Source organism: Rhinatrema bivittatum, chromosome 2 (genome assembly GCF_901001135.1).
Source record: "Rhinatrema bivittatum chromosome 2, aRhiBiv1.1, whole genome shotgun sequence".
Lineage (NCBI taxonomy): Eukaryota > Metazoa > Chordata > Amphibia > Gymnophiona > Rhinatrematidae > Rhinatrema > Rhinatrema bivittatum.
The window spans coordinates 40,656,485-40,717,659 of NC_042616.1; the positions used below are offsets into that span (position 1 = coordinate 40,656,485).

Below are 61,175 nucleotides of genomic sequence, written 5' to 3' on the forward strand. Positions count from 1 at the left end.
ATTGCTTGTATTAGAGATTGGTATAGCGTAGACACTAATATAGGGTGGGTGCAGTTAGAACGGGCAGAGACTGCAGGGTTCAAGCTGCCTTTGCTGCTCACAATGCCGAGTGCATCCGTAGTGGTGCAAAGAATTCTCCATAGTCACCCTATACTTTTGCACATGGTTAAGGTGTGGAGGGACGTGTGTGCAGATATCATGGCGTGCCAATGGAGGCTTTGTCTCCTATTTCACCATTGGCTAAGAATCCTATGATTCTTAGCCAATGGTGAAATTGGCTAAGAATTTAACCAATTTCTTTTCACTTCTTTTCACTCCTATTCTCCTGCATCTCTCCACCCCTCCCCTCGCCCTCCAGGTCCTGACTGAAATCCCCCCTTCTTAACTCCCTCCCCCTAGTATATTATTATTGTACATAAGCTATACTTGCATTTAACTATGTTTTTGCGTTTAACTACTTGTTCAGCATAACCTTGGTTTCCCTTATCCCTCTACCCCCCTTCCCCTCTCCCCCCTCCTAGTTCTTTTTATCAGTTTCTTTGTAAAGCCCCTTCCCTCTACCCCTTCCCCCCCCCCCCCCTAGTTCTTTTATTCAGTTTCAACGTAAAGCCCTGTTGGCCACTTTTTGTTCTATGGAAACCGATGTGATGTTTTCTTTTTTTTTTTTATTTAATCTTTATTATGATTTTCATATAATTAAAGTAAGATAAAACTTACAACAGAAAAGGGATACAGCCAATAATAATTGTATACACATCCAGATTCAATGATCAATATAATTGGCCAAATCCTTACAAAGAAAATTGAGGAGACGAATTTTAGGAGTATTTACTCAGGTACTTCTACGTCATCTTATTATAGGATCGGCTAGCATTAATTAGTGACTGAAATTATCTAGATCCCACTTAGTGCTCGCTAGGAGATATTACAGAAATCACCCTAGCATTTACAAATGACTTGAGTTGCTCTGGATAAAAAAACACAAAACATTCATCCTTTCGTTTTACAATGCACTTGCTAGGATAGCTTAAAACAAAAGAAAAACCCAAACTTTTAACCTGTGCTCTTAACATAAAAAATTCCCTTCTCCTTTGCTGTGTAACACGAGCAAGGTCCGGGAAGATTCTCACCCCAGCTCCATAAAATGGGGTTGAGATGTTTTTAAATACATTTTTCATCACAATTCCCATATCTTGCACAGTGGCAAAGGTAACAAGAAGAGTTGCTCTATCACACAATTCTATTGAGGAATCCTCCAGATACCCAGTCAAATTTTCCATAATCTCAGCCTGATTTTCAACATGAGATTTAAACACCTGTGGAGGCTTTAGAAAAATTTGCTTAATGATGCAAGGTAAACCTTGTTCATTCAGCTTTAAATTTTCAAGGAAATATTTTTTAAGAGTCATATCCATCGTTTGTCCCACAATTCTTGGAAAATTTGTAAATCTAAGGTTGAGATGTTTGGAATAATTTTCAAGATACTCAATTCTACGTGAAGCTGAGGTAACATCTTTAACTAACTTAGATTGAATATTAAAGTTATTTTCCATTACAGCTTCCATCTTATTTATTCTAGATTCACTTTTTTCTAATTTATCTTCTATTTTTTCCATCTTATTGTTCAGAATTCCAACATTTGCATTTGTCTCAATTAGAGCCTTACTCAAACCAGCCACTAAGTCCCATAATGAGTCAAGTGTCACAATTGCTGGCTTTGCTGGTATCTCAAAATGGGTTAACTCGCCCACCTTATCAGCCATGCTTTCCTCCACCATCACCAGCTTTCCCCTTCTTTCTCCCACTCCCTTCTCTGGGGTCGATGTTGATGCAACCGCCTCCAAACCTCCAACTACTCCTACTGCGGTGCCTTCGGGAGATTCTGGTAGGCTGGGAAGCTCTCGCCCGGGTTCCACTCCTGCCGACATAGCCGCAGCCCCTTCGGCTGACTGCTCACCGGCAAACACGGGGGAGCCAGTGGGTGACATCATTATTAGGCGACGAGGATCAGGAGGAGACAGAGTCACTTCCCCAGACGGCAAAGGAGCTCCCACCTCGAACGCCGTAGCGGGGACATTCTCCTCTAAAGCAGTCACTAACGCAGGAGTATATGATGTTATCAAACGCTGACTTGTATTTGGGGGAAGGTCGGAGGGGTAGACCCGAACTCTCCCCTTTCTTTTCAGAGGCATATTTCAAGGTAATTTCATATAAAGTTCAAGCTGCTACTCACTGCGTGTATATGCAGCCTTCTGTCTCCTCGTGATGTTTTCTTAACAAATGTCGGTATACAAAAACTTTAAATAAATAAATGCTATTCTATTGCATCTTTTTTCCGGACATGGGGCACTGGTAGCAGCTGGGGTTGAGGTTTATCTGGCAGATGTGAAGAGGAATAAGGCTAGTATCATTTTCGAAATTGTGTGATAGTTTTCAGGTGGCTAGTAGGTCTCGCTCACTTTTTGTTAAAATTAGGGAAACATTAATTCAACTTCAAGGCACAGGGTGGGGACCTTGGTTCTCAATGGCAGTTGAACGGTTCCTATTTGATAAAGGGGGGGGTGGGGGAAATTATTGTCTTATTTATACAAAGGTCTTACAATTTCAGATGAAGTTACTGAACGGTATCAGTGTCTCATAGACACATGGAATAAGGATCTATATAAGTTTAGATGAGGACGATTGGGAAATAATTTGGCAAGATTCACATTCGGTTTCCATGTGCGCATGAAGGGTAGAGTTGGTGAGGCATCTGCTTCACCGAACACATAGATACCCCCTTTTTTACATGAAGTTTCCAAGACAGCCTCTCCACTTTGCTGGAGGGGCTGTGGCATGGAAACAATTATAAAAAAAAAAAAAAAAAAAGCTTAGGAGCCACAGGAATGGTTTAATGGGAAGTATTCTCTTAAGCTTGTTCCTGGAATCTCAGATCAACTCGAATAGCCAAAGCAATAGGTGCTTCTAGGGACAGAGAAAATCCCAAGATGCCAATTAATCCTTTATTCTTCCAGCTAATCCCTGCCAGAAAATGACAGTTTGGCTGTCTTCACCCCAACCAAGCTGAGGAAACCAAGGTATGAAAGTCCACTGAATATTCACCAACAGTGCAAGAGCCTTGATGAATGCAAAGAAGTATTGTAGCAACAGATGAGACATGCATGGGTTTGTCAGAGATCAGAACTGTTGTATGAAGTTATCCAGATTTCTAAGAAGCAAGTCATCTTGTTCCCAGAAGGGGGAAGCCCAGGCAAGAGCAGGACCAGCCAACAAGGAGAGAATGTATATTATCTTGACATGATCAGAAAAAAAAAAAAGGAGCCCGCTATATCTCAAAATGCATTTTGCAAACATTGAAGAACTCTTTACACCCTTTAGGATCACCACAATACCTTGGAGGAGGCAGAAGCTGTATCATAGATTCCAGAGTCCTAATAGGTCCTGGTGCAGGGTTCACTAGAGTTGGTACTGGAACTGAACCCGGAGGTTGGGCTTGTACTGTATCTAAATGCTGAGACAAGGTCTGAAGTAAACTGGTTACTTCATAAAGTTGCTGCTGAACTTGTTCTGTAAACCTGATCAGAAGCTCATTCAGTTCAACCTTTTGCTCCTGCACCTGGATGGCCAATGCAGCAATGGCCTGTCATGGAGACACGTTCACCGAGCTCTTGACCTCAGCAATCTGTATCGAACGGCAAGAGTGGTAGACCTTTTTGCTATGACACAATCGATGCAACCTCGCAGGCAGGGCCCCCAGGTCTGTGCTGTCGGGTGGCGAATGGGTCTTTGTGCGGGCCATGCTAAGGCAGAGTCCAGGACAGTCCAGGAGTCAGGGCAGGTGGCTGGCAAAGCATGGTCAAGGTCCAAAACTAGGGTCAGATCCAGGCAGCGAGCAATATGTAAGTCAGAGGCCAAAGCTACAATCAAAGTCATAGGGACTAGCCAAAAGAGATGGAACACAGAACAACAGGGAGGACAGAACCAAGAGACAAAGTACAGCAAGACTTCAGGACACAGGTAAGACCGACACAAGAAGACAGACAGAGCCAGACAGACAGTCTGAGGAGCAAGGCTGGGAACAAGGCTTGGACAAGGCTGAAGACAAGGTTGGAGCGCGGGACAAGGCTGAAGACAAGGCTGGAGCACAGGTTTGAACAAGGCAAGGGACCTGTTGCTGAGCTGCACAGCCGGGGTTTAAATATCCGGTCATGTGACGTCATCGGGAGGCACCAGGAACATCGATTCCCACTGCAGGACCTTCACAGTCTGCTGTGTGTGCATGCCTAGGAGCAGTGCAGGAGTGGTATTGGCAGCGTTTCCTTGCCACATAGAGTGGCAGTGTTCGGCTGGCAGTACTGGGTGAGTGAGCCAGTGAAACGTAATAGGAGCTGACTGAAGCTCATAGAAATTCTACTCAGTTTCTTGTTTCTTTTAATGCCAACAAACTGAATAATGCTTCCCGGGTACCTTGGACTTCCGATCCTTCCTGTTTGCTCTGGTCCCGGTCTAAGCCTATTTCAACCACTGGACTTTCAGTCTCTGTTCCAAGTCCCGAGGTCCCAGTGCCCTACGGGCACTATCTCGCCAGCAGTATCCAACTGCAACAGTTTGCAAGGCCATGGACTCGGCGGAGGTCCCAAGCCTGCACAGTTTTCCTCAGACGCAGTTAAAGTGGCATATATATTCTCGCTACTGGATGGTAAGGCCCTTGACTGGGCTTCACCCTTGTGGGAGCGTCAGGACCCCTTGCTACAGAATCTGCAGGAATTTGTCCTCAACTTTCGCTTCGCTCTTGATGATCCTGCACGCCAGACCACCGCGGCCTCGGAGCTCTTGCACCTCAGGCAAGGGACACGCTCGGTGGCCGATTACACCATTGACTTTCGCACACAGGCCATGGAAGTTGGCTGGCGAGATGATTACCTTAGGGGAATCTTCCTGGAGGGGCTTGCTAGTCGCATCAAGGATGAGTTAGCAGGCCGGGACCTCCCGGAGGACTTAAATGACTTAATTGACATTGCTGGCAGGGTGGATCGTCGCCTGCAGCAGCGGGACAAGGAGACCCACTCCTACCGTAAGGCATCACCACAGTCGTCCACTGCCTCCAGAATCCCGGCTCCTAAGGTCCTCCCGGCCTCTGTCAGCAGTGGAGAACCCATGCAATTGGGTAGATCTCTGTTGACTCCCGAAGAAAGGAAGAGGCGCCGCTTGCCTCTACTGCGGAGGCAAGGGGCACTTCCTCGCCAATTGCCCGGAACGTCCGGGAAACGACCGTGCCTAGGTTATACCGAGGAGCTACACCTAGACTCTACAGGATCAGCTCCTCTATGTACCTTGCCAGTGAATCTGAAATACCCTGGTGGGGAGCTCCAGATCCGCGCCTTCATCGACTCTGGTGCTGAGGGGAATTTTATTGTGGCCGACCTGGTGAATCAGCTGTCTCTCCCCACGCTACAGAAAGTTCCTCCACTGCGGATTTCCTCTATCCGGGGCACCCTGCTCCCTGGTGACATCACCTGCTCCACAGCCCCTTTGACTCTCCAGACAGGCTTGTTCCATTCGGAGGAGATCTCCTTGCTAGTCTTGGAGCGAGCTGTGCACCCCCTGGTTCTTGGACTACCCTGGTTGCGACAGCATTCGCCCTGCTTCAGCCTCCGGTTTGCTACAGACTCCGCTGCCGCCCGCTGCCCTGCCTTCAGCCGGCCCTCGGCCCTGTACAGCCGGTCCCCTGCTTCCCGGGTACCTTGGACTTCCGATCCTTCCTGTTTGCTCTGGTCCCGGTCTAAGCCTATTTCAACCACTGGACTTTCAGTCTCTGTTCCAAGTCCCGAGGTCCCAGTGCCCTACCGGCTCCTCCCGGGGGGTTCCTGGTTCCCGGGTGAACACCTCCTGCCTGTAGCTCCGCCACCTGGCCTTCCCTGTCACCCTAGGTAGGCCAGCCCAAGGGTCTACTATCTCGCCAGCAGTATCCAACTGCAACAGTTTGCAAGGCCATGGACTCGGCGGAGGTCCCAAGCCTGCACAGTTTTCCTCAGACGCAGTTAAAGTGGCATATATATTCTCACTACTGGATGGTAAGGCCCTTGACTGGGCTTCACCCTTGTGGGAGCGTCAGGACCCCTTGCTACAGAATCTGCAGGAATTTGTCCTCAACTTTCGCTTCGCTTTTGATGATCCTGCACGCCAGACCACCGCGGCCTCGGAGCTCTTGCACCTCAGGCAAGGGACACGCTCGGTGGCCGATTACACCATTGACTTTCGCACACTGGCCATGGAAGTTGGCTGGCGAGATGATTACCTTAGGGGAATCTTCCTGGAGGGGCTTGCTAGTCGCATCAAGGATGAGTTAGCAGGCCGGGACCTCCCGGAGGACTTAAATGACTTAATTGACATTGCTGGCAGGGTGGATCATCGCCTGCAGCAGCGGGACAAGGAGACCCACTCCTACCGTAAGGCATCACCACAGTCGTCCACTGCCTCCAGAACCCCGGCTCCTAAGGTCCTCCCGGCCTCTGTCAGCAGTGGAGAACCCATGCAATTGGGTAGATCTCTGTTGACTCCCGAAGAAGGGAAGAGGCGCCGCTTGCCTCTACTGCGGAGGCAAGGGGCACTTCCTCGCCAATTGCCCAGACGTCCGGGAAACGACCGTGCCTAGGTTATACCGAGGAGCTACACCTAGGCTCTACAGGATCAGCTCCTCTATGTACCTTGCCAGTGACTCTGAAATACCCTGGTGGGGAGCTCCAGATCCGCGCCTTCATCGACTCTGGTGCTGAGGGGAATTTTATTGTGGCCGACCTGGTGAATCAGCTGTCTCTCCCCACGCTACAGAAAGTTCCTCCACTGCAGATTTCCTCTATCCGGGGCACCCTGCTCCCTGGTGTCATCACCTGCTCCACAGCCCCCTTGACTCTCCAGACAGGCTTGTTCCATTCGGAGGAGATCTCCTTGCTAGTCTTGGAGCGAGCTGTGCACCCCCTGGTTCTTGGACTACCCTGGTTGCGACAGCATTCGCCCGTTATTCAGTGGGATAACTTTCAGCTAACCCGATGGAGTCCCTTTTGTTTTGAGCATTTTCTACGTCTCCCACGTCCACTGAAAACCTTGCACCTCTGCTCCTTGCTTCTGCTGCCCAAGCCATATCGAGACTTCGCTGACGTCTTCTCCAAAGAAATGGCAGAAATACTTCCCCAACACCGGCCTTTTGATTGCCCAATTGACTTGTTGCCGGGCACCACGCCTCCCCGTGGCCGGGTGTACCCTTTGTCTTTGCCTGAGACTACTGCTATGTCTCAGTATGTGACTGAGAACCTTGCCAAGGGCTTCATTCGTCCTTCTCGCTCGCCCGCCGGAGCCGGCTTCTTCTTCGTGGCCAAAAAGGATGGCTCTCTCCGTCCATGTATAGACTATCGTGGCTTGAATGCCATCACTAAGCGAGACCGGTATCCGCTTCCTTTGATCCCTGAGCTTTTGGACCGCCTTCAGGGAGCACGCATCTTCACCAAGCTAGACCTCCGAGGGGCCTATAACCTTGTTCGCATTCGCCCCGGGGATGAGTGGAAGACGGCCTTTAATACCAGGGATGGGCATTACGAGTACTTGTTAATGCCCTTTGGACTCTGCAACGCCCCAGCCTTCTTCCAGAACCTCATGAACGAGGTCCTACGCGACATGCTCCACTCCCATGTCATTGTCTATCTCGATGACGTGCTCATCTTCTCCAAGGATCTGAAGACTCACTGTCGCCACGTCACACAAGTCCTACAGGCTCTCCGAGACAATCACCTGTACACCAAGCTTGAAAAATGCGTTTTCGAAGCCGAGGCCTTGCCCTTCCTCGGGTATATCATCTCCTCCACAGGATTCCGTATGGACCCCGAAAAAGTAGCTGCCATAACTAGGTGGCCTCAACCCAAGGGTCTCAAGGCCCTCCAGAGATTCTTGGGCTTCGCTAACTTTTATAGACATTTTTTCCACAGTACTCGCATCGGGTCGCTCCCCTTACTGCCCTGACCCGCAAGGGAGCCGACGACAAGAACTGGCCTGACGCTGCGGTAGCAGCTTTCACTGACTTGAAAGAGGCGTTCCTCACGGACACCTGTCTCAGTCATCCCGATCCCGCCAGACATTTCATTGTCGAGGTCGACGCCTCCAGCATTGCCGTCGGAGCGGTCCTCAGTCAACACTCCGATTTCGGACAGCTCCTGCCATGCTCTTACTTCTCCAGGAATTTCTCCCCCGCCGAGATTAATTACTCCATCGGCGACAAGGAGCTGTTGGCGATCAAACTCGCCTTTGAAGAATGGAGACAATGGCTCGAGGGGGCTCGACACACGACCACCGTATATACAGATCACAAAAACTTAGAGTTTTTGTCCCAGGCTCGACGACTAAACCCTCGCCAAGCCCACTGGGCCTTGTTCTTCAGCCGCTTTGATTTCGTTTTACAATACCGGCCGGCGGCCAAGAATCTCCAAGCTGATGCTCTCTCTCGGACCTCCTTTTCCGAAGAACACCAAAACCCTCCACAGTATATCCTCGACCCTAGTAAGGTTCGCCTGTCCGCCCTAACGGTCCTCTCCCAAGACAGGACCGTGGTACCCCGACGAGACCGTTTAAAGACGCTACGCTGGGCTCATGACTCCCTCACTGGAGAGCACGCAGGACGCGAAAGAACCCTGGAATTCCTTAACCGCTTCTATTGGTGGCCCAACATCCGACAAGATGTACGCACTTACGTTGGTTCCTGTCCCACCTGGGCCCGTCAAAAGCCCAGTCCTGGACCCCTGTGCGGTCTCCTACAGCCTCTGCCTATCCCCACAGAGCCCTGGACCCATTTAGCTACAGACTTCATGGTGGACTTGCCCCCGTCTCGCGGTCAAACGGTTATCTGGGTTACCGTCGACCGCTTCTCTAAGATGGTGCACCTTGTTCCATTGACCAAGTTACCCTCTGCACCCGAACTAGCTCTCCTCTTTGCCCAGCATATCTTCAGGCTACACGGCCTCCCGCAGGACATCGTTTCCGACCGGGGACCCCAGTTTGTTGCACGCTACTGGAGGGCTCTCTGCAAGTGCTTCAAGGTAAAGCTCAGCTTCTCTACAGCTTTCCACCCGCAGAGTAACGGACAGTCCGAAAGGATGAATCGGTCTCTGAAAACCTACCTTCGAGCCTTTGCCAATGAAAAACAAGACAACTGGTCCGAACTACTGCCCTGGGCCGAGTTTGCCTATAACAATCAAGCTAATGCAGCCACTGGGCTCTCACCATTCCAGCTAGTCTACGGGAAACAGCTGAGACCTCCACTTCTTCTCGCTATTCCCAGCGCCTCTCCAGCCACCCAGCTGACGGCGCGCCAGCTACAGACCTTGTGGCAGAAGACCCAGAACAAACTGCTCCACTCAGCCTCTTCCGCCAAACAGGCGGCTGACCGCCACTGACGACCGGCTCCTACCTATCAGCCAGGAGACCGGGTCTGGCTTAGCACCAAGAACATCCGCCTCCGTCTCCCCTCACGAAGGTTTGCGCCCAGATTCTGTGGACCATTCCAGGTTGCCGAAAGAGTGGGGTCAGTTTCGTATCAGCTGAGGTTGCTGTCCTCTCTTCGAGTCCACAATGTTTTCCACGTGTCCTTGCTTAAGCCCGTAGTCCTCTCTCGCTATCACCGCAAACCTCCGGATCCTTCTTCCACTACCATCGACGATGATCCCACTTACCAAGTACGCGAGGTCCTGGACGTGCGCTTCTACAACCGCAGGTGGGAATATCTACTCGCATGGGAAGGTTGCGGCGATGAGGACAAAACCTGGGAACCCAGCCGCAACATCCTGGACAAGTCCTTGTTGCAGCAGTTCCATCGTGACCACCCGGAGAAACCCGGTCCTCTAAAGAGGTGCCTTAAAAGGGGGGGGGGGGGGTACTGTTGAGGTCTCTACTGCTTCCCTCCGCTTAGGGCTCAAACCCGCCTACCTCCGTTTCAAGAATCACCGCATTCCGCCCGCTCTGGACCCCAGGGGCTGCTCTCACTCCACGTGGCGGCCGCCATTACGTGCCTGCTTCTCGTCAGTCTCGCGCGCGTGCGAGGACGCCCGTCTTGAGCGCTCAACTCCCGGAAGCCTGGCCCCGCCCGTGCTGCTGACGTCACATCTGAGCCCCGATATAACCGGCGTCCAAACTCTCTCTCATCGCCTTGCAACGAGGTTCACAACTCCATAATTGTTCTTAGTTGCGTTCCTGGTGATCTCCACGTTTCCTGCTTCTGACTCCGGTTTGCCTCTGACTCCGCTTCTGCCTGCTGCCTGCCTCTGACTCCGGTTTGCCTCTGACTCCGCTTCTGCCTGCTGCCTGCCTCTGACTCCGGTTTGCCTCTGACTCCGCTTCAGCCCGCAGCCAGCCTCCGACCCCGGGCTGCTCCTGCTTCAGCCTACAGCCTGCTTCAGCTTCCGGTTGCCACCGACTCTGCTTCAGCCTACAGCCTGCTTCAGCCTCTGGTTACCACCGACTCTGCTTCAGCCTACAGCCTGCTTCAGCTTCTGGTTCGCTACCGACTCCGCTTCAGCCTACAGCCTGCTTCAGCCTCTGGTTTGCTACAGACTCCGCTGCCACCCGCTGCCCTGCCTTCAGCCGGCCCTCGGCCCTGTACAGCCGGTCCCCTGCTTCCCGGGTACCTTGGACTTCCGATCCTTCCTGTTTGCTCTGGTCCCGGTCTAAGCCTATTTCAACCACTGGACTTTCAGTCTCTGTTCCAAGTCCCGAGGTCCCAGTGCCCTACGGGCTTTTCCCGGGGGGTTCCTGGTTCCCGGGTGAACACCTCCTGCCTGTAGCTCCGCCTCCTGGCCTACCCTGTCACCCTAGGTAGGCCAGCCCAAGGGTCCACTATCTCGCCAGCAGTATCCAACTGCAACACGGTGAACAAAAAAACCAAACAATTTGTGCACATAAAATCACAATGTAAGCATACAGAACACCAGCATTCCTTTTTTGTCTGCAAAAGTTAAGATTTTAAGTTCCCAGTGCAGATGCAGAAAACGTATGCACATATCACTGCGGCAGTGTGTGCACTTTTTTCCACCACAGTAATCTCCATGGCATTAGTTGCAGCATCGGGCTTTTTTTTTTTTTTAACCATGTGTATGAATTTCATCAGGCATTTAGATGGATTTATGAATTATTATGCTGAAAAAGAAAGAGGTTGCACCCTAAAGAAGCCTGATGCTAAGAGTCATCTCCCGACTCTCTGCAAATCAGTCTGGGGCATTATTAACCCGGCAGCTGCAAGTTCACTTCTAGCTCTATTTATCTCCTGCAATAAAGCAGTTTTTTATTTATTCCCTGCAGTGCAGTGCGGCTCCTCTAGTATTTCCTCAGGCTGCTGCTTTCATAGATAACAAAAACAAGAACGTCACCAATCTGTATCCTCCCATATGTGATGTCATCACTTTGTGCCCAGCAGAAAAAGGAATTCCCATGTGTTGGAAATAGACAGAGAGAGATACAAAGAGTTTTTGCTTTTATCTTTTAAATTGCAGATTAACAGCTGAACCCATAAACCTGCAGCAACAAATTTCAACTTCTACCTTTCTCTCGCTCCTGAGCTGCACTGCACGAAACAAACACTTGGTTCTTTCTCAGCCCGAGAAAGAATTCCCAATTCATTTCTAATCTTGAAAGCAGCAAAAGCAGAGAGGAAAATGCCTGCAGGCGCTTCTGCTCAGGTAGGAGATTGCCCCCAGCTTCCTGCCCTCTCTATACAGACCCTGCTGCAGCTTTCTAACCTGGGGCACTGGGATGCAAAAAGGTGCGCTCGATACAGTGCACAATTTAACCTTCAGCTGTGCAATTTTTATGCACAAACTCGACTGACAATGCAGCAAAGAGCTTTGTGCACAAAAAATGTGTACACATTGTGTGTTTGTTAGCACCCTCGCATGGAAATCCCGAGGTAATGGTGGCATTAGGTATTACCTCCCAATGAAGGGAGGTGTGCTGGATTACCTCAGGTTTTCTTAGCACTGGAAGCTTAACTCCTAGACCGAGGTGGAGAAAAATTTCCAGGACTGATGGTAATCTGTGGCAGAAGCTGGAGTTCCTGTAATGGGACCTCTAGTTGGTATTTTATGCATAAAAAACATGCCTTGGGCACAAAACGCATGTTTTCCACAAATAAGATATGATTGATGTGCACAAAAAATGCTTTCTGCACTGAAAACAAAGTTTATGTGCACAAATAGTTCACGTATAAAATAGGATTTATGCACAGAGGGGTAGATTTTAAAAAGCATTTACTCGAGCAAAACTGGTTTTTGCTCGAGTAAATACACTTTACTCAAGTAAGTGGGCTTTTCAAAATTGCTACAATATATGCCATTGAATTGTCCATAGGATTTATTTATTTATTTATTTTTAATTTTTATATACCGATGTTCCTGTAAAGAATACATATCGCACCGGTTTACAAGGAACTGAACAGTCGCCTCCAGGGCGGAAATACATTAAATACTTACTCAAGTAAGTGCACTTTACTCGAGTAAATAGCTTTTGAAAATTGCTACGATAGTATGTCACATTTACATGCGTAACTCCTTTGAAAATGACCCCCTGAAAGCATAAATCCTATTTTATGCTTCGAAAACGTGATTTGCGCACACACCCCCATGTTTTCTGAGCATAAACTTGATTTTCTGCACGTACGTTTTTTAGTTTGTGTGATTTATTTTTTTTCTTAACTCCCTATGCATTTGCATACTCAAACTCAAACATTTGCATACTCATACCCACTCAAACAGGTCATTAAGAAACTCTTTAAAATCCAGGAATACAGTGGGATCTGGTAGAATTAGACCTGTGATGAGGAGACACACCATGTACCAAATGCAAAAAGAAAAAGCCTTCTCTATATTAAAAACTGAAGAAGTTCATGAGAAAAACATTGAAGTGTTACCAGAAAAGAGGGAAAAAACACAATGCATGCAGTATTTCAGGATCCATACTCAAAAGAAAAATCTAATTGAGAGGAATAACTCTGTCAACAGTGGCACAACTACAAAAAGAAAGAGTGAAGTGAATAACAAATCTCAACTAATATCTTATAAGGAGTCCAGGAAATGCAATAACCTTAAAGAGAGTACCTGGAAGGTAATGACCACAAATGCTCATAGTTTGGGAAATAAAATCCCAGATCTGCAGGCCCTAATGGCTGAGGCAGAATTAGACATTGTTGCTATAACAGAAACATGGTTCACAGAATCTCATGAATGGGATGCAACAATACCAGGCTACAACTTGTTAAGGAAGGACAGAAAGGATAGAAAAGGGGGAGGTGTGGCTCTTTATGTCAGACAAAACATCCAAGCAACTGAGCTACAAGGAATTTGGGGTAAGGAAGAAGCTCTATGGCTCGACCTAAAAAAAGATGACGGAGCATCCATTTATATTGGAGTGGTTTACAGGCCTCCAAACCAAAAGGAAGAGCTGGACAGAGAGCTGGTTGAAGACATCCATAAGATAGGTAAGAAGGGAGAAGTGGTGATCGTGGGTGACTTTAATATGCCAGATGTAGACTGGAAAATCCCATCTGCAGAAACTAAAAATAGTAGAGCGATAGTGGATGCCATGCAAGTATCTTTGTTCAAACAAATGGTGTTGGAACCCACGAGAGAAGGAGCTATACTCGACTTAGTGCTCACTAATGCAGATAATGTCTCAGATGTCCAGGTGGGAGCCCACCTCAGCAGCAGTGACCATCAAACGGTATGGTTTAATATCAATAAAAGAATAGGGAAAAGAACCACAAAGACCCGAGTTTTACAGTTCAAAAACACAGACTTTGAGGAAATGGGTAAGTACCTGGAGGAAGAACTAAAAGGATGGGAGAACGAGAGAGATGTGGATCAGCAGTGGACCAATCTAAAAGGAGCAATCACCAAGGCAACTGCTCTATATGTTAGAATTGTAAAGAAAAGCAAAAGGAAACTGAAACCTATCTGGTTCTCAAAGGAGGTGGCTGACAAAATTAAAGCTAAAAGAACAGCATTCAAGATATATAAAAGATCCCAAAGGGAAGAGCACAAAGAAGCATATTTGAATCAACTGAGGGAGACAAAGAAATTAATCAAGTTGGCAAAAAGTCAAGCGGAAGAGAGGATTGCCAAGGAGATAAAAAATGGTGACAAAACATTTTTCAGATACATCAGCGAAAAGAGAAAGGTCCAAAGTGGTATAGCAAAATTGAAAGGTGGTAATGATCAATGTGTGGAGAGTGACGAAGAAATGGCAGAAATATTAAACGAATACTTCAGCTCTGTGTTCACTAAAGAAGACCCTGGAGAAGGACCATCTCTACACAACAAGAAACTGGAGGGAAGTGGAATAGATGAAAATCCTTTCACAGTAGAAAAAGTGTGGGAAGAGCTAAAGAACCTGAAAGTGGACAAAGCCATGGGGCCTGATGGTATTCATCCAAGGATATTGAGGGAGCTCAGAGATGTTCTGGCGGCTCCACTGTGTGACCTGTTCAATAGATCCCTAGAAACGGGAGTGGTGCCGAGTGATTGGAGAAGAGCGGTGGTGGTCCCGCTTCACAAGAGTGGCAACAGGGAGGAGGCTGGAAACTACAGACCAGTTAGCCTCACTTCGGTGGTGGGAAAAGTAATGGAGTCACTGCTGAAAGAGAGAATAGTGAACAATCTACAGTCCGGAGAATCGAAGGACCAGAGGCAACATGGATTCACCAGGGGAAGATCCTGTCAGACAAATCTGATTGACTTTTTTGACTGGGTAACCAAGGAATTGGATCAAGGAAGAGCACTCGATATCATATACTTGGATTTCAGCAAAGCTTTTGATACGGTTCCGCACAGGAGACTGGTGAATAAAACAAGAAGCTTGGGAGTGAGTGCCGATGTGGTGACCTGGATTGCAAATTGGTTGACGGACAGAAGACAATGTGTGATGGTAAATGGAACCTTCTCTGAGGAGAGAGCGGTTATAAGTGGTGTACCGCAAGGATCGGTGTTGGGACCGGTCCTGTTCAATATCTTTGTGAGCGACATTGCGGACGGGATTGAAGGTAAGGTTTGTCTTTTTGCGGATGACACTAAGATCTGCAACAGAGTGGACACGCCGGAAGGAGTGGAGAGAATGAGACGGGATCTAAGGAAACTGGAAGAGTGGTCGAAGACATGGCAGCTGAGATTCAATGCAAAGAAATGCAAAGTCATGCATATGGGGAGTGGAAATCCGAATGAAATGTATTCGATGGGGGGGGGAAGGCTGATGTGCACGGAGCAGGAGAGGGACCTTGGGGTGATAGTATCTAATGATATGAAGTCTGCGAAACAATGCGACAAGGCGATAGCAAAAGCCAGAAGAATGCTGGGCTGCATAGAGAGAGGAATATCGAGTAAGAAAAGGGAAGTGATTATTCCCCTGTACAGGTCCTTGGTGAGGCCTCACCTGGAATACTGTGTTCAGTTCTGGAGACCGTATCTTCAAAAAGACAAAGACAAGATGGAAGCGGTACAGAGAAGGGCGACCAGGAAGGTGGAGGATCTTCATCGGATGACTTACGAGGAGAGATTGAAGAATCTAAATTAGACCTGTGATGAGGAGACACACCATGTACCAAATGCAAAAAGAACAAGCCTTCTCCCCTGGAGGAGAGGAGGAGCAGAGGTGATATGATACAGACTTTCAGATACTTGAAAGGTTTTAATGATCCAAAGACAATGACAAACCTTTTCCGTAGGAAGAAAATCAGCAGAACCAGGGGTCACGATTTGAAGCTCCAGGGAGGAAGATTCAGAACCAATGTCAGGAAGTATTTCTTCACGGAGAGGGTGGTGGATGCCTGGAATGCCCTTCCGGAGGAAGTGGTGAAGACCAGAACTGTGAGGGACTTCAAAGGGGCGTGGGATAAACACTGTGGATCCATAAAGTCAAGAGACCGCCAATGTAGAGTGGGTGGCTCACCAGAACGATGGCTACTGCCCGGAGACAATACCCTTATTAAATAAACATACAGATGCTTACTGTGACTCCAACATCGCTCTAAGCTTCAACGGCAAGAGGAAATGTGGAAAAAAGGATTTGATATCACAAAGAGGGGAGTAGCTGGCTTGTTACGGCGGTTACTACCCCAAACCAAATAAGCCTAATACTTCACTTTCCAAGCATATACAGCATAGTTCTCTGCTTCAACGGCAGGGGAGAAGAAAAGAGGGTTCGCACTCACAAAGCGGGGAGTAGCTGGCTTATTACGGCGGTTACTACCCCAAACCAAATGTGCCTGATACTTCGCTTTCGATGCATATCCAGCATGGCTCTCTGCTTCATGGCATGGGAGAGGCTGATACATCAAGCATTTCCAGCATAGCTCTCTGCTTCAACAGCAGGGGAATAAGAAAAGCTGAGGCTTCACGGCAGCCTTCGATACGGTCAATCATGCCACCCTCCTCAACCGCCTTTCAGACATTGGAATTACAGGCTCTGCTTACACTTGGTTCAAGTCTTTCCTCTGTAACAGAGGCTACAAAGTTAAAATCAATAATAAAGAATCTCCCCGCTACAATTCCTCACAAGGAGTTCCTCAAGGCTCCTCACTATCCCCAACCCTTTTCAACATATACCTTCTTCCTCTATGCCAACTGTTAACCAACCTACAACTAAAACATTTCTTATACGCCGACGACGTACAAATCTTGATACCCATCAAAGAAACCATCTCTAAAACCCTCAAATACTGGGAAAACTGCCTACAAGAGATCAACCAACTCCTCGCTAACCTAAACCTGATTCTAAACTCGGCCAAAACAGAACTCCTCCTCATCTCCCCTGAAAATAGCAACTCCCCACACTCTGCAACAGTTAACACCATTGCTACACATGCAAGAGACCTAGGGGTAGTAATAGACAAACACCTGAACCTAAAAGCATTTATAAACAATACAACCAGGAACTGCTTCTACAAGCTGCAGGTAATCAAGAGAATGAAACCACTACTACACTTTCATGACTTCAGAACAGTCTTGCAATCAGTAATTTTCTCCAAGATGGACTACTGCAATTCAATATTGCTAGGTCTCCCAGCCTCATACATAAAACCACTTCAGATGCTACAGAACGCGGCAGCCAGAATTCTGACAAATTCCAGAAGAAGAGACCACATCTCGCCAATTCTATCTAATCTTCACTGGCTGCCAATACACTACAGAATCCTACACAAGTCCATCACCATCATCCACAAATCCATCCACTCACAGGCCCCTCTCAACCTCCAAATCCCCCTCAGAATGCACTCATCATCCAGACCTATCAGAGACGCCTACAAAGGCTCCCTGACCGTTCCTCCAACTAAATCTACACTCCATAAGGCACTCAGAGACCGGGCCTTTTCTACAGCGGGCCCCTCTCTTTGGAATACCTTACCACCGGACCTTAGACTTGAACCCTGCTTACCAACATTCAAAAAAAAACTTAAGACTTGGCTATTCAGGCAAGCCTTTCCGGAGTCAAATATCCATTGAGAGACCTCACTGCACAATGTTAATATCCATAAAGAGACATCACTGCACAATGTAAATAAGTTACCTCTGTAAATTTTTACGCTACTATCCTTATTTCCTTCCTCTCCCAGTTCTACAACCTTGTTTTATTGTAACTTTTGCTTCCGTTGCACTTGTTAAAAGAACAGTTTTTGCACCCCCTGTTATATGTAAACCGGCATGATATGATCTTATCATGAATGCCGGTATAGAAAAACCTTAAATAAATAAATAAATAAATATCCAGAATAGCTTCAACTGCAGGGGAGAAGAAAAAAAAAAAAGGATTCGCACTCACAGAGCAGGGAGTAGCTGGCTTGTTACGGCAGTTACTACCCTAAACCAAAAGGGCCTGATACTTCACTTTCAATGCATAACCAGCATGGCTCTCTGCTTCAACGGCAGGAGAGAAGAAAAACAACCAATAGGGGCTGTATGACATAGTCTGGGTAAAGGGAATAAACATGGGTGTAGCTTGCTTATTGCAGCAGTTACTACCCCTACTACCCCTAACTAATCAAGCTAGGTATTTCACTTGGATGCAGCTCCATCACTGCTCTCTACATCAATGGTGGGGGTGGAAGGGAAATAGAACCAAGAGTTAAGAGAAAATGATAAGTATGAGAGAAAAAAATGTGTGAAGCTTGCTGGGCAGACTAGATGGGCCATTTGGTCTTCTTCTGCCATCATTTCTATGTTTCTATGTTTCTATGTTTCATACAATTAACTTACTTTGTTGGAAGTTTTAAAAAAATAGTTTGTGCATTAGAAAACAGTTTTAACATTCAGCTTTTTGCATCAGCTCCTTTATTAGGACCATGAACAGACCTGGGCTACTGAAAAGGCACTTTGGGACCCTCCTGAGTGTGAGAAGAGAGACTGGAAGTCTCACAAAGTGAGATTTTGTGTCCCAGGTTTTGTGTGTAACTGGTTTCCAGTTGCTATAATCCTGCTCTGGTTTGTGAGTTGTGTGACTGTGAATTATAATATTTACACCCAGAAACCTCTCCCCCTGCCCTGCTGAGCCCCAGCACTGGGAGGTCTCCTGACAGAGGAGATGCAGAATGAGCTGAGTGAGTTTCTGGTTTGTGTTTCAGGTCCCAGTAACCTTTGAGGACATCGCTGTCTATTTCTCCCAAGAGGAGTGGGAGGGTTTAGAAGAACGGCAGAAGGAGCTTTACAAGGATGTGATGAAGGAGAATTATCAGATGCTGAGTTCTCTGGGTAAGGGATACATTTCCATTTTAATTAACAGTCCTAGGATATAATTTTAATGAGAATTCTGTGTGTAAGGGTTTCCTTTGGTAAAAAAAAACCTAGAAGTTAGAGGGCTGCACAGATCCTGTTGCATCCTAGTGTGTGTGTGTGTGTGTGTGTGGAGCCAATCTGCAGAGGGGAGGGAATCAGCACTAGGGGATGGGACACTGAGGGAATAAGAGATGAGTGAATGGTTTGAGTGAGTGATTAACACTGGGTGTGGATGTGTGTGGGGGGCAACTTCTGCAGCTTGAGATGGGAAATGAGAGACAAGATCCCCCTCTCTAAGTCCCTGGTCCTGGAACATTCTTCCATTCCCCCCTTCTCACACCACTGCTTATGTATTCTCTCTCTCCTCCCATCAAGTCCTGAATACACAGTCCTAGTCTCAGAACCTCCTCTTCTCCTTCCATTTCCTATCCACTTCTTCTCCCCTTCCCTCTCTTTTCCACTTTATTTATTTACATAATTTTCACAGATGTTGTCAAGAAAGACATCCCTGGGATTAGAATCTTTGATAAACATTTCTTATTAAACAATCTAAGCAAAAACACTAAGATTAAGCCTCCAGAATTTAGGGGATAATTTTATAGTGCCCCAAACAGGGGTAAAATCTGCGGGTGCATTGTGCTTGCTGATTTTTAAAGAAGCTATTATAGCCAAAAGATCTCCCTTCAAAAATAAAGAACATAAGGTTTGCTATACTGAGTCAGACCAGGGATCCATCAAGCCCAGAATCCTATTTCCAACAATGGCCAATCCAGGTCACAAGAACCTGGCAGGATCCCAAGGGGTAGACAGATTCCAAGCTGCTTATCCCAGGGATAAGCAATGGATTTCTGCAACTCCACCTTAATAATGGTTTATGGACTTTTCCTCTAGAACTTGTTCAAACCTGCTACATTAATAGCTTTCACCACATCCTCTGGCAATGAATTCCAGAGCTTAATTATGCGTTCCGTAAAAAAATATTTTCTCTTATTAGTTTTAAATGTACTACCCAGTAACTTCATTGTGTGTTCCCTGGTCTTTGTGCTTTTTGAAAAAGTAAACAACTGATTAATGTTTACTTGTTCCATTCCACTCATTATTTTATAGATCTCTTATCATATCCCCCCTCAGCGATCTCTTCTCCAAGCTGAAGAGTCCTAACCTCTTTAGCCTTTCTTCATAAGAAAATTGTTCCATCCCCTTTATCATCTTGGTCGCCCTTCTCTGTACCTTTTCTAATTCTGCTACATCTTTTTTGAGATGTGGGGACCAGAACTGCACACAATACTCAAGATGAGGTTGCACCATAGAGCGATACAGAGACATTATGATATTCTCTGTTTTATTCTCCATTCCTTTCCTAGTAATCCCTAGTATTCGTTTTGCTTTCTTGACTGCTGCTGCACACTGAGCAGAAGATTTCAATGTATTTTAAATGATGACACCTAGATCCTTTTCCTGAGTGGTGACTCCTAACGTGGAACCTTGCATTTTGTAGCTATGATTTGGGTTTCTCTTCCCTAAGTGCATCACTTTACACTTATCTATTTATTTATTTATTTATTTATTTATTTATTTAGGGTTTTTATATACCGACTTTCTCGATATGCAAATCAAATCAAGACGGTTTCCAAAGAACAAAACTTTCGCCGTAAGGCGTTACATTAAACAATAGAGTATTGAACAGGTAACGTTCGGGTTTACATTAAACAATCCACAAATTGAACAAAAAGAACTAAAATCAATAAATGATAAAATTAGATGTGATAGATAAAACACATATATACAATATACGACAATAGTAGTTGTCAACTAACAAGAATAAACGATAGGTAAAAGGTCTGTGTTGGGCCTTGTAGTGAGCTATTTTGCTCATTGATCGGAGTCAAAGTGTTCCTTCGATTCCGGATAGGCTTGCCGGAAGAGCCACGTTTTTAGGTTTTTCTTGAATGTTAGATGGCAGGTTTCAAGTCACAGATCAGGCGGTAATGAATTCCAAAGGGTGGGTCCGGCTGTGGAGAGTGCCCTTTTAGCTAGCGAAGTTTTGATCGGGGGAGCAAATAAAGAACCTTTATAATTAAATCTGATAGGTCTTTTTGATGTGTGAAGGCGTAGTTGCGAGGTAAGATTTAAGTGGGCACTGCCCATAATATCCTTATGGATCATTGATAAAGTCTTGAATGTGATTCTTGCTTTTATGGGAAGCCAGTGGAGGTAGAGCAGAATTGGAGTGATGTGGGCTCTTTTGTTGGTATTGGTGAGTAACCTCGCCGCGGCGTTTTGTACCATCTGTAAGGGTTTTATGGCTGATAACGGAAGACCTAGCAGAAGAGAATTGCAGTAGTCTAACTTGGATAGAATTATAGACTGAACTACTAAACGGAAGTCACTGAAGTGGAGGAGTGGTTTCAGATTTTTTAGCACTTGAAGTTTGAAATAACATTCTTTAGTTGTGTTGTGGATGAAGGATTTAAGGTTGAATTGATTGTCGATGCGCACCCCTAAGTCTCTGACTGACGGTGAGTGGTTGATGGGTGGTATTGTGGATTGTGTTAAGTTTTGGATGTTGAAGGTAGTGTGTTTTTCGTCAGGTGAGATGATGAGGATTTCTGTTTTGTTTGTGTTTAGTATAAGTTTGAGGCTGGACAAAAGGGAATTGATGGATAGTAAACAGTTGTTCCAATGAGTCCAGGTTTTTTGCAGTGATTCTGTAATGGGGAGAAGTATCTGAATGTCATCCGCGAAAATATAGTGCTTTAGCTTGAGGCTGGAGAGTAGGTGACAGAGCGGAAGCAGGTAAATGTTAAAAAGGGTGGGGGAGAGTGAAGAACCTTGAGGTACTCCTCTGCAAGATTTGATAGGAGGTGATTCTGCGTTGTTTATCTTGACTTTATAGGATCTATTTTCTAGGAATGAGTGAAACCAACTGAGAGCTTCTCCTTGGATTCCTATATCCAATAGCTGTTCGAGGAGGATGTCATGATTTACCGTGTCGAATGTGGCGGATAAATCAAGAAGAATAAGGAGGTATGATTGTTTTCTTTCAAGGTTGAGGAGAATGGTGTCGGATAGTGAAGTTAGTAGAGCTTCTGTGTTTTGCGATTTTCTGAATCCAAACTAAAAGGGGGAGAGTATATTGTTCTCCTCCAGGTAATCGGACAGTTGTTTATTGACGAATCTCTCCATTACTCTTGAGATTATAGAAACATAGAAACATAGAAATGACGGCAGAAGAAGACCAAATGGCCCATCCAGTCTGCCCAGCAAGCTTCCCTCATTTCTTCTCTCATACTTATCTGTTTCTCTTAGCTCTTGGTTCTAATTCCCTTCCACCCCCGCCATTAATGTAGAGAGCGGTGATGGAGCTGCATCCAAGTGAAATATCTATCTTGATTAGTTAGAGGTAGTAGGGGAAGTAACTGCCGCAATAAGCAAGCTACACCCATGCTTATTTGTTTTTACCCAGATTATGTTATACAGCCCTTATTGGTTGTTTATCTTCTCCCCTGCCGTTGAAGCAGGGAGCTATGCTGGATATGCGTGAGGTATCAGTTTTTTTCTTCTCCCCTGCCGTTGAAGCAGAGAGCTATGCTGGATATGCATCGAAAGTGAAGTATCAGGCACATTTGGTTTGGGGTAGTAACCGCCGTAACAAGCCAGCTACTCCCCGCTTTGTGAGTGTGAATCCTTTTTTCTTCTCCCCTGCCGTTGAAGTTATGCTGGATATGCGTGAAGTATCAGTTTTTCTTTTCCCCTGCCGTTGAAGCAGAGAGCTATGCTGGAAATTCGTGATGTATCAGTCTTTCTCCCATGCCGTTGAAGCAAAGAGCCATGCTGGATATGCGTCGAGAGTGAAGTATCAGGTACATTTGGTTTGGGGTAGTAACCGCCGTAACAAGCCAGCTACTCCCCGCTTTGTGAGTGCGAACCCTTTTTTCTTCTCCCCTGCCGTTTAAGCAGAGAGCTCTGCTGGATGTGTGAAGTAACAGTTTTTCTTTTCCCCTGCTGTTGAAGCAGAGAACTATGCTGGATATGCATTGAAAGTGAAGTATAAGAATGGAGTGATCAAGCTAGTTGAAAGGCATCAGGAATAGAGGAAGGTGGAGGTGGTAATTTGGATATTTGGTTTGGGGTAGTAACCGCCGTAACAAGCGAGCTACTCCCGTCTTTGTGAGTGCAAATCCTTTTTTCCACATTTCCTCTTGCTGTTGAAGCTTAGAGTGATGTTGGAGTCACAGTAACCATGTGTATGTTTATTGAATAAGGGTATTGTCTCCAGGCAGTAGCCATCATTCTGGCGAGTCACCCACTCTTCATTGGCGGCCTCTTGACTTTATGGATCCACAGTGTTTATCCCACGCCCCTTTGAAGTCCTTCACAGTTCTGGTCTTCACCACTTCCTCCGGAAGGGCATTCCAGGCATCCACCACCCTCTCCGTGAAGAAATACTTCCTGACATTGGTTCTGAATCTTCCTCCCTGGAGCTTCAAATCGTGACCCCTGGTTCTGCTGATTTTTTTCTTATGGTAAAGGTTTGTTGTTGCCTTTGGATCATTAAAACCTTTCAAGTATCTGAAAGTCTGTATCATATCACCTCTGCTCCTCCTTTCCTCCAGGGTGTACATATTTAGATTCTTCAATCTCTCCTCGTACGTCATGTGATGAAGATCCTCCACCTTCCTGGTCGCCCTTCTCTGTACCGCTTCCATCTTGTCTTTGTCTTTTTGTAGATACGGTCTCCAGAACTGAACACAGTACTCCAGGTGAGGCCTCACCAAGGACCTGTACAAGGGAATAATCACTTCCCTTTTCTTACTCGATATTCCTCTCTCAATGCAGCCCAGCATTCTTCTGGCTTTTGCTATCGCCTTGTCGCATTGTTTCGCAGACTTCATATCATTAGACACCATCACCCCAAGGTCCCTCTCCTGCTCCGTGCACGTCAGCCTTTCCCCCCCCATCGAATACAGTTCATTCGGATTTCCGCTCCCCATATGCATGACTTTGCACTTCTTGGCATTGAATCTCAGCTGCCATATCTTCGACCACTCTTCCAGTTTCCTTAGATCCCGTCTCATTCTCTCCACTCCTTCCGGCGTGTCCACTCTGTTGCAGATCTTAGTGTCATCCGCAAAAAGACAAACCTTACCTTCTATCCCGTCCGCAATGTCGCTCACAAAGATATTGAACAGGACCGGTCCCAACACCGATCCTTGTGGTACACCACTTAAAACCGCTCTCTCTTCAGAGAAGGTTCCGTTTACCATCACACATTAGATTAGAGGTAGATTGGCTATCGGGCGGAAATTGGCAGGGTCTGTTGTTGGCAAATTGGGTTTTTTAAGTAGTGGTTTCAGGATGGCTATTTTCAGTTGTTCTGGGACCTTTCCTTGAGTTAAGGAGCAGCTTATGATGTTAGCTAATGCTTTGGAGATGGTGCTGGGAGTAGATAGTAAAAGATTGGAGGGAATGGTGTCCAGTGGGTGAGAGGATGGTTTAAGTTTATTGAGGATGATTTCGATTTCTAGGGAAGATGGGGTCTCGAATGATGATAGACTGCATTTTTTGATGAGTATCGGAGTGCTATGGGGTGTTTCTGTCCGAAGTTGAGTGGAGATTGAGATGGAGATGCTATGGGGTGTTGATGCTGTCAGCTGTTGGGTGGAGATTGGTTTGAGAAGGTTGGTGATCTTGTTATCGAAGTAAATTGCTAGTTCCAATGCTTTGTCGGCTGCTTGTTCGTCTGGGATGATGGGTGGAGCGGGTTTTGTAAGGGATGATACAAATGAGAATAGAGCTTTGGAGTCGAATACGAAGTTATGGATTTTTTTTGCAAAAAAGTCTTTTTTTGCCTTGAGGATAGCTATTCTGTATGTATTGAGGTGGGATTTGTAGTTTAGAATTGTGGTGGTGGATGGAGATTTGCGCCAGATGTTTTCCTTTTTCCTAAGTTCTTGTTTTAGAGTTTTTAGTGTCAGAGTGTACCACGGGTGTCTATTTGCTTGAGGTGGTTTAAGAGATTTGGTGATGGATGGGCATGATAGATCTGCGACCTTGTTTGTTATCTCAAGCCAAGAGTTGATAGCTGATGAGGCGTCTGTGAGGTCCAGTCGGTCGAGTTCTTTGGTGAGCACTTTATTAAGACTGGCTATGGAGCAAGGTTTCCTGTAGAGAAAACTTCATTTGCCATTTGCATGTCCAGTCTCCCAGGTTTTCAATGTCCTCTTGCAATTTCTCACAATCCTCTTGTGATTTGACAACTTTGAATAATTTTGTGTCATTGGCAAATTTGATCACCTCACTTGTTCCCATTTCCAATTCATTTGTAAATATATTAAAAAGTAGTGGCCTCAGAACAGATCCCTGGGGCACTCCACCATTTACCTTTTTTTCTTTCTGTTTTCTATCTTTTAACCAGTTCACAATCCACAATAGGACACTGCCCACTATCCCATGACTTTCTCAGTTCCTAAGAAGTCTCTCATGAAGGACTTTGTCAAATGCTTTCTAGAAATCCAGATACACTATATCAACTGGCTCACCTTTATCCACATGTTTATTTATGCCCTCAACAAAAATGTAGCAAATTTCTGAGGCAAAACTTCCCTTGGCTAATGCCATATTGGCTTTGTCCCATTAAACTATGCTTATCTATATCAGCAATTTTGATCTTTATGATAATTTCTACCATTTTGCCTGGCACAGATCTATAATTTCCTGGGTCACCTCTTGATCACTCCTTGATTGGAAGAAGGCTCCATCTGAAGAAAATAGGAAAAAACATTAGCATTGGCAAGTTAAATGTAAAACATTAATAAGACAGGCTTAAAAAAAAAGAATTTGAAAAAAAGTTGGCCGTAGAGACAAAAACGCATAATAAAATAATTTTTAAAATATATTTGAAGCAGGAAGCCTGCCAAGGAGTTGGTGGGATCGTTAGATGATTGAGGGGTTAAAGGGGCAGTTAGGGAAGATAAGGCCATTGTGAAGAGACCTGATTGAAAAACTGAAGATTAGCAAATCACCTGGACCAGATGGTATACATGCCAGAGTTCTGAAACAACTAAAAAAATGAAATTTCAGACCTGTTACAAGTAATTTGTAACCTATCATTAAAATCATCCGTTATATCTGAAGACTGGAAGGTGGCCAATGTAGCCCCGATTATATAAAAAGAACTCCAGAGGTAATCTGGGATACTATAGACCCTGGAAGCATGGTGCCACCTCTTGGAGGAGGGGCCAAGCATCAGATCATGATCTATACTGACCATAATCACCTGGAGTATCTTCAGCAAGCTTAACAACTCAACCCTAGCCAGGCTCGCTGTCACTCTTTTTCCACTGTTTTGACTTTGAGCTTCGCTGCTGACCTGCAACCAAGAACGTAAGAGTGGATGCCCTTTCCTGATCCTTTCAAATTAGGATCTTAAGGAAAGTCCTCATCACATCATTAATCCGGCAAGAATTATTCTCAGATCTGCTGTACCAGTTCCCCCCCAGGAAGATGGTAGTACCCAAAAGACTGTGGGAGTGTTATGACTATGGCTGCTGTGCAGCCTCCTCACCACCAGAGGCCCCTCATGAGCAAGCTCCCCTGGCTGGCACAGTCTGTCCTACCTATCTGCTCCATGCCCTGAACTCCCTACTTAACCCCGCCTAGCCCATGCCTTGGTGCTTCGGCATCGAGTTCCCTTGGGCTCCCTGCTTTAGCTTCCTGTTACTTCCTGTGTGCCTCCGGGCTTCTTGCTACCTGTCTTGCTCCATGGCCTTGTGCCTCTGCTCTTCTGGTCCTGTAGCCTTCCGCCTTGCCTGCTTCATTGTTCCCCTCTGTCCCTGATTCCTTCCCTGTTGCTGTCCTACTTCCCCTGCTTCCTTGCCTCGCTGCCTTCAGGCCTTTGTGGTTCCTGTTCAGTGTAGTCTTTTCTTGGTTTGTCTAGTCCAGTCAATATCTGTCCTGGTTCTCTCATCCAGCTCACACTTACCTACATTCAGGCTCACGTTTACCTTCACGCTATCCTGATTCCACCCATAACCACACTCGGTTCCTGTGTACAGACCACGCTTACCTGCACTCACATCCACGTGTACCCCCATGCTGTTCCAGTGTTTCCCAAAGTTCACCCTTACCCCCACGCACCTTGCTCCAGAAACTCTTCTCACCTAGCACCAGAGACTCTTCTCAGCCAGCACCCAGCACCAGAGACTCTTTCCAGCCAGCACCCAACACCAGAGACCCTTCTCAGCCAGCACCTTCAGTACCAGAGACCCTTCTCAGCCAGCACCCAGCACCAGAGACCCTTCTCAGCCAGCACCCACAGTACCAGAGACCCTTCTCAGCCAGCACCAGAGACCCTTCTCAGCCAGCACCCACAGTACCAGAGACTCTTCTCAGCCAGCACCCAGCACCAGAGACTCTTCTCAGCCAGCACCAGAGACTCCTCCCAGCCAGCACCAAGCACCAGAGACTCCCATCATCTTGCACCCGGATCCAGAGACTCTAGCCTTACCAGAGATTCTGCTGTGGCTCCTACTCGCCTGTCCTGAGTCACCCCCTGCAGGTGGTGTTCACCACACCTGGCTATCGCCCAACCGTAACAGGGAGAAAGTGTTAAAAATGGGCTTACAACTCTGGCAGGGCATCCCAGGGTAATCCGTACAACTCAACTTCTTTCAATGCCATTATTAGTAGCCACAAGTGAAAAAGACATGAAAAATTAAATGGATTCCTGTCCCGTCTGTGCGCAGCATAAGTGCCTGACCTTGTGGGCTGTTATAGCCGTTGCCAGCCCCACAGAACCATGAACCCACCTGTCCACAGACTTCATTGTGGATCTCCCTCTCTCCCATGGCTCCACCTCGATATGGATCATAATGGACAGGTGCTGTAAAATGGCACATTTCATACCCCTTCCCGACCTGCCTTGAGCTCCTGAATTAGCTTGCCTTTTCGTCCATCTTGTCTTCAGGCTTACACGGACTAACTTCCCATATCCTATCAGACAAGGGCGTCCAATTCACGGCCCATTACTGGAGGGGCTCTGCCAAAAGTTCAACATTACACTAAATTTTACCACTGCTTACCACCTGCCAAACAAAGGGCAAATGGAGAGGATTAATCAGCTTCTTAAAACCTTTCTATGCCTATACATCAATAAAATATGCATGGAACAAAAACTGCTGCTTGTTTAAATCAAAAAATGATTTCAAAAAGAGTAGTGGTAGTTTCATATATACACTGTCTTTAATGTTTCTTGGTACCATCTACTTATAATCATTAACAAACCACCATCCTCCATAAACTTTTTAAATAGCAGTGCCACCCACAAAAAAGTGTAAAAAAAATTTTATCCCAGGACAAGCAGAATGCTAGTCCTCACATATGGGTGACGTCACCGACGGAGCCCAGCGCGGGAAATCTTTCTGTCAGAGTTTCTAGAAACTTTTGACTGGCCCTGTGAGGCCACTGAGCATGCCCAGCATGCCATGATATTCTCTGCCACAGGTGTCTCTCTTCAGTCTTCGCTTTTCCGCGCTGCTTCAGGCATCGCGGGACAGGAGCCATTGCGTTTCTGCACAAAGTCAGTGGAAGGGAGTGGACAGTGGAGTGCCTCAGGGATCTGTATTGGGACCCTTACTGTTCAATATATTTATAAATGATCTGGAAAGAAATACGACGAGTGAGATAATCAAATTTGCAGATGACACAAAATTGTTCAGAGTAGTTAAATCACAAGCAGATTGTGATAAATTGCAGGAAGACCTTGTGAGACTGGAAAATTGGGCATCCAAATGGCAGATGAAATTTAATGTGGATAAGTGCAAGGTGATGCATATAGGGAAAAATAACCCATGCTATAATTACACGATGTTGGGTTCCATATTAGGTGCTACAACCCAAGAAAGAGATCTAGGTGTCATAGTGGATAACACATTGAAATCATCGGTTCAGTGTGCTGCGGCAGTCAAAAAAGCAAACAGAATGTTGGGAATTATTAGAAAAGGAATGGCGAATAAAACGGAAAATGTCAGAATGCCTCTGTATCGCTCCATGGTGAGACCGCACCTTGAATACTGTGTACAATTCTGGTCGCCGCATCTCAAAAAAGATATAATTGCGATGGAGAAGGTACAGAGAAGGGCTACCAAAATGATAAGGGGAATGGAACAACTCCCCTATGAGGAAAGACTAAAGAGGTTAGGACTTTTCAGCTTGGAGAAGAGACGACTGAGGGGGGATATGATAGAGGTGTTTAAAATCATGAGAGGTCTAGAACGGGTAGATGTGAATCGGTTATTTACTCTTTCGGATAGTAGAAAGACTAGGGGACACTCCATGAAGTTAGCATGGGGCACATTTAAAACTAATCGGAGAAAGTTCTTTTTTACTCAACGCACAATTAAACTCTGGAATTTGTTGCCAGAGAATGTGGTTCGTGCAGTTAGTATAGCTGTGTTTAAAAAAGGATTGGATAAGTTCTTGGAGGAGAAGTCCATTACCTGCTATTAAGTTCACTTAGAGAATAGCCACTGCCATTAGCAATGGTTACATGGAATAGACTTAGTTTTTTTGGGTACTTGCCAGGTTCTTATGGCCTGGATTGGCCACTGTTGGAAACAGGATGCTGGGCTTGATGGACCCTTGGTCTGACCCAGTATGGCTTTTTCTTATGTTCTTATGTTCTTAAGTCTTTTCTGACTGAAAAGTCATATTTTTCGGATATTCTCTCTCATGGACGTCTCTCGGGGTTCCTTTTCACCGGCTGGTGAGTACCTCGGTCTTGATTTCTCATTTTTGGAAAATTCTCTTCTCACGAATTCACATTCTTCGACGGCCGTCGATAACAAAATGGCTACGGGCTTCAAAAAATGCCCTATTTGCAATAGAACCATGTCGATCACCGACCCACATTTAGAATGTGTCCTCTGCCTTGGTGAAAAACATGATGTAAGTACGTGTCCCAAATGCGCTGAGATGACAGCAAAAGGGCGAAAGGCTAGGCAGGAAAAAATGGAACATTTGTTCCAGCTCCAACTAATTCCTTCCCCTTCCAAATCGTCGAAGTCGTCTCCGGCTGGAGCGACTAAAAGAGCCTTGCTTAAAAAACCGTGCCCGGACGGATCCGGTGATCGTCCATCTTCACCATCGACCATAGTATCGACAAAGTCGGCAGACCATCTAAAGTCAAAACATCGGCATCGACATCGTCGACCGTCATCATCAGCATCGATGTCCCAAGAGGAATCAATGGCAAAGCGGCCACGGGACCAGGAAATGCCGGACCCTTTGACGCCTGGGCCTTTACCTCCATCGATTCCAGATACTCCTCAGACCTCCGCACAGGATCCTTCGTCGCAGCCTCCACCACCGCTTACAACTGCTCTATTTTCACCAGTTGTACAGCCGGAATTGTCTGATCTCATCAGACAAGCGGTCATCCAGGCTCTCAAAGAACAAACACTTCCAGCGATCCCGCCGATGCCTCCAGCATCGATGCCGGTAGCAGTACCGATGCCAGTGGGCCCGCCGGTGCCCTTGTTGGCACCGAGGACACCGATGGATTCGATCACTACGACACCGAGACTCATTACATCATCGACATCCATCTTCGCCCAGATTCCATCGGGCTCTTCGATGCTGTTCTCGATTCCATCGACGTCGAAGTCTTCCACAACACTTCCGCCAACGACTACATCGATGACAACTACAGTACCATCAAGGCAACCATCATCCGAGCCTCCTGAAGTACAAGATCTTGCATTTTATCGACGACTTTTGCAAAGATATCAAAATGTCATCGATAACCTACCATCAACAAAGCCTCAGGACACCTCACCATTGTTTTCCACCGATGATCCACAGCCAGGCCCTTCAGGCCTTCACTTCCCTCCCAGGTCATCGCCAAAATCTCCTTACAGAGACGACTCGGATGATTCTTGGGATGACCAGCAGTCTGTAACATCTTCTGAGGGATTCATGTCTGAACTTTCTCCTCCAGATCAGAGAAAAAAATCACCTCCAGAGGATTTATCATTCTCAACATTCGTTCAGGACATGGCTGACTCCATTCCCTTCAAACTCCCAGCAGAAGAAGATACCAGACAACAAACTCTTGAAGTTCTACAGTTTGTAGACCCACCTAAACAAGTGCTGGCTGTGCCAATCCATGAAGTTCTCTTGGATCTCCAACGCCGCATCTGGGAGCATCCATCTTCTGTTCCTGCAGTGAACAAGCATGTGGACACAACTTATATAGTGCAGACAGCTCCAGGCTATCAAAAACAACAGTTACCACACCAGTCTGTTGTAGTGGAGTCTGCACAGAAAAAGTCCAGACGTGTGCGCCCACACTCATCAACTCCACCTGCTAAAGACCATAGGTTCCTTGACTCATTAGGCAGAAAAGTGTATCAGAGTGCCATCTTAAACACAAACATTTCTGCTTACCAATTATATATCATACAATATCAGAGGAACCTATGGAAGCAAATGGAGGAATTTGTTACCTCTTTACCTACACAATTCCAGGAACCAGCACAGGCCGTAGTCAACAAAGGCCTAGAAGCCTCACATGAGGTGAGGGCAGTATACGACAACTTTGAGATGGCTTCCAGAGCAGCAGCAGCTGGAATCACCGCCCATAGATGGGCATGGCTCAAGGCCTCAGACCTCAGACCTGAGGTTCAAGAAAAACTTGTGGATCTACCATGTATCGGTGACAATTTATTTGGAGAAAAGGTCCAGGAAGCAGTACAACAGCTTAAGGACCATACAGAGACTCTACGTCAACTGTCTCAAACCCCACAAGAGCCCTCTACACAATCCTCTCGTCGCCCTTCCCGAAGAGAACCCAGACGCTCTTACTATAGGCCACGAAGATACTACCCCCAAATTTCTAGGGGTAGGTCAACCAGACCACAACAACGGTCCCAGGCCAGACAGCCTAGGCCTACCCATCCGCAACCTCCTGCACAGACAGGCCCAGCGGCGGGCTTTTGAAATACAAGCCAGAGAACAAACCCAACCTCTAAATCCCCGACCAGACCTGCCAGTGGGCGGGAGAGTATCCTATTTTCACACACACTGGCAAAACATAACATCAGACCAATCGGTACTCTCCATAGTGTCTCGAGGCTACAAACTAAATTTCCTCTCAATTCCTCTAAATCTCCACCAAGTTTCTTCCCACAACAAAATTCTCAACTAATTCAATTAAAAATAGAATTATCCATCCTTCTGAGAGCCAGGGCCATACAGCCAGTGCCCCGGAAACAGCAGGGCAGAGGATTCTACTCCCGATATTTCCTCATTTCAAAGAAAACCGGAGGCCTACGTCCCATCCTAGACCTCAGAAATCTCAACAAATTTCTGAAAAAGGAAAAATTCAGGATGGTTTCTCTAGGCACCATGCTTCCAATTCTTCAAACAGGAGATTGGCTTTGTTCTCTGGATCTTCAAGACTCTTACGCTCACATTCCCATATTCCCTCCTCATCGCAAATACCTACGCTTCATGGTAGGTCACCAACATTTCCAATACAGAGTTCTACCATTTGTACTGGCATCTGCTCCCAGAGTCTTCACCAAATGTCTGGCAGTAATAGCAGGACACTTACACAAGGAAGGTGTCCATGTTTTCCCATATCTAGACGACTGGCTCATAAGGAGTCAATCTCAACAAGGAGCTCTCACCTCTCTCACTCGAACGATTGCTCTACTTCACTCCATGGGATTTCTCATCAATTATCAAAAATCCCGTCTTACTCCAACTCACCTACTTCAATTCATAGGAGCAGAATTGAACACCAATCTAGCAAAGGCCATTCTACCTGTAGATCGAGCAGACACACTCACTCTACTAGCAAAATCCATTTCCTTACAGAAACAAGCGACAGCTCATCAGTTTTTAACTTTATATGGCCTCCACAGTTCATGTTACTCCTATGGCACGGCTCACCATGAGAGTTACCCAATGGACTTTAAGATCACAATGGATCCAAGCCATTCAACCACTACATTATCCAAGTCAAGTGACCCACCAACTAAGATCATCTCTACTTTGGTGGACAAACAGGGACAACTTGCGCAAAAGCCTACCTTTTCAGCAACCAGTCCCACAGATAACTTTAACTACAGATGCAGCCACCTTGGGTTGGGGAGCTCACACAGACAGTCTCCAAACACAAGGGACTTGGACAAGCCTCGAAGCAACATTTCAAATCAATTTCCAGGAGCTTCGAGCTATACGTTATGCACTGCATGCGTTCAAGGACTGCCTTTCACACAAGACTGTTCTGATCCAAATGGACAACACAGTAGCCATGTGGTACATCAACAAACAGGGAGGTACGGGCTCGTATCTCGTTTGTCAAGAAGCTGCACAGATTTGGGACTGGGCCCTATCATACTCAATGTTCCTCTGGGCCACTTATCTCGCAGGCATTCACAATGTAGTGGCAGATCGACTCAGTCGGCAGTTCCAACCACACGAATGGTCCCTGGATCCCGCAGTAACGACCAGGAGTTTTCAGCGTTGAGGGCAACCAACAATGGATCTCTTTGCGTCACATCTGAATCACAAAGTGGACAAATTCTGTTCTCTACACAAACAAAACAACCAGCCAGCCAAGGACGCCTTTGCTCGCCCTTGGAACTCAGGCCTACTATACGCGTATCCTCCGATACCACTTATAACCAAAACTCTAGTGAAGCTTCAACAAGACAAGGGGTCCATGATACTCACAGCCCCATATTGGCCTCGACAAGTATGGTTTCCCACACTTCTAGACCTCTCAGTCAAGGATCCAATTCGCCTGGGAGTAGCTCCCACTCTCATAACTCAGGATCAGGGTTGGTTATGCCATCCCAACCTTCAATCCCTATCCCTGACAGCATGGATGTTGAAAGCTTGATCTTGCAACCCCTCAATCTTTCAACCAGTATATCTCAAATACTCATAGCTTCACGTAAACCTTCCACACGAAAGAACTATTCTTCGAAATGGAAAAGATTTACTTTTGTGGTGCAGGCAAAAAGATATCGATCCTTTCACTTGCCCCACTACTTCTCTACTAGACTACTTGTATCACCTTTCAGAATCTGGTCTCCAGACTTCTTCTGTAAGGGTACATTTAAGTGCAATCTCAGCTTACCATAACAAGATGAGAGATGCACCTATTTCCACACAACCTCTCGTAAGCAGATTTATGAGAGGTTTAACACATCTTAAACCACCAATTCGACCACCAGTCACAGAATGGGATCTGAATTTGCTATTAACAAGGCTCATGCGTTCTCCTTTCAAACCCATAGATTCCTGTGACCTTAAATATCTCACATGGAAGACTATCTTCCTCATAGCCATTACATCAGCTAGAAGGGTTAGTGAGTTACAAGTACTTGTCATGTACGCACCCTGTACAATGTTCCTACATGACAGAGTGGTTCTCTGTACGCATCCAAAATTCCTCCCCAAGGTAGTTACGGAATTTCACTTGAACAAATCCATAGTTTTACCCACATTCTTTCCAAGGCCCCATTCTCATCCAGGAGAAACAGCCTTACACACCTTGGACTGTAAACGTGCACTAGTTGGCAGAGGGGGGTGATGTAAATGTTGAAGAGAGTGGAGGAGAGAGATGAGCCTTGGGGGACTCCCTGCTGGAGGGGGTGTGGGGTGGATGTGGAGTTCTCGATTTTAACGGAGAACTTTCTGTTTGAGAGGAAGGATTTAAACCAGGCGAGAGCCAGGTCTGAGATGCCAATGTGCTCCAGGCGTGTTAGTAGATGATGGTGGCTAATAGTGTCGAAGGCTGATGAAATGTCGAGGAGGGCAAGGAGGTAGCTGTGGCCTTGACCCATGCCCCGGAGGAGATGGTCTGAAAGGGAGAGCAGTAGGGATTCAGTGTTGAAGTGTTTCTGGAAACCAAATTGTGATGGGTGGAGGATCAGATGGTCTTCCAGATAGTCCATGAGTTGGGAGTTGACAACTCTTTCCAATAGCTCGGCAATGAAGGGGAAGTTGGAGATTGGGCGGAAATTAGCGGGATCTTTAGGGTCAAGTGAGGGTTTCTTGAGGAGGGGTCTGACTACTGTGTGCTTGAGTGCATCTGGGACAGATCCGTGCGCAATCGAGCAGTTGATGATATCTGCTATGGCTTTGACTATTGCGTTAGGTATAGCTAGTAGTGCTTTGGAAAGTATAAGGTCTTCAGGATGGGAAGAGGGTTTGAGCTTTTTGAATATGGTTTGGATTTCTATGGTGGAGGTAAAGTCAAGAGCGGGCATTGAGGGTTGGGTGGGGGAGGAAGGAACAGGCAGGGTGGGTGAGAGACTGTTCGATGAGGGGGGGAATCTCTTTAGGAGAGTTGCAATTTTGTTGACGAAGAAGTTGGCTAGTTCCTCGCATTTGGTGGAGGCATCGTAGTCGGGTGTAGTAGGAGGGATAGGAGTGGTAAGACCTGAGACGTAGGAAAAGAGTATTTTGGGGTTGAATCTGTAGTCATGGATTTTTTTAGCGTAATAATCTCGTTTATGTTTTTGGGTGGAGAGTCTGTAGCTGTGCAGAGCTGATTTGTAAATGGCGGAGTTCTGAGGGGTCAACATCAGTAGCACACTATCGTTCAGTGCCAGTTCTTGACATATGTAAAGCAGCAACATGGAATTCTCTTCACACCTTTGCAGCTCATTACTGTTTGGACAAACAAGGACGACAGGATTCAGCCTATGGACAATCTGTCTTAAAGAACTTGTTTCCAGCATAATCCCAACTCCTCCTACATCCAACCTACTGTGATATTCGGCTGACTCATTTCAACATCCATACTTTACTGTTGCCTCAACAGAAAATGACTCAGCCTCTAGCTTGCTATTCACCCATATGTGAGGACTAGCATCCTGCTTGTCCTGGGATAAAGCAAAATTGCTTACCTTGTAATAGATGTTATCCCAGGACAGCAGGATGTAGTCCTCACACAACCCACCCGCCACCCCGCGGAGTTGGGTCTCATTCCTCTATTATTTTATTTTTTGCTAAAGCTTATTGCTACATACGAGACTGAAGAGAGACACCTGTGGCAGAGAATATCATGGCATGCTGGGCATGCTCAGGGCCTCACAGGGCCAGTCAAAAGTTTCTAGAAACTTTGACAGAAAGATTTCCCGCGCTGGGCTCCATCGGTGACGTCACCCATATGTGAGGACTACATCCTGCTGCCCTGGGATAACAGGACAGCAGGATGTAGTCCTGTTATCCCAGGATAACAGATAAGCAATTTTGCTTTGCCTTCAAATTCTTATCTGAAATTGCCATTCCATGCCACTAAATGAATCACTTCAACTTTTACTTAATGCTTCATTACTTGGCTTAATTAAATGTTTGCTTATTATAATCCCGTCTTGGCCAGGTTTTAGAAAGACTCCTTTGTCAGGGGAACAAGTTTATATGTTTCCTTCTCATCAGTATATCGACTGTATTGTCCCAGTATTATGGTTGAGTGGTGTTTGGGTGGATTCTTGGGTACTGTGGCAGATGGCCATGCCCACGGGGAGGAGCCCCGTGAGGAGCCTCAGTACAGGGCTAAACGCAGGATGCACGAACACAGAGTTAGTTCTTTATTTATACAGCTTGAAGAGTACCACCAGAGGTGGCAGTAGTGAGGTAGTCTGGATGTAGCAGTCTCAGGACCCTCGGCAGAGGGGACCCTTCTCACGCCGTTGGTATAGGGGAATCCCAGTGTAGGTTTCCCAGCAAGTCAGTACTGTGGATGAGGTAGATTGAGAGTTAGATTACTCACTAGATGGTAACTGTAGTTTGATGATTCCACCAGGTTGAAGAAGATGGTACAGGCACCGAGGCAGGGAAAGCAGGCCCTCGAAGAGCGAGTGCCTGATCCCTGTAAGGCACCTGAAATAAAGCAGAGGGCTCCCCGAAGGGCAGAGTGAAAGCTTCCAGCAGCAGCATGAAAGCGGCAGAGTAGCTTAGACCAGCCGAGACCAATCCTTTGCTAACTCAATGAGCTAGCAACAAAGTACAGGCTATATACCCGGATGGCGTGATGTCAGTAGAGGGGAACACCCCCCGAGGTTCGCGCCAATGCTGGAATAAAGACGTGGGTGGCACGCGCGCACCCTAGTAGGCCCTTGGGAGGAGCATGGCGGGAGGCAGCATCATAGCCATTCCGGGGATGCCGCAGAGGTCGGCTTGCAGACGCGGCGGCAGTCATTTTCCCAAGGGAAGCGGGAGGAGCCTTGAACAAAGTGAGGCAAACGGGGCGAAGCTGTCTAACGTCGACGGACACAACAGTAACCCCCTTCAAAAGGCGTCCTCAGGACTTTCTACCTAGTCTTGGTTTCTGAGGATGCATCTTGTGGAATTCTTGAAGCATCTCTTTATGCAGTATATTAGCCAAAGGTGTCCAAGAGTTATCTTCAGGTCCATAACCTTCCCATGACAGGAGGTATTCCCATACTCTGCCTCTTTTTCTTACATCAAGGACAGCATCTATTTTGCACTCGATGGTTTCTTCTGCATCTATTGGTGTAGGTTCAGGTGACTTGTTAGAGAACTCACTAAGGATTAATGGCTTCAATAGTGAGACGAGGAATGCATTATATATCTTCAATGTAGGTGGTAGCTTCAGACTATAGGTGAACATAAGAACATAAGAAAATGCCATACTGGGTCAGACCAAGGGTCCATCAAGCCCAGCATCCTGCTTCCAACAGTGGCCAATCCAGGCCACAAGAACCTGGCAAGTACCCAAAAACTAAGTCTATTCCGTGTTACCATTGCTAATGGCAGTGGCTATTCTCTAGGTGAACTTAATAGCAGGTAATGGACTTCTCCTCCAAGAACTTATCCAATCCTTTTTTAAACACAGCTATACTAACTGCACTAACCACATCCTCTGGCAGCAAATTCCAGAGTTTAATTGTGCGTTGAGTAAAAAAGAACTTTCTCCGATTAGTTTTAAATGTGCCCCATGCTACCTTCATGGAGTGCCCCCTAGTCTTTCTACTATCCGAAAGAGTAAATAACTGATTCACATCTACCCGTTCTAGATCTCTCATGATTTTAAACACCTCTATCATATCCCCCCTCAGTCGTCTCTTCTCCAAGCTGAAAAGTCCTAACCTCTTTAGTCTTTCCTCATAGGTGAGATTTCCTAATCGTTGGAGAATAGGAAAAGGTCCAACGAAGCGTGGAACGAAGCGAGCTGAAGGTATTTTAAGTCTTAAGTGCTTAGTGGATAGCCAGACTTTGTCACCAGGCTGGAAATCTGGAGCCTTGCAGTGGTGAGCATTGTATCCTTTCTTAGCTCGAAATCCTGCTTTGAGAAGCATCTCTTTGGTCTGAGTCCAGAGTTGTTGAATATCTTTGGCAGTAGATTGAGCTGCCGGGGATGACACGGACAGTGTAAGTGGTAGTGGTAGCAATGGCAGTCGTCCATAAACCACTTCGAATGGTGTTGATCCAGTGGATGTTGCTGGATGAGAGTTGATGGCGAATTCAGCCCAGGTCAACAGTTCTGCCCAATCATTCTGGCGAGTGTTCATGTAGGCACGAATGAACTGTTTGAGTGTCCTGTTCATCCTCTCTGTTTGTCCGTTAGATTGAGGATGGTATGCTGAGGTGAAGTCGAGAGAAACATCAAACTTCTTGCACAATGCCTTCCAGAATTTAGCTGTGAATTGAACTCCGCAATCGGAGACTATGTGCTTGAGCATGCCGTGTAGGCGGAAGATGTGCATGTTGAAGAGCTTGGCAAGCTCCATAGCTGTGGGTGAGCCATCTTTGAGAGCCGATCTACAGTTACTCAAATCGTGTTGTTTCCTCCTGAGAGTGATAAGTCCACCACAAAGTCTGTAGCGATGTGTGTCCATGGCTCGTCTGGTACTGGTAAGGGTTGGAGTAGACCCCCAAGGACGACCGGGTGGTGTCTTCTGTCTGGCACAATTTGCGCAGGAAGCCAATAGGAGAATGTGCATTCCTTCATGGTGGGTCACCAGTAAAACATTTGCAGTTTAGACAGAGTTCTGCGTTGACAAGGGTGTCCAGCCAGTTTGGAGTCGTGAGCCCATGCTAACAGCTTTTTTCTGAGGTTCTTGGCTACGATGGTTTTACCTGCAGGTACTGAGTGAGTAGCTGCCAAAATAACTCTCTTCGGGTCAGTGATGTGTTGCGGTTCCTCTGGGATATCCTCAGAGAGGAGATAAGGCATCTGCTCTGATGGTTTTATCTCCAGGGCGGTATTTCAGCACAAAGTCGAATCTGTTGAAAAACAGAGACCATCTCGCTTGCCTATGGTTAGGCGCTGTGTGTGGCGGAGGTACTCCAAATTCTTATGGTCTGTAAAGACTGTGACTTGTTGTTGCGCTCCTTCGAGCTAAGGGCGCCACTCCTCGAATGCCATCTTTATTGCCAGGAGCTCTTTATCTCCTATTCCGTAATTTTTCTGTGCTGGAGAGAAGCGACGAGAGAAGAATGAGCATGGGTGTAAGGCCTTGGAATCACCGGCCTGGCTTAGCACGGCCCCTACGCCAACGTCTGAGGCATTATCCTCAACAATGAAAGGCTTGGGGGGATCCGGGTGTCGAGACACGGCTTGCTCAAGAATGCATCTTTTAGTTTCTGGAATGCAGATATTGCCTCCGTAGACCAATTAGCAACATTGGCACCTTTCTTCGTCATCGCTGTAAGCGGAACAGTGAGTGAGGAGTAGTTCTTGATAAAAGTCCTGTAATAGTTGGTGAAACCCAAGAAACTCTGAGAGCCTTCAGACCAGTGGGTTGAGCACAATACTTTATGCTCTCCAGCTTCTGTGGATCCATTTGGAAACCTTGGTTGGAAACAATGTAGCCCAAGAAAGGCACTGATTCCTTGTGTGTTATTGTTTGTAAGGATTTTGGGTGGACCCCTGGACTCTGTGGCAGATGACCATGCCCACGGGGGAAGGTCCCATGAGGGGCAACAGGTCAGGCTCAGCTTAGGTCACCCACACTGTTTAGATCTTTTATTAGACAGTGGTGGTGAGCCACCAGAAGTGGCGGTAGTGAGCTAGAATATAGCCCTGCTGGGCTTGTAGTCCCTCAGGCTCTGGAACAGCGATCCCGCTGGAGTGTAGAGAAACTGATATCGTGAGTAGCAGCAATGAATGCAGAGTTCAGGATTAGGACCTCGTTGGTAATGTACTCACGCAACGGTCTCTCAGTATGGAGCACAGGAGCTGAAGTAAAGGCAGGCCCTCGAGGAGTGAGTACCTGGTTCCAGGGAACAGCTCTGAGAGAGATAGATGGTAACTCACAGATGGTATAGGCAGCGGTGTCTTCCAGGCAGAAGTGAAGTCCAGGTAGCAAGTCCAGGAACATGGGCCCTCGAAAAGTGAGTACCGGTTCCAGACAGCGACCTGAAAGAGAGAGAGGCCCCCGAGGATGTGGAGGGTACCTTTAGTGGTTGCTCTGGTAGGGCGGTTGGAGGGTATGAAGTGGAGAGGCTCGTCAAGCCAGTTGGAGTTGTGTTTGTAGATGGATTTGTGAATAATGGTAAGGGTTTTGTATAGGATGCATGAGGGGATCGGGAGCCAATGGAGGTCTTTAAGGAGGGGGTAATGTGGTCAGATTTGCGGGCATTTGTGATGGTTCTAGCAACAGATTTCTGCAGCATTTGTAGCGGTTTTATGGTAGCGTAGGGGAGGCCTAGAAATAGGGAGTTGCAGTAGTCCAGTTTGGATGAGAGGGTTGCCTGAATGACGGTGCGGAGATCATGGGTGTGGAGTAATGGTTTGAGTTTTTTCAGTACATTGAGCTTATAGAAGCCTTCCTTAAGGATAGTGTTGATATGTTTTTTTAAGTTTAATTGCTGGTCAATCAGGACACCAAGGTCTCGTACGAAGGGCTGTGAAGAAATGGAACTGTATGCTGGGTCGCATGAAAGGGCAGGTTTGGGAATTTGTTGGTTGGAAATGAAGAGCAGTTCTGTTTTAGTTGTATTAAGTGCAAGGTGGAGATTTGTGAGTAGGGTGTTTATGGAAGTGAGACATTTTTCCCAGAATTTTAGAGATTCGGAGATAGATTCTTGTATTGGAATGATGATATGAACATCATCAGCTTTTATGTAGAATGTACCTAGACATCATCAAACAGTTACTAAACCAAATGGAGCTAGTAATTAATATTGAAAAAACAGAATTCCTACATCTAGAACAGAAAAATATGACTGTGATTCAAACTTCAATACAACTTAAAAATAAACAGAAAACAGAACTAGCTGAAAAAGTTCGGAACCTCGGTATGATAATTGACACAGAACTCAGCCTCAAACAACACGTATCACTAAAAGTCAAAGAAGGATACGCTAAACTCATAGCTCTCAAGAAAATAAACCTTTACTAACACCTACAAACTTTCGAACTATCCTGCAAGCACTAATATTTGCGAGCACCGACTACTGTAACGCCCTTCTCTTAGGATTACCATACGCCACATTAAGACCACTCCAAATACTGCAAAACTCTGCCGCAAGAATACATACTGGTAAAAGAAAAAGGGATCACATCACTGAAACTCTAACTGAATTACACTGGCTGCCCATTGAACACAGACTACAATACAAAACACTATGCACTATATATAAATTAATTCACGATGAAAAAGCAGAATGGCTGAACACAGCACTACGTGTACATGTCCCACATAGAAACCTAAGATCCGCTAACAAAGCCCTCCTAACCATCCCTTCAGTAAAATCAGCAAGACTGACCCAGGTCAGAGAGCGGGCGCTATCCTTGGCCGGACCCATATTATGGAACACCATGCCTCTGGAAATTAGCTACAGAGAGATTTTAAACTTTTTAAAAAGAAGTTTAGGAGAGTAATGAATTCAGGCAGCAGAACACCAGCACACAGCACTTAACTCAATATGTGGTCTTTGTTATTTTATTGCACTTTTAACATAAGTAAAAATATACAGTTCAATAGAAATATGCATAGACAAGAAAAAGGACAATATTTATAACTTTCATCAACTAGTCTTTATTATGAAACTATGTTACCGAACTTTAATGGCACTTTTATAGATAGTATTAATATACACAACCTCCATAATTTTATATGTGCCTTTCTGTAAACCATTGTGATGGTATATAACTTAATGACGGTATAGAAAAGATTTTAAATAAATACATTTAAATGAATGTGATCGAGCAGTACATTCATATCTCACTTCTAATATCAAGGCCAATAGGCATTCATTATAAATGTCAACAATGCAGTGTATGTGATAACACGATTGAAGGAGAAGTTTGGATTGATCCTATAACAGGTTATCATGTTAGAAGAAAATCTATCACTAACTGTGAATCAAAAAATGTCATCTATGTGCTATTATGTCCTTGCCCTAAAGTCTATGTGGGATGCACCAGTCGAGCCATTAGATTACGAATGACTGAACATCGGTCACGTTTAAAGACAGCGACTGTTACGGCTCCTGAGGAAACCTGGTCAAGTCTGGATTATAACAAGTGAATATTTAATTAAGCTAAGTAATGAAGCATGATTATGGGAAACCTAATATAGTGTTCTTACCCCAGGAACAGGCTCTCTGGCTGTCACCCCTGATATTATCTCCCGCATTGAACGAGGGGAAGAGCCGTACATCAGGGACGAGCCGGGATCAGAGGAAAGAGAAACTGGGAGAAGCAGCTGCTCAGGTGAGTGCAGGAATAAGAGGGACCGGGATAAAACTGCTGAGATGAAGAGCACTTCCTGCCCCCTCTGTCTCCTTCTCCTCTGAAGTTGAATGCGCAGGACTGCAACAGAGGAGGAGGAAGATGCTGCATGAAACGCTCTCCTCCTATGGGTCAAGAGGGAGGGGTACATAAAAAAGAATCATTTAAGGGGGGTGGCGGGAATAAGAGAATTATCCCTTTTAACAATGCCATTGCTCCAATCAACACCAAATAAATTAGACCATTTGCCGCTGTAATTATTGTTTCAGTCTTTGTGGTGCTGTCCTTTGCCTCCACTCGTTAGCTTAATATTCTCTCCCGTGCTGGGTGATCTCTTGTTGTCCGCTGCTTCTTCGGCCAATGTGTCTTTCTTGCTGCTCACCAAGGGGCAACTGTTAAAGCATCACAAAGTCTGCAGTTGATTTCTACCCGTGAAATTTTCTCTAATATTAAAAGTAAAATTAAGTGCATTCTAATGGAAGCTAATATGAAAAATGTGAAAATGCAATCCATACATATTCTTCTCTTCCCTGACCTGAATGTGCCCCTGGGAAAGCCTCTTAATGCAATGCTTTCAGCCTCTTTGAGGGAGGTCAATTCTCAGACAATTCATGTGCCTAAAGTGCTCGTTACCTGCAGAAATGGCCTTGAAAATGATGACAGGATGCTTTGCACTGTTATTTCCTCAGGTTAATGTCAGAAACACAAGAAGATAAAATTGTTATTGTTTTACTGACTCATTATACTGTCCTTCTCCTTGAATAATGTCCAATATTTACTTTTATTTATCTAGAAAATGATGATCCCAGAAAGAGTAATACTGGAACCCATCACTGGGAGCTCAGTGAGAATCCAGAGGGGAGCAAGAGGTTATCAGAAAGAGGCGACGCTGTTACTGTTTCCTTTTCTGGCTTGGGAAAATATTGGAGGAATCGATGCAGTTCAGAAAGGAAAAAAAGAAATTCAACAGGAGACTCGGTTCTGTGTGAGAAAAGTGCCAGAAGTATCTCATACACAGAGGAAGAGCAGAGAAACCTGATGACAGAAGAAAGATGTGCATGTGATGTGTGTGGAATATTTGTCAGGGATCCTGTGACTCTGAGATCAGAGCAGAGATCTCTCAATGAAGATAGACCGTCTACAAGTACAGAGTGTGAAAAAACCTTCAGTAGGAAGAGAGAAAAGAAACAGAAAACAAACATAGGAGAGACACCTATTACGTGTTCTGTGATTGGGAAAGGCTTGAGAAGGCAGAGAAAACTAAGGCAAACCCAGAAATTCAACAAGGATATGAGAGAGAGCATAAGATCAGAATATGGGAATCAATATCTTAATGAAGCAAAACTCACAAAATCCCAAAAAAGCCACATTGAGAGACCACTTTCACATACTTATTCTGACAAAATCTTCAGTCAGAAAGGAAAGCTAACAAAACACCTAAAATGTCACCCAAATGAGAGACCAATTTCAAATAGTGAGAATAATAAAAGTATCTGCCACACAAAAACCTTCACAGGATACCAAAAAATCCAAATCGGTGAGAGACCATCTTTCTCTTGTACTAAATCTGAAATGCATTTCAATAAGAAGGCAGAGCTCTCACAACACCAGAAAATTCAGAAAGGAAAGAGGCAGTTTACATATAGTGAATGTGGAAAAGACTCCTGTCAGGAATCAAACATCAGAAAACAACAGAAAATCCACCCAGTACAGAACAAATGTTCATTTAATGAATTTGGTAAAGGCTTCAGCCAAAATGCAAAACTCACAAGACATCAGAGAATCCACACAGAAGCAAAAACATTTACATGTACTGAGTGTGGTAAAGGCTTCAATCATAAGAGCTGCCTTATAACTCATCAGAGAATACACACAGGAGTGAAACCATTTGTATGCACCGAATGTGGAAAACATTTCAAACAGAAGTCACAACTAAGAACACATCAGATAATCCACACAGGAGTGAAACCATTTGTATGCACTGAGTGTGGAAAATGTTTCAGTCAGAAATCTCACCTCACAAGACATCAGAGAATTCACACAGGAGTTAAACCATTTACATGTACTGAATGTGGTAAAAACTTCTGTCTGAATAGCCAACTTAGTAGGCACCAACGAATCCATACAGGAGTGAAGCCATTTCTATGTACTAAATGTGGTATGGGTTTCACTTACAAAGAACAACTGTTAAATCATCAGACAGTCCACACAGGAGTGAAACCATATATATGTAATGAGTGTGGGAAAGGCTTCAGTTGGAAGACTAGTCTAATAAGTCACCAGAGAATTCATGCAGGAGTGAAACCATTTATATGTTCTGAGTGTGGTAAAGCTTTCAGAGAAAAAAAAGACCTCACGATTCACCAGAGAATTCACACGGGTGTGAAACCATATACATGTACTGAATGTGGTAATGATTTCTATCGGAAAAGTAGACTTAAAAGCCACCAACAAATACACACAGGAGTGAAACCATTTATATGTACTGAGTGTGGGAAAGGCTTCAGTCGGAAGACTCACCTGATAAGTCACCAGGGAATCCACACAGGAGTGAAACCATTTACATGTACTGAGTGCAGTAAGGGTTTTGGAGACAAGAAACAACTCAAAATGCACCAGACAATCCACACAGGAGTGAAACCATATACATGTAATGAGTGTTACAAAGCCTTCAGAACAAAGGCCCACCTCCAATCTCACCAGAAAGTTCACTCAGGTGAGAAATCATTTTCATGTACTGAGTGTGGTATGGGTTTCACTTACAAAGAACAACTCTTAAGGCACCAGACAATCCACACAGGAGTGAAATCATTTCCATGCACTGAGTGTGATATAGGTTTCACTTACAAAGAACAACTCTTAAAGCACCAGACAATCCATACAGGAGTGAAATAATTTACTTGTATTGAGTATGAGAAAGGCTTCAGTCGAAAAACTCACCTGATATGTCATCAGAGAATCCACACTGGAGTGAAACCATTTACATGTTCTGAGTGCAGTAAGGGTTTGGAGACAAGAAAGAATTCAAAATGCACCAGACAACCCACACAGGAGTGAAACAATATACATGTAATGAGTGTGGCAAAGCCTTCAGAACACACTTCCAGTTATGGCTGCCTGCTAATCGGATGCACAGGGAGACAGCTCATAGCTGATTCCTCACAGATGTGATCAGTTAGCTGGCTAAAAAGTATTGAACATGATACAGGTCATAAAGGTTATTCTTAATCTCCACATCAAGTACAGTGTGCTGTGCAGAAAATTTGGAACCGAGGTATGAGCTGCAAATCATAACAAACCATAAAAGAAAACGCGCAGGCTGGAGAGCCAACTTAAGCTGTGGGAGCTAGTGGCAATAAAATTGTAGCGATTATGACTGATTAAATGCTCCAACATATAACTAAAGCAGTTTCAGCAGCATTTTACGAATGTCTCATGAAGTTGCAAGCGGTGATGGATGAGATAAAGGGGAGCATTGAAACGCAAGCTCAGCAAATGGAGTCTGCAGAACAAAGAATTTTGGGCCAGGAAGACCACATGGCACCGGCTGAGCAACAAATCGCTGCACTGAAGGCACTAAACCGGCATTTGGCAGATTAAATTGACAATTAAGAAAAGCGGGACTGTGGGAATAACTTACTCGTAATTGGGCTACTGGAGGAGGCAGAACTGATTGCAGTTTGGTTGCCACATGAATTAAGCCTCGCCGACCATTATGTTCAAATCATATGCGAGCGTGCACATCAGATCGGCCCATGTGGGATCAACAAACTAGACCTTGGCTGGTTATCGGAAGCATTCTTAACTGGGCTCACAGGTTTAGCTTCTCCAAGCTTACCGAAAGAAAAGTTCACCGGAATATAATGGTCACAAGCTGCTATTGTTCAGTGAATTTTCCCCATGTAGTGGCATTGCGCAAAGAAATGGTGCCAGTCAGCTCAGCGCTTCCCCGGAAAGGCATTCATTTTTGCTTTGCTCTTCACAATGAACTTGAGTGCATTATGAAGGAGTCACAAAGCTGCTTGGCGATAAGTCTGCGGCAGAGGCTTTAGTTGAATTTCGCCGGATAACTCAGGCTCTGGGCTGTTTTGATATGATTTGGTGATACTGCAGAGGAACAGTGTAGGAAACAGCCTTGCTGCAGAAGTTGACTTTTGAGATTACTTCAGTGGTTTTGATGCTTTATCTTGTTTCTTTTCTGTGCTTTTCTAATGTTTTTTTCACTGTGGGCATTATGGGATGTGGTCATGAGATTTGGTGACATACAGCAATGTTTTTGCTGCAGAACAGAGTGGAATTGATTTCAAAATAGCTGGCATAAGGTCTGACTAAAGTATCTTATGATACTGACTATATGGGTTCTGTTACTACATTATAAAAGCTTCTGCTTGTCACGTCTGTGGGGAATCAGCATGGATACGTCCTAGGGTGCTTAAAAATAGCATTTGGGGGTGTGGTCCCTTGGAGTGGGGGGGGGGAGAAATTCTGAATCAAAGGATGAACAAGGGAAAGGGGAAGAAGGTGGGTATGTGTGGATGTATGAATGGGCATGTTTCATGTATATTGATGGTGTAGGGTTCTAGTGGAATGATGAAACAACATGGGGTTCCTCACAAGTTCAGGGATTCTGGAAGGAAAGGAAGGGGGCCAAAATAATATAGCTCCTGAGAACTGAAGCTGGGCAGTTCTTGAGAACATACCTCAATATGCAGTTGGAACCGCAATAGCAGGACATGTTTTATTTTCAAGTCAAATAAATGAGTATGGCTATTGTGAATATTGCATTCATTCCCCAATTAAGCTAAAAAAAACAACATAAGAACATAAGAAATTGCCATGCTGGGTCAGACCAAGGGTCCATCAAGCCCAGCATCCTGTTTCCAACAGAGGCCAAAACCAGCCCACAAGAACCTGGCAATTACCCAAACACTAAGAAGATCCCATGTTACTGATGCAATTAATAGCAGTGGCTATTCCCTAAGTAAAATTGATTAATAGCCATTAATGGACTTCTCCTCCAAGAACTTATCCAAACCTTTTTTGAACCCAGCTACACTAACTGCACTAACCATATCCTCTGGCAACAAATTCCAGAGCTTTATTGTGCGTTGAGTGAAAAAGAATTTTCTCCGATTAGTCTTAAATGTGCTACTTGCTAACTTCATGGACTGCCCCCTAGTCCTTCTATTATTCGAAAGTGATGCTTCAAGAAACACACTTGTCCAAGGAGGGACATGTCAAACTAAAAAGAGATTGGGTGGGACAGTGTTACTTCTCATCATATACACGCAGAGTGGCAATTCTTGTTAATAGCCAGACACCCTTTCAAATGGAACATCAGATCACAGTTAAGGAAGGCAGATAACAGTATGATATTCGGAACAATGATGGAAGTAAAATTGGGTTTTTGTAACTTGTATGCCCCTAACAACTATTCACAGGTATCCTTTAATGAGTTGGTCTCTGTATTGCTCCAGTTCTCAGTGTACAAATTGGTCATAGGAGGAGACTTCAGAATTGTTGCAGACTGTAAGATAGTTTGTAAACCTCATAAAGCATACAAACTGACTCATGAAAAAATATGAACAATGAGCTGGAATTATTGGATATTTGGCGCACATTACATCAATGTGATCATGATTTAATGTTTTTCTCCAACCTGCTTGAAAGTTTCTCGAGATTAGATTTTTGATATTGGAGGAACCTTTTCTCCTGTTGGTAGAGACTAAAATAGGGTCTATTGCTATATCAGATCATGCGCTAGTAATGGTCAATTTGATTCTTGGTGATAGAGGGCAAAGGGCAATGAATTGGAGGATGAGTCCCAGTCTATACAAGGATCAAACCTTTCAGGAAAATCTTTGTGCCAAATGGACAGAGTATGTGGAATGTAATAAGAACATAAGAAATTGCCATACTGGGTCAGACCAAGGGTCCATCAAGCCCAGCATCCTGTTTCCAACAGAGGCCAAACCAGGCCATAGAACCTGGCAAGTACCCAAAAACTAAGTCTATTCCATGTTACCATTGCTAATGGCAGTGGCTATTCTCTAAGTGAACTTAATAGCAGGTAATGGACTTCTCCTCCAAGAACTTATCCAATCCTTTTTTAAACACAGCTATACTAACTGCACTAACCACATCCTCTGGCAACAAATTCCAGAGTTTAATTGTGCGTTGAGTAAAAAAGAACTTTCTCCGATTAGTTTTAAATGTGCCCCATGCTAACTTCATGGAGTGCCCCCTAGTCTTTCTACTATCCGAAAGAGTAAATAACCAATTCACATCTACCCGTTCTAGACCTCTCATAATTTTAAACATCTCTATCATATCCCCCCTCAGCCGTCTCTTCGTCAAGCTGAAAAGTCCTAAACTCGTTAGTCTTTCCTCATAGGGGAGCTGTTCCATTCCCCTTATCATTTTGGTAGCCCTTCTCTGTATCTTCTCCATCGCAATTATATCTTTTTTGAGATGCGGCGACCAGAATTGTACACAGTATTCAAGATGCGGTCTCACCATGGAGCAATACAGAGGCATTATGACATTTTCCGTTTTATTCACCATTCCCTTTCTAATAATTCCCAACATTCTGTTTGCTTTTTTGACTGCCGCAGCACACCGTACCGACGATTTCAATGTGTTATCCACTATGACACCTAGATCTCTTTCTTGGGTTGTAGCACCTAATATGGAACCCAACATTGTGTAATTATAGCATGGGTTATTTTTCCCTATATGCATCACCTTGCACTTATCCACATTAAATTTCATCTGCCATTTGGATGCCCAATTTTCCAGTCTCACAAGGTCTTCCTGCAATTTATCACAATCTGCTTGTGATTTAACTACTCTGAACAATTTTGTGTCATCTGCAAATTTGATTATCTCACTCGTCGTATTTCTTTCCAGATCATTTATAAATATATTGAAAAGTAAGGGTCCCAATACACATCCCTGAGGCACTCCACTGTCCACTCCCTTCCACTGAGAAAATTGCCCATTTAATCCTACTCTCTGTTTCCTGTCTTTTAGCCAGTTTGCAATCCACGAAAGGACATCGCCACCTATACCATGACTTTTTACTTTTCCTAGAAGCCTTTCATGAGGAACTTTGTCAAACGCCTTCTGAAAATCCAAGTATACTATATCTACCGGTTCACCTTTATCCACATGTTTATTAACTCCTTCAAAAAAGTGAAGCAGATTTGTGAGGCAAGACTTGCCCTGGGTAAAGCCATGCTGACTTTGTTCCATTAAACCATGTCTTTCTATATGTTCTGTGATTTTGATGTTTAGAACACTTTCCACTATTTTTCCTGGCACTGAAGTCAGGCTAACCAGTCTGTAGTTTCCCAGATCGCCCCTGGAGCCCTTTTTAAATATTGGGGTTACATTTGCTATCCTCCAGTCTTCAGGTACAATGGATGATTTTAATGATAAGTTACAAATTTTTACTAATAGGTCTGAAATTTCATTTTTTAGTTCCTTCAGAACTCTGGGGTGTATACCATCCGGTCCAGGTGATTTACTACTCTTCAGTTTGTCAATCAGGCCTACCACATCTTCTAGGTTCACCGTGATTTGATTCAGTCCATCTGAATCATTACCCATGAAAACCTTTTCCATTATGGGTACCTCCCCAACATCCTCTTCAGTAAACACCGAAGCAAAGAAATCATTTAATCTTTCCGCGATGGCCTTATCTTCTCTAAGTGCCCCTTTAACCCCTCGATCATCTAACGGTCCAACTGACTCCCTCACAGGCTTTCTGCTTTGGATATATTTAAAAAAGTTTTTACTGTGAGTTTTTGCCTCTACAGCCAACTTCTTTTCAAATTCTCTCATAGCCTGTCTTATCAATGTCTTACATTTAACTTGCCAATGTTTATGCTTTATCCTATTTTCTTCGGTTGGAGCCTTCTTCCAATTTTTGAATGAAGATCTTTTGGCTAAAATAGCTTCTTTCACCTCCCCTTTTAATCATGCCGGTAATCATTTTGCCTTCTTTCCACCTTTCTTAATGTGTGGAATACATCTGGACTGTGCTTCTAGAATGGTATTTTTTTTAACAATGACCACGCCTCTTGGACATTTTTTACTTTTGTAGTTGCTCCTTTCAGATAATGATCATACTAATTTGGATGTATTATAGGAGGCGAGCAAATCATGAGAGGTCACATCATTGCATACATCTCTAAACAAAATAAGGAATGCAGAAATCCTGAGATTATCAAGTCTTATTAAACAGAAACAATCTAATTATGTATCTATCTTATATGAGGATGACAAAAGAGAGTGGGAGCAAGCTCATGCTGCTCTAAATAGGTTGTTATTTCAGAGAGCTCAGAAATCCCTTAACTTTTTTAAGCATAAGCTCTACAAATATGGCAATACAGTAAAGACTTCTTACAATGCGTATCTCTGTGTTTACAGATAAACAGTTGGTACTCAGATTAGAAGCATTTATTGGTATGCAAAGTAAAGACAGAGTATCAGGAAGGAGGGACAAATGACTGACCTGAAAGTCACTGTAGGAACTCCTTCAGTTTTCTGCCTGCACGTTAGCTACTTATATAGAGAATTTCTTTCTTTCTTTACCAGTTTCCTCTTATCTCAGCATGTCATTACAGCTAGATCTGTTTCTTTTCATCTTAGCCCACTATTGTCCCAACATTAGTATCTTTCCTGTTCCCATAGGTTCTCTCTCTTCTATCAGAGTTTCAGCCCCATCACGGCACCTGTGGTTTCGGCATCATCAGCCTCTTTTTGTTTGGTTGTCGGATCTCCCCGCTGGCAATGTTTCTTTTTCTGATATGAATCATGAGCACCACAGCTGCAATTCTGTGCGTACACTTTTATGTCTTTTAGAACTGTCTCTTGCTCTGCAGATATAAATAAGCTTCTAGCTAACCTAGCAAAAGTAAAAGGTCCAAGAACAGTAATTACAAGTATGAAAGATGATAAAGGGCAAATGGGCTGTGCTTCAAAAGAGACAGAAAATAGTTTTCTGTCCTTTTATCAGGCATTTTACAAAGGGTAGATACAAAAGCCTGCAAGACTTTTTTTTTTTTCAGGTTTTAAGTTATCCTCATTATCCCAAACTCAAATAGATGCCCTAAACAAGTCTATTACTGAGCTAGAAGTGAATGTGATCATTCAGAGTTTGAAACTAGGAAAGGCAGTTGGCCTGGATAGACTAGGCTCCGAATATTATAAAATTTTGCAGTGTGGAATTTTATATGTCGAGGTGCTATCATTAATAATAGTCCTGACTAAGAAAGGCAAAGATCCCTCAGATGTGAAGTTCTATAGACTAATATTGTTAATGTTGATTTGAAGGTGCTAGTGTCTGTATTGGCCTCATGCACTAGTACAGCACTTACCTTCGTGGCTGATGATCAAATAGGCTTTGTGCGGGGAAGACTTGGGGTGAAAAATGTTAATAGCAGTTATATCTCAAGAACAAAATAAAAAAGCCATTGTGTTAAGTTTAGATGCCAAAAACCCCTTTGATTCACTGATATGGTAGTATGTGATCTGGACATTGAATAATTTTGCATTTCAAGGGCCAATTGAAAAGTAGCTGCACACCCTATAAAGTAACACTTCTGCAAGGATACTGATTAATGGTTCTGTTTCAAGTAGCTTCCAGCTTGGAAGAAGAGTGCAAAAAGGCTGCCCCCTATCCTGTACATAATACTCTATGCTTAGGGCCAGGGACACAAGAACACTTAGACTCAGTAAAAGGTATAAAGTATTTTTATTAGGCATTATAAGTGTTCTTGGGAGATGCTGGATACTGGGTGCCCTTATTCTTACAAACTGAACAGCATCTCCTTGGATACAGGAAGTGACCCTTCTTTTATAGTTAAACATACAGTATTGTCGAAGCTTCTAGACTTACGTGACTGCCCAAAGATTCATTTACAGAGTCACATCATGCTGTTGACATGACAACCTATCCTCTGAACTGCCCTGACCATTCTTCCCAGATGTAGCCCATTTGCCCTCACTCTCCAGATAATCCTTTTGTTCTGTTAATTATCTTGTCCAGTGAGATAGTGCCTGAAGCTCCCGCGTTGGTTTCTTCCTTGTGACCCAATGAATAGGCTCACCTTTTTTGGTGCCAGCTTGTCTACCTGCTCAGAGACATTCTGCAAGTCATGCTCAGAAAGTCACTCAGAGTTCATTCAGCCCAGGCAGGCCAAAGGAATAGCAGAGGCGTCTGGGTATTTTCCTTCCCTATGTTGGTTTCCTGTTTAGGCATACTTCTCAATCCCCATGTCTCTTTGTGTTAGCAATAGAGCGCACAGCTGTGAGACAGTAGGAGGTGACATCATAAGAACATAAGAAATTGCCATGCTGGGCAGACCAAGGGTCCATCAAGCCCAGCATCCTGTTTCCAACAGAGGCCAAACCAGGCCACAAGAAGCTGGCAATCATCCAAACACCAAGAAGATCCCATGCTACTGATGCAATTAATAGCAGTGGCTATTTCCTAAGTAAACTTGATTAATAGCAGTTAATGGACTTCTCCTCCAAGAATTTATCCAAACCTTTTTTGAACCCAGCTACACTAACTGTACTAACCATAACCTCTGGCAATTTTATCCCTCTGTTTGAGGGATAAAATTTGAGAGAAATTATAGTGGGTAGATCGAATAATGGTTATTGTATCATAGAACACACAACACACTTATTTAAAAGTATAGAAGTTTTACTATAAGTTTGAGAATAAGCAATGAAAGCATACAAGATTAGATTTTACATTAAAATATATATAAAGATACTTCCCTTCACGGTTTCCAGTATGAGTTATATCTTGGAAAACCAGAAATACAGCCATCAGCCATCAGTCACTTCATTAACCATTTTAATGTTCAACAAGCTTTTCCTCTGATGTAGTCTTTCTCTGATCTAATTAGTCTGTCTTGACTTAGGTCAAGAAACTTAGCATAAAAGACCAATGTCCCAATTTCTTCTCTGGGCTACTCCCATATGTTCTCGTCATCTGCTGAGGCCTCAACTTTATGTGTAATATCAGTTGCTACTGTCCTGTTTTCCCTGACATCTGCACCATTAGCTTCATGAGTAACTGCTTGTTAATATATCTGATCTCATTACTTATGTCTTTTTACAAGCAAGCCAAGAAAAATGTCATATATATTCTCAGAACTTATAGGCCTTATGTCAAGCAATTATACTAGCTATATTAGCAATGATCTTTGTTTCACTAATTTCTAGTATCTTAGAAAGTTCTTCACATAAACTGAATAGCTCCCTAATTAATATTTCTACAGAAAGTGATAAAAATGTATATGTTTGCAGATGTGTTATTTGCATGCTGGTGCGATTAACATGAGAAAGCTGGCATGTGGCAGTGTGTTGCTGAGGGCAGTCAGAATGGCTTGGCATTGGTTTAGAAGATGGGGTGCCAAATATAGCAAGGCCTGTCTATTATTGCCGATGTTGGGGAATAAGGCTTTCAAGCCTGGTATTGAATATAAGGGCATATTTCAGAAATGGGCCCTGGTGCAGTACATGATACTAGCACATATCACATATGAGATACATTTGTCATATCATAGCTTTTGACATATACAATTATAATTTGGACTCTTGGGATCACATTTTTTTAATTTTTGCAAGTGAGGCAATAATAGGAGTCTCATAAATGGTCATCTGAGGATCTGTGGTATGAATCTGCTTTTATATCCACTATACAAAGCCTGGGAGAGTCTAAAAATTCCATATCTCAGTGGTACCTACTTTGAAAACAACAGCGCAAATCAGATGAATTAGCCTGACTGAGCACCTTCTGGAGTACAGAATTACAGACTGAACTTCCTCCAGAGATGATTGGGAAATTGTTTGGCTCCTTGCATAAAATTCATACAGACATGGCACTATGTGAAATGTAATTTAAGATCATGCATAATGTATATATGGGAGAGCTGCAGAGATATCACATGAAGCTGATGGCTTCACCCTTGTGCATCAGATGTCAAGATAATGGATCCATAGTACATTGTTTTACAATATGCTGTGAAATGAAGGATTTTTTGGGAGCAGATTATTCAAATAATCCATACTTGCACAGGGATACCACTTCCTTTAAAGGGGGAAATATTATTATTAGGAGACTTTTCACAAATATCAGGGGTGGAAGCTGGGGTGGGGCGTTTTCTTGCTTTATCACTGGCAGTAGCATGCAAAAGTGTGTTGTTCAGGTGGACGGAGGACATACCCCCCCCCCTGTATATTTATGGTATTGTAGAATGGTGGACTATATGATTTTAGAACAGATTTATATACAATTTGCAAAACTCAATGTATCAGATGCATATAAAACAACATGGTTAAAGTTTTTTTTTCAGTATCTGCCTTGTAAGCTGCAAGCTTCTGTGTTGGCACAAGGATGTAATCTGAACTGGTAAAAGGAATCCTAGTTAAGTATGGGATCTAAATATGGTATAAAAATATGGAATTCCATGTTGTTAGGATCTTGGGAGAGATGATGGATGGGTATAGGTGAGAGTGGGTCTGAATGAGTTTATGTGGAATTAATGGGTAAGTATGAAGTAGAACATGAGTGAGCTGGGTTGATTTCAAGGCAGAGTCTGTAGAGATGGGATGGAGTAGGGTGAGAGGGGAGGAATGAGATGGTTTGGTTGCATGGGTGAAGAAAGAAATGGGAGGGGGGAATAAATATGAAAATATTGGCAGATATACGAGGGGTACACAATGGTCTTGAGGGTAATTAAAATGTCAAGGAAAAAGGTGTTCAGATATAATGTATGATTTCTGAGAGCCTACTGTTATGTTATAGTACATGGTATTGTTTGATAAAGTCATGGCTATAAGATGACAATTTATGGCTTGATGACTGGTTTAATTAGTTATGCAGTGTATTATACCGTATTACCTCTCATGCTGGTGATGCATCTTGCTGAATAAAAATGATTAAAAAAAAAAAAAGCCTTTATAGCAAAGGCCCACCTCCAATCTCACCAGACAGTCAACACAGGACAAAAATAATTTACCTGTACTAAGTGTGGTATGGGTTTCACTTACAAAGAACAACTCTGAAAGCACCAGACAATGCATAAAGGACTGAAATCATTTACATGTACTGAGTGTGGGAAAGGCTTCACTCAAAAGATCCACCTGATAAGTCATCAGAGAATCCACAGATGAGTGAAACCATTTTCATGTACTGAGTGTGGGAAAAGGTTTCAGTCAGACAACTTACTGCTAGGACACCAAACTATTCACACAGGAGTGAAACAATATACTTGTACTGAGTATGGTATGGATTTCACTTACAAAAAGCAACTCTTAAGGGGCCAGTCAATCCACACAGGAGCAAAACCATTTACATGTACTGAGTGTGGGAAAGGCTTCTGTTGGAAGACTAACTTGATAGGACACTATCATATTCATTCAGGAATTAAACCGTATACATGTAATGAGTGTAGCAAAACCTACAGAACAAAGACCCACCTCAAAAGGCATCAGATAATCCACCCGAGGACCAGTTCGGTGAAAATGTTTGTGCCTTGAAGGCAGTTGAAGAGCTTTGATATCAATGGTAAGGGGTAGCAGTCCTTTTTCGTGATTGTGTTCAAGTCCCAATAATCAATACATGGATTGAGGGAGTCCTCCTTTGCCACAAAGAAAAGTCTGGCTCCAGCCGGGGAGGAGGAAGGGTGGATGAAGCCACGCTCCAAGTTTTCTCGGATATATTCGATCATGGCTTGAGTCTTGGGAAGCTACAAGGGATAGACCCTTTCCTGTGGGAGCATGGTATCTGGGAGGAGTTCTGAAACCAGGTACCAACAAAAAAGTAATTAATATCCATTTTCAGCAAAAGCAGGCGAGATAGAACTGCGCCGTACAGACAGAAAGCAGAGATCCCAGACTGCTTCATCCAGGTTCTCCCCCAGGTCCATCTCATATGTTTGGGTTTGCTAGGCATATCTCATCTAACAACATATGAAGTTTAGACACTATCCCTGTAATGTCATCAGCTGTGGAACAATAGACCTCAAACAAGGTTCTTCCTTTCAGAAGGTCCATTTTCACCCTAGCTGAATTTACATAGTGTTGCAACTGAAGATAAGAAAACCAGTCACGAGGGGACAACTGATATTTGTCCAATATAGTATCAAAATCTAACAGGCCTTGCTTTCCCCAACACCTGCTCAAATGTACATAATCCCAGCCTCTCCCAGCTCTGAAATGCTTGGGAGTCAAGTGCCGGCAGGAACCCAGCATTGTGTCTAACTGGGGTTCTAAAGAAGTAGCTCCTGAGCCCCACCAGAGACAGGCATTGCACAGTTTCAGCGTTAATTGAATAAAGAGGAGACACTGAAGGCTGCATCAAGGGTGAACCTTAAGGAACACACACCAAGGGCCGTAAGGGTGATGGCTCTAATGTCGCCTGCTCAATACGGACTCGATGTGTTCCTCCCCCATTCTTGTACCAGTCTGCAATCGCCTTCAACTGGGAAGTCAAAATGCATTTCCTGATATTTGGGTCTCCCAATCCCTCCTGACATTTTAGATGAATACGGAACAGACTTTGCTATCCTTGGCAATCTACACCTCCCGATGAAACTGAAAATGTTTCCCTGAAAAGTTTTCAATGCCTTATCAGAAATAAAAATAGGTAGCGCCTGAAGTAACAGCATAATCATAGTAGAATATTCATTGTTACCACCAGCACTCTACCCAACCATGAGAGAGTGATATTTTCCCACTAATCCAAGTCCTTTGAAAGGGTTGAAAACAAAGAAAAGAAATTAAGCTTGAATAATTCACTCATTTCAGCCCCAATATGGACCCCCAAATACTTCAGTTTTGTTTTTACCGATTTAAATGGAAACCGGCATTTCAAAGGCTGAATCCCATTTGCAGAAAGAGAAATATTAAGCATCTCTGACTTATCCATACTGATTTTAAAACCAGATGCCCTCTCAAACCTTCCTATTTTCAGACATCAGTGCCTGTAGTGAAACATCAGGTCTGCCCAGGAACAGGATATTGTCGATAAATAGTGTTATTTCGAACTGCTCTTCCCCAAGCAAGATCCCCTCTGTAACCACATTCCTCCTCATGTGTTCAGCAAAGGGCGCCATGCTGAGGGCAAATAAAAAACAGTGACAGTGGGCTTCCCCGCCTAGTGCCATGTCGTACCTGAAAATTACTTCCTCTTTGTCCTGACAGGCCAGTCTTCACAGTGAGTTTTGTCCCCCTACCAGCAGATGGAGACAGAGTTCCAGGCCTCTTCCCTGAGGCCCTCCTCTCCATAGGCTGGTTCAGCAGGGAAGGAGTTAGCAGTTCTCTGCCTCCAGCAGATGGTAGGTGGAGCTGGTTTGGCAGGAGGAACCGGCAGGGGCTACGGCCTACCTGAGATTACTTTCCCCGGGGAAATGCCTGGGCCGGGTCGGGGGCCCTCCTTGGGACGGGGGCCCTCCTAGGATCGCTTTCCCTCCCCCAGGTTGGGCAATCAGGCCTTGTGGCCTAGCATTTCCCACACACAGGAAGCTCAAGCAGCGGCGGTGAGTAGGCCCAGCGCCTAAGGACCACGGCACCCGGCCCGAAGTCCCCCAGACCTGTTGCAGTAACAAGGAATGGAGAGGGGCAGGAAGTGCCCAGCGGGCAGGGCGCTACATGTTTTGACCATCGCTGGCTCCTTCTACCGCAACTGTGATGACGTGGCAGTCGCCAGCCCGGAAGTAGTCAGGGGGAGGCACTGGCGCAACAGAGGGCAGTGAGGCAGTACTAGTTTCTGCACCGCTATCAGAGGTCGCTGGTGGACAGCTCCCCACTGAGAGGAGAGGATCACCTTGCTGGTGGCTGAAAGGAATCAGTAAGTTTTTGCTTGGGACATTGACTTTTTTTTTTGTGTGTGTGTGTTTAATCTTTTTTTATTTGCAAACAAGAAAAGCAATACATCATACAGAAAGGGACAGTGACTTTTTTAAAAGTATTGGGGCAAAGTTAACTATTTGGGAATATTATTTAGTGTGTTTGTGTGTTTGTGCCTTTAATAGTCAGAAAGGCAGTGAATAAACAAGTTAGACTGTTTGTATTTTTAGTCAGTCAATAAGGTAGCAGTAGATAGTGTTTATTTTTAAAAGTCTGCAGAACTGAGTGTTCTCCAGACTTTTAAAGAGCTGACTGTTTGTTTTTAATACCAACTGAGTGCTTGTATTGAAACCCCCCCCCCCCCCCCAAAAAAAAAAGTAGCCAGAAGCTAGAAATAAGCTTGGAGCAGTATATACCAAAGTAAAAAAGTTGAATAGTTCAGCTCAGTTACTCACCTTGGAAAGGTGTTGAGGTAGTGTGATCGGGTTTGAATAGGGACCAACATTTGTTAATCAAGGGAGCAGTGAGTCACTCAGGCTGACTAACTGAAGTTAGACTGTTTGTATTTCCCAACCCTCCCACCCCTCGCCCACCCACCCTAGCTCATCCCTTAATTTATAGGCAGGTGCCACTTTCACAAAAAAAAACAAAAAACCATCAACAAAAACTTTATTGAGAATTCGATCAGACCCCGGTAGGCCACTACCAGACACATAGTGAATTCACTAATACATTTAAAGGAAGTTAGACACATTCCTACTCCCATAGCAACCTAAACCTTAACTAGGAACTGATCAAAATTGAGATGAAGGCAGCAGTCCAGCAGCAAGAGGGGGGCTTCCCAGTCTTTTGCATCGAGTGTCACATGTATGATTTTTTATCCACCGGTGAGAAGTTGTACATGTGCATGCGATGCAAAGAGCTCCTGGCTCTCAGAGAACGAGTCCAATCTCTGGAGGCTAGAGTGGCAGACCTGGAGGAGCTGAGGCAGACAGAGAGGTATATAGATGAGACCTTCAGGGACATAGTAGTCAAGTCCCAACTTCAGACTGGCAGCCCTGGTGCTGCCTTGGAGGAAGAAGGTCTCATAATGGGAGAGCACCAACCAGGTGTAGCAGGAAAGGATCCTGTAGCAAGGACCTGCTCTCTAGGTGATGCATTGTCCTTTCGCACTGAGGATATCTCCCCAAGGCCTACTGCCCAGGAGGGAAGGGTTAGGTCTGCCATCATAGTTGGTGATTCGATTATTAGGAATGTAGATAGCTGGGTGGCTGGTGGGCGTGAGGATCACCTGGTAACATGCCTACCTGGTGCGAAGGTGGCGGACCTCACGCGTCACCTAGATAGGATTTTAGACAGTGCTGGGGAGGAGCCGGCTGTCGTGGTACACGTGGGCACCAACGACATAGGAAAATGTGGGAGGGAGGTTCTGGAAGCCAAATTTAGGCTCTTAGGTAGAAAGCTTAAATCCAGAACCTCCAGGGTAGCATTCTCTGAAATGCTCCCTGTTCCACGCGCAGGTCACCAGAGGCAGGCAGAGCTCCGGAGTCTCAATGCGTGGATGAGACGATGGTGCAAGGAAGAGGGATTCAGTTTTGTTAGGAACTGGGGTACCTTTTGGGGAAGGGGGAGTCTCTTCCGAAGGGATGGGCTCCACCTTAACCAGGGTGGAACCAGACTGCTGGCGCTAACCTTTAAAAAGGAGATAGAGCAGCTTTTAAACTAGAACAAAGGGGAAAGCCGACAGTCGCTCAGCAGCGCATGGTTCGGAGAGAAGTATCTTTAAAGGATACTAATGATGCATTAGAATTAGGGCATCCCGACAGTGAGGTTCCAATAATTAGAAAAGTAGTCCAAGTGCCTGTAACTAAAAACTCACCTGAGCTAAAAAATTCTAACTTATCCCTATCAATTAAAAAGCAGAATAAAAATACAAACAAAAAACAAACTTTGAAATGTTTGTATGCTAATGCCAGAAGTCTAAGAAGTAAGATGGGAGAATTAGAATGTATAGCAGTAAATGATGACATAGACTTAATTGGCATCTCAGAGACATGGTGGAAAGAGGATAACCAATGGGACAGTGCTATACCGGGGTACAAATTATATCGCAATGACAGAGAGGAGCAGTCGGGAGGAGGTGTGGCACTTTATGTCCGGGATGGCATAGAGTCCAACAGGATAAACATCCTGCATGAGACTAAATACAAAATTGAATCTTTATGGGTAGAAATCCCTTGTGTGTCAGGGAAGACTACAGTGATAGGGGTATACTACCATCCACCTGGTCAAGATGGTGAGATGGACAGTGAAATGCTAAGAGAAATTAGGGAAGCTAACCAAATTGGTAGTGCAGTAATAATGGGAGACTTCAATTACCCCAATATAGACTGGGTAAATGTATCATCGGGTCACGCTAGAGAGATAACGTTCCTGGATGGAATAAATGATAGCTTTATGGAGCAATTGGTTCAGGAACCGACGAGAGAGGGAGCAATTTTAGATCTAATTCTCAGTGGAGCACAGGACTTGGTGAGAGAGGTAACGGTGGTGGGGCCGCTTGGCAATAGTGATCATAATATGATCAAATTTGATTTAATGACTGGAAAAGGAACAGTGTGCAAATCCAAGGCTCTCGTGCTAAACTTTCAAAAGGGAAACTTTGATAAAATGAGAAAAATTGTTAGAAAAAAACTGAAAGGAGCAGCTACAAAAGTAAAAAATGTCCAAGAGGCGTGGTCATTGTTAAAAAATACCATTCTAGAAGCACAGTCCAGATGTATTCCACG

The 61,175-nt window shown here is 44.7% G+C and overlaps 1 protein-coding gene across 1 annotated transcript; it reads left to right on the forward strand.

Moving 5' to 3' along the window:
- Nucleotides 1-11,501: 11,501 nt before the first annotated feature.
- On the forward strand, nucleotides 11,502-46,941 carry LOC115085906 (oocyte zinc finger protein XlCOF6-like). Its single transcript, XM_029592444.1, has 4 exons — nucleotides 11,502-11,714; nucleotides 18,638-18,764; nucleotides 42,376-42,495; nucleotides 43,307-46,941. The coding sequence occupies exons 1-4, from the start codon at nucleotides 11,691-11,693 to the stop codon at nucleotides 45,406-45,408; spliced, it is 2,373 nt and encodes a 790-aa protein (XP_029448304.1). The 5' UTR covers nucleotides 11,502-11,690; the 3' UTR covers nucleotides 45,409-46,941.
- Nucleotides 46,942-61,175: the final 14,234 nt, after the last annotated feature.

Excerpts from the sequence above, each read along its gene's own strand:
- LOC115085906 (XM_029592444.1), top strand. The coding sequence starts at position 11,691 with ATGCCTGCAGGCGCTTCTGCTCAG. Across the intron at positions 18,765-42,375 it reads TCAGATGCTGAGTTCTCTGG|GAACAGGCTCTCTGGCTGTC; the intron begins GTAAGGGATACA and ends TTCTTACCCCAG. Across the intron at positions 42,496-43,306 it reads TGGGAGAAGCAGCTGCTCAG|AAAATGATGATCCCAGAAAG; the intron begins GTGAGTGCAGGA and ends TTATTTATCTAG.